This window comes from Pan paniscus, chromosome 2 (assembly GCF_029289425.2).
Source record: "Pan paniscus chromosome 2, NHGRI_mPanPan1-v2.0_pri, whole genome shotgun sequence".
NCBI classification, from domain to species: domain Eukaryota; kingdom Metazoa; phylum Chordata; class Mammalia; order Primates; family Hominidae; genus Pan; species Pan paniscus.
In genome coordinates, this window is record NC_085926.1 from 110,442,491 (window position 1) to 110,503,438 (window position 60,948).

The 60,948-nt window shown below is 38.0% G+C and overlaps 1 protein-coding gene across 2 annotated transcripts; it reads right to left on the minus strand.

Moving 5' to 3' along the window:
- Positions 1–24,870: 24,870 nt before the first annotated feature.
- BTLA (B and T lymphocyte associated) lies at positions 24,871–60,630 on the minus strand. 2 transcript variants are annotated; one of them, XM_003825092.5, is made up of 5 exons: positions 60,153–60,630; positions 40,335–40,649; positions 32,105–32,248; positions 30,657–30,703; positions 24,871–27,279 (listed from the first exon to the last, which is right to left on the minus strand). In XM_003825092.5, the coding sequence occupies exons 1-5, from the start codon at positions 60,238–60,240 to the stop codon at positions 27,004–27,006; spliced, it is 870 nt and encodes a 289-aa protein (XP_003825140.2). In that variant the 5' UTR covers positions 60,241–60,630; the 3' UTR covers positions 24,871–27,003. The 2 variants fall into 2 exon arrangements, with proteins under 2 accessions (XP_003825140.2, XP_057157843.1); XM_057301860.1 differs by lacking the exon at positions 32,105–32,248.
- Between the last annotated feature and the right edge of the window lie 318 nt (positions 60,631–60,948).

The window sequence follows — 60,948 nt, forward strand, 5'->3', positions numbered from 1 at the left end:
AAACCAATACCATGATCTCTCAAAGCTACACAACAACATGTAAATTAAACAACTTGTTCCTGGCTGGGTGCGGTGGCTCACACCTGTAATCCCAGCACTTTGGGAAGCCGAGGCAGTCAGATCACAAGGTCAGGAGATCGAGACCATCCTGGCTAACATGGTGAAACCTGTCTCTACTAAAAATACAAAAAATTAGCTAGGCGTGGTGGCACGTGCCTGTAGTCTCAGCTAATTGGGAGGCCAAGACGGGAGAATCGCTTGAACCTGGGAGGCAGAGGTTGCAGTGAGCTGAGATGGCGCCACTCTACTCCAGCCTGGGTGACAGAGCGAGACTCTGTCCCCCCAAAAAAGAAAAAAACAACTTGTTCCTAAATAACTCTTGGGTGAACAACAAAATTAGGGCAGAAATCAAAACAATTCTTTAGAATTAATGAAAACAGAGATACAACTTACTTAAATATTTGAGATACAGCTAAATACAGTGTTAGGAGGAAAGTTTATATCACTGAATGCCTTCATCAAGAAGTTAGAAAGACCTCAAATTAAAGAACATCATACCTAGAGGAACTAGAAAAAATAGAACAAACCAACCCCAAAGCTATTAGAAGAAAACAAAACAACTAAGAGTAGAGATGAACTGAATGAAATTGAGATGCAAAAGCCCATAGAAAAGTTTAATGAAACCAAGTGTTGGTTTTTTCAAAAAATAAATGGGATTAATAGACCACTAGCTAGACTAACAAAGAAAAAAAAAAGAGAAGAGCCAAGTAAGTGCAATAAGAAATGGCAAAGGTGACATTACAACTGACTGCATAGAAAAACAAATGATGCTTAGAGACTATTATGAACACCTCTATGCACACAAATTAGAAAATCTAGAGGAAATGGGTACACTCATGGGAACACACAACCTCAAAATATTGAACCAGAAAGAAAGTGAAACATGAACAAACCAGTAAGAACCTCTGAAATTGAATCAGTAATAAAAATCCTACTGAGCAAAGAAAGCCCTAGGCTAGACAGATTTACAGCTGAATTCTACCAGATGTACAAAGAAGTGGTACCAATTCTACTGAAACTAGTCCAAAAAATTGAGAAGGAGCTCCTGACCCTAATTCCTTTTCTGAAGCCAGCATCATTCCGATACCAAAATCTGGCAGAGATACAATAAAAAAAGAAAACTTTAGACCAATAAACCTAATGAACATAGATTTTAAAAAATGCTCAACAAAATACTAGCAAATTGAATCCAGCAGCATATCAAAAAGCTAATTCATCACTATCAAGTAGGCTTTATTCCTGGGATGCAAGGTTGGTTTAACATATGCAAATCAATGAATGTGATTGACCACATAAACAGAATTAAAAGGAAAAAAACATATGATTATCTCAATAGATGCAGAGAAAGCTTTCGGTAATTCAAACTTCCCTTCATGTAAAAACTCTCAACAGACTAGGCATCAAAGGAACGTACCTCAAATTAATAAGAACCATCTATGAAAAACCCACAGCCAACACCATGCTGAACAGGAAAAGCTGGAAGCATTCCACTTGAAAACTGGAGCAAGACAAGGATGCCCTCCTATTCAACAAGTACTGGAAGTCCTAGCCAGAGCAATCAAGAAAGAACAAGAAATAAAAGACATCCAAATAGGAAAATAACAAGTCAATCTATCTCTCTTCACTAATAACATTATTCTATACTTAGGAAACCCTAAAGACTCTGCCAAAAATTTCCTAGAACTGAAAATTTAGCAAGGTTTCAGGATACAAAATCAATGTACAAAAAATCAGTAGCATTGCTATACACCAATAATATTCAGGCTGAGAGCCAAATTGAGAACACAATCTCATTCACAAAAGCCACAAAGGAAATGAAATACCAAGGAATATAGTTAATCAAGGAGTTGAAAGATCTCTACAAGGAGAACTATAAAACACTACTGAAAGAAATTAGAGATGAAACAAACACATGGGGAAAGTTTCCATGCTCTTAGATTGGAAGAATCAATATTATTAAAATGGCCATTCTGCCCAAAGCCATTTACAGATTCAATGCTATTTCTATCAAATAACCAGTGTCATTCTTCACAGAATTAGAAAAACCTATTATAAAATTCATAGGAAACCAATAAAGAGCCTGAATAGCCAAAGAAATCTTAAGCAAAAAGGACAAAGCTGAAAGAATCACAACATCAAATTATACTACAAAAGTACAGCAACCAAAAACACCATGGTAGTGGTACAAAAACCTACACGTAGACCAATGGAACAGAATAGAAAACTCGGAAATAAAGCTGCACACCTACAACAGTCTGATCTTCAACAAGGTAGACAAAAACAAGCAATGGGGAAAGGATTTCCTATTCAATAAATGGTGTTAACTGGCTAGCTATATGCAGAAGAATAATACTGGACCCTTACCTTTCACCGTATACAAAATTAACTCAAGATGCATTAAGTGTTGAAATATAAAACCTTAATCTATAAAAATCCTAGAAAAAAATACTAGGAAATACTCTTCTCAATATCAGCCTGGGCAAATAATTTTTGACTAAGTCCTCGAAAGCATTTGCAACAAAACCAAAAATTGACAAGTGGAACCTAATTAAAGAGTTTCCGCAGAGCAAAAGAAGCTATCAACAGAGTAAACAGACAACCTACAAAGTGGGAGAAAATATTCATAAAGTATGCATCTGATAAAGGTCTAATATCCAGAATTTCTAAGGAGCTTAAACAAATCAACAAGCAAAAATAAGCCTCATTTAAAAATTGGCAAAGGACATGAAGAGACACTCCTCAAAGGAAGACATACAAGTGGCCAACAAACATGAAAAACTGTCATCAGCACCAATCATTAGAGAAGTGAAAAATTAAAACCATGAGATACCATCTCACACCAGTCAGAATGGCTTTATTAAAGTCAAAAAACAACAGATGTTGGTGGGGCTGCAGAGAAAAGGGAATGCTTATAGACTATTGGTGGGAATGTAAATTAGTTCAGACACTGTGGAAAGCAATTTGGAGATTTCTCAAAGAAGTTAAAACAGAGCTACCATTATACCCAGCAATCCCATTACTGGGTATATACCCAAAGGAAAATGTATCATTATACCAAAAAGACAGAGGTACTTATATGTTCGTCATCATGCTATTCACAATAGCAAATACCTGCAGTCAACCTAGGTCCCCATCAATGGTGGACTGGATAAAGAAAACGTGGTTCATATACACCACAGAACACAGCCATAAAAAAGAATGAAATCATGTACTTTGCAGCAACATAGATAGAGTTGGAGGTCACAATTCAAAGCAAATTAATGCAGGAGCAGAAAACCAAAGACTGCATGTTCATAAGTGGGAGCTAAACATTGAGTATACATGGGACATGAACATGGGAACAATAGACACGATGGACTACTAGAGGGCAGAGAGAGGGAGGGGGGCATGTGTTTAAAAACTACATGTTGGGTACTATCCTTCCTATATTTTAGATATAGTTGGTACATATGCAGGCTTGTTACATGGGTGCAGTATACCCACGTAATATACATTTTTAAATGCATCAATTTTCTTGTTTTGTTTAATTGGAGGATGTAGCTACTAATTAGACATTTTTAGAAAAAATATACATTTAATTACATAGGCCAAAAAATTAATTTTATAGGACAGAATGAGAATACAAAACATGTATATAAGTTGAGGGGAATAGAAAAAAGGCAAAAAAAGGGAAAAAACAAAACATGCTAAATATGAAGTATGAGATAAGAAATAAGTTCAGTGAAATAAATAAACATTAAAAATGAGTTATATAGCTTCAAGACAGAAATTCATTTTTTAAAGACCCAAGTATGTACTAGTTCATATTTATGGTGAAAAAAATAAAAAGTACAGTTGTCTCTGGGGATATGGAATATTGGCTGGAAGGGGACATAAGGAAATTTATGGAGTGAGAGTAGTGGTTCATATCTCAATATGAGATTCATTTACCCAGGTATATGCATTTTTCTACTCAACAAATGCACCTTTTATTGCATGCAATTTTATATTTAAAAGCTCTAAAAAGTGTTACATTTAGTTAATGTTGACAACGTGAAACTATTTAACTGGAAGAATATTTTTGATGGATAAATTGATATTTACAAATTACCTTGAAATATATCAGTAGAATAAATTGACTGTTGGATGGATATATATGTGATAATGCAAGTATAGTTTAAGGTTAATGACAATATATGTTGTAAGCAGCAATATTCAGATAGCCAAAAAGTAGAAACAATTCAAATGTCCATCTACTAATGAATGAACAAAATATGGTAGATCCATACAATAGAATATTATTCATTCATTAAGAGGAAAGAAGACTGATATGTGCTACAGCACAGATAAACCTTGAAAAGTTATGTTAAGTGAAAGAAGCTAGACTAAAAGGTCATATCTTGTATGATTTCATTTATATGAAATGTCCAGAATAGGCTAATCTGTAGAGACATAAAGCAGATTGTACTCAAAGCAAATTATTGGCTGAAGCTTTTAGAATCGCCAATAGAGATGTTTTTAATAGTATTGAGGTCTGGGATAGATAGATAACCCTCTTCTTTTCCCTTTTAAGTTGGGCAGTTAGAATTAGACTCATAGCTCGACTGATAAAAATCAAAAGGTCAGCCGGGCGCGGTGGCTCACGCCTGTAATCCCAGCACTTTGGGAGGCGGAGGCGGGCAGATCACGAGGCCAGGAGATAGAGACCATCCTGGCTAACACCGTGAAACCCTGTCTCTACTAAAAATACAAAAAATTAGCCGGGCGTGGTGGCGGGCACCTGTAGTCCCAGCTACTCGGGAGGCTGAGGCAGGAGAATGGCCTGAACCCGGGAGGCGGAGCTTGTAGTGAGCCGAGATCGCGCCACTGCACTCCAGCCTGGGCGACAGAGCGAGACTCTGTCTCAAAAAAAAAAAAAAAAATCAAAAGGTTAATTTATTACAATCAAAAGCTAGATTGAAGCATGTAGCTTAAATACAGAGCCACAATGAGTTTTCTAATACTTTATGTAGAATTAAACTGAGATCCTCCTATATTGTCTCACAGACTTGTGCACACAGAGAGAGAGGAGGGGGCAAGGTCTGCTCCACTACCACCAGGAATAGGAGAGCAGACCAGAATGATCCTGTCACAGATCCAAAGTGAGAGCAAACCCAGAAGTTTGATTCCATGTCACCACTTCACTGGGCAGTTGTATCACTTCTCTTCCCCTTTGGTGAGAAAGGAGTAGAGAATTATAATTATTTTTCATGTAATATTCAATGTTGAATGGAGTGGAGTGAAAATTCATTTTCATTTTCAGGCACATTAATAATCAGAGATTATGTGTTTCTCCCATTGGATATCTGTCCAAAATGATTTCTTATAATCATGTATATGTGCATAGAATTTTGCAGTTTACAAGAGATTTTCTCATAATTATCTTATTTGACCCTCACGGGGTCCTTCTGGGATGTAGCAAGCTGCGGGGCTTAAAACAGGAATCCTGGAAGTAACTAAGAACCTTGTAATTCTAAAATCTACATAAAGGTTCCCGTGACACTATTGTTATAGGATTTTTTGATTATAATACATGTCTCATTTGCCATAACATTTCAGACCCATTTTACTTTATTTTAGGACACAATGGTCCCTAAATAATGAGAGGTATCAAAAGGCAGAAAATGAAAAATAAGTGAAATTAGATAAGCATAAACAACCAAATGAATCGTTTCCATCCTCAACATTCTCCTTGTCCATTAGCATCACTTACCTTGTTCAAAACCTGAAGAGTCCTCCTTTATTTCTCCCTCTTCCTAGTCCCACAAATCTAGCGGCCAAGTTCTAACGAATGTACCTACATATCACTCATATATTACCTCCTTTTCAATACCCATCACTGCATCCCCTCTCCCCACACAAAAGTCTGTTAACTGGTTTCCCTAACTCCAGTTCTGCATGTTCCTCGTCCATCATCTATGCTACAGATAAAATGACCTTTCAAAAATATACATCTGATCACCACCCCTTCCCACCCCTGGTGGAAGATGCTGTCAATGGGGCAAAACCACAGCTATTTTCAACTCTTTTTTCCTGATGCTACTAACTAAAGAATGTAGTTGTGTTCTCACAACTCCCTTGCACCTAGTAATAACTATAGTGCTCATTTTGGGCCACAAGCTATAAGAAATTCTGTTGAGTGGCTTCTGAGAAAGTTTTACTTTTTAAATAAAAGAATCCATGTGCTAAACCTTCCTAACACGAGCCAGTGCTAGTTCTGAAAGAGATAGCTAAGAGTATTATTCTTTTGCTCTGAAACACTCTAATGGAAATAGCATGATTGCATTTCTCCCTGGGATTGCAATCCGTTTGCAAGTGCCCTTTCCTTCCACTATGATCTCTCATTGTTTCCAATTATTGCCTTTTAACACCCACATTTCCCCCTTCCATAGGTAATTTTTTTTTCTCAGTAGGTGTACCATTTACCCACATAGTTGGTAATAACAGAAGCTATGCTAATTTTAGGTATGCTAATATTAGGTATGCTAATATTAGCTATGCTAATATTTCTCTTTGGCCCCACAACCAGGAAGACTTCATAGTATTTGAAAGGTAAAGAAAAATAGGTTTAGTCCTGCCTCTTGGAAACAGAATCATATTTATAGTTACCCAAATTTGGCTACATGGGATAAAGTTATGATCCAGCCAAAAATACCTGTAAAATTATATATTGTCAAGATAAATGGCATATTGTGTCTTATTCATTTATATCACCTTTCTTGGGCACATGTAAATTTCAACCCAGGCCTGGTATCCGTAGATTAGGCAAAATGAAAAAATTTTGTGAAGTGAGAAATTTACAAAGTTGTGTAATTTCATTTCTCCCACCCCTCCTTCTCACATCCAGATCTTTTGGAATAGTTCCAGTGAAGTCTTCACTTTATTTCCTGTAATATTCAATCATTTGAATGAATAACTCTGAAAATATTTTTTCAATGCCTGTTGAGAAACAAAGGATTCAAATCCCATTTCAATTTTTCAGTGAAATCACTGCTCTGAGCATGAAAGAGAATGTGGTATAACGATGTAACATTATTTTTCTTTCCTGAGATGGAGTTTCACTCTTATTGCCCAGGCTGGAGATGTTCACTTCTATACATTGGTAGAAGAAAAGCATGTACCTTAATCAAAAGAAATATATTTAAGTGGGCAAAATTGATGGATACTTTGCTTTTCTGGAACCTTGCAAAGTATTCTCAGAGGTTGCTTCTCTTACCAGACAAGCAAACCCATTGTAGTACTCTCTCAATCCAATTAAAGCCTATCTGTGGTCTCCTGGGAATACCAGTAATGAAAGAATGGAATCCACTTGCCAGCTTTGTACTTGCCTCTGTCCTCAAGTAACCTTACTCAAACCATTCCAAGAGATTTCTGTTTTTGTAGATGAAGCTACAGTTTCTTATTGCATTAGTCAGGTAGGGGTGCACTGGAGCATAAATTGCACAACAGAGATGATTCCTCCTTGACGCAATGCATTGGTCTATCATACCTTAGCATCAGTTAGTCAGTCATTAGCTGTAGGCTGTGGTGGGAGAGTAGATCTTAAATATCTTTTTACTTTATTCCCAGTATAGGGCCAGAACACTTATGTTGCATGAACATCTGGTGGCCATCATTTGAGAGCTATTCTCCAGGAAAGTACGTGGGTAGACACCTGTGATCCATTAGCTGCCAGCACTTACAACAGCTTGGGGATGGGTGTAATTGCTGATAAGAGTGATTTGGGAGGGGCACCAACATCATCTCATATACCTGCTATATCCCACCTATAATCTCACACACACACATAATTGGTTTGAGAACTCTAGCTAAAAATGTATTAAAGAGGAGGCTGAAAAATAGTTTAGAAATATTATTGATAAAGCAGTAGACGTATAGTATGAAGGAAGTTGATGGTGTGCATTGTAAGAGGAAATAATTGCCTACTATCTGGGTCAATTCAGAAAGATAGACACAAACAGATTTAGTAAGGGTAAGCATACTGATAAGCATGAGTGCTCACCAGTTAGAAAAGAATTTTTAAAACTCTGGTGGCAGAAAAATTGTTGCAAGACATTTATATAATTTGAAATTTTACCAGCCGTTCCTTTTGAATAATTATTACCTGCACCTGATCGGAAATGGACTTGGATATAAAACTTGGGGCCAGCACTTCTTTGTTTCTGTATAAAGATGAAAAAACTAGGCTGCAACATACACATTTGTAATACGTTTTCCATCACTGCACCTGGAATGGTCTTATACTAATTTGTCTCCATATTTCTCCTCCTCTCTTGGTCTCTAACCTCACTGAAGGTAGAGGGTGGATCTTAAATATCTTTTTACTTTATTCCCAGTAAAGGGCCAGAACACTTATGTTGCATGAATGAAGAAGTGAAAGGAATACTAAGAAAATGGTCTAAGGAGCTACAATCTCATCTGGAAAAGTCACCACTTCAGTGGTAAAAGAATGATAAGATACTTTCGGGTATCTACCCGTTATAGTTCATGGAGGCAGTTTTAGGCTTCAGGTTTGTTTGGCTCACCCATTTTCACTCCCTCAGGGTTATTAGAGTGAAGTTAAGTTCTAATTACGGCTTGATTCTTAAATGCCAAGGGAAAAGAGTAAGATCAGGAAATAAAAAGTCAATAAGAATTTCCAGCTCAGGCAAAAATAGATTCTTTAGGAAAACAAACAATATGTAACTTATTCTTTGACTGAAAGATTGAGAAGTTGAGTATAAACCTATTCATGTAATGATGACAGAATAGGTTTCAGAGTTATTGACACTGTATTATACTTGAGTAGAACCTAAGAGTTCAGAAATTCTAATCTTCCAAATTCAGAAATTATGTAATAATATTGGGTGTTTTTTTTTTTAACAATAAACTTTGGTTTTCCTTAGGCAAAGCAGGAGCTTCCTTTAAATGCCAAGGTGATTTGGGCCAGTTATGCAGAATTTGCCTGTATTAGTTAGGGTTCTCCAGAGAAACAGAACCAATAGGAGGGGGAGAGAGAAAGACAGGTTTTTTTTGTTTTTGTTTTTTGGTTTTTTGGGTTTTTTTGAGATAGAATCTCGCTCTGTTGCCCAGGCTGGAATGCAGTGGCATAATCTCAGCTCACTGAAACCTCTGCCTCCCGGGTTCAAGCAATTCTCCTGTCTCAGCCTCCTGAGTAGGTGGGACTACAGGCACCCATCACCACACCTGGCTAATTTTTGTATTTTTAGTAGAGATGGCATTTCACCATATTGGCCAGGCTGGTCTTGAACCCCTAACCTTGTGATCTGCCCGCCTCAGCCTCCCAAAGTGCTGGGATTACAGGTGTGAACCACTGCACCTGGCCGAGAAAGAGAGATTTTTAAGTAATAGGCTCATATGATTACGGAGGCTAGCAAATCCAAAATCTGCAGGGTAAGCCAACAGGCTGGAAACCCAGGGAAGAGTTGCAGTATGAGCCCACAGCAGTCTGCTGGCAGAATTTCTTCTTCCCAAAGGAAGATCAGTTTTTTTTAAGGTCTTCAGCTGACTGGATGAGGCACATCCACATCATGTAGGATAATCTGCTTTACTTCAAGCCTACTGATTAAATGTGAATCTCACCTTAAGAATACCCACACAGAAACTTCTAGAATGATGTTTGACCAAATAACTGGGTACCATGGTTTAGCTAAGTTGACACATAAAATTAATCATCAATTGGCCCAATCCTTTGCAAACCTAACAAGTATTCTGCTCCATTTGTCCCTCATAATTCACAGTATAATTTCTCCTACTCTGAGTCTTGTGCATTCATTCACTAGTTCATCATTTAATTCTTATCCCTAATTTTTCCTGGTGGCTTCTGCATATTTTAAATATCAACCACATCCTCCTCTGAATTAGTTGAGAAGTAAAACTTTCTGTGCTTTTTTTTCCCCTCAATAGGGACTTTTATTCATACTTCCTTTCAAGACTTGAGAGTAAGATCACAGCAATGAAGGAGAATAATAATGAATGAGCAGTTACCCAGTAATCTGGCATTGCAAGCAAATAAGTTATTCATAAGATAAAAGCTCACACCACAGGTTACCACACATTACTAACCAAGAGAGATATTCAAGCAACGCTTCCAAAGATAACTTCAATGTTTTCTCCATTCTAAGAGTTTGGCTTAGGAGTTTGTAGGATTTTTTTAAAGGCATAATATAAAGAAAATAAATTTCTTAGGATAATATGTTTCTATTTCACTGAACAGTCCACGCAGACCAGACAAATCATCAACTGTGAATATGCTCAGCGCATTCTTGTTACATTACTTTGGTCATTCTCCCCACTGACTTGAACTTTCATTTGCCAATTCCAACCCCTCCATCAAGGCATTAAAATAAAAAGGAAGAAAGAAAAAAATGCAAAACTTTATATGAGACTATCTTTATCAACTGAGACTCTACATCAAATTCATTCCATATAGTTGATGTTGCCAAAGATAAACAAAGCCAGATACCAGTTAAGGTGGTAAACTTTTTAAACCACCTTAGAAAACTGGCAAGATCTGTTAAAGCTGAATATATGCATAACCAATAATCCAGCAATTATATTTGGAGGTATATACCTAACAGAAATGTAAACAAATATGCATCAAAAAATGTGCAAGTTTACTTATTGTAATATTATTTATAACAGTCCCAAACTGGAAACAAACCAAATTTTCATCAACAAAAGAAACCACACTTAAATTGTGAGATATTTATGCATTGGATTACTATACTACAGAAGAGCTAATTATTGCTATAAGCAAAAACATGGATGAATACCAACATATAAACATATAATGTGTGTATTAATCCATATTCAAGCTGCTGATAAAGACATACCCGAGACTGGGAAGAAAAAGAGGTTTAATTGGACTTACGGTTCCACATGGCTGGGGAGGCCTCAGAATCATGGCGGGATGTGAAAGGCACCTCTTACATGGTGGCAGCAAGAGAAAATGAGGAAAAGCAAAAGCAGAAACTCCTAATAAACCCATCAGATCTCATGAAATTTTTCAATGTCATGAGAATAGCACGGGAAAGACCAGTCCCCATGATTCAATTACCTCCCCCTGGGTCCCTCCCACAACATGTGGGAATTCTGGGAGATACAATTCAAGTTGAGATTTGGGTGGAGACACAGCCAAACCATATCAATGTGGAATCTCTCAGATACTGGGAGACAGTTCTCCATGAGGCTCTCACTTTCTGCATACCTTGTAAAGCAAAACATTAAATACTTTGTTTCAGATTCTTTTCCAGGATATTTGTATAGCAAACAACGTTGGAAGATAAAGATAGTGTCTCCCTCCAGAGCAAAGGGAAGGCATGCTTACTACCCTTTATAAAAGATTTAGGTTCCCTATGTTTGGAGTTTTCTCCTGTAATGTAACCCACCATTTGAAAAGGCATTTATCTGAACCCATCTGTATCACCCCACGGGACTTGAGGGGCAAGGCAAACTGGCACAACTGTGCTGATGGTTATGTTACTTGCTGGGCTGTGAGGAATGATGTCCTTTGTCTCAGTCCCAGGAGTCTCATGTCTTCTACCAGCATTCATGAAACTATGAGACCCCAGTTTGTCAGCTTACAAGCAGGGTAAAAATCTCAGACCTTTAGGGGTTCTTGATTTTAAACTCAAAAATTACATACTATATGATTCTATTTATGTCAAGTCCAAAAGCATTAAAACTAACATATGATGTTAGAAGTCAAGATAGTTTCCTTGGGGAGCAGGGATGTGGCTTTAAGGAGGCATTGGGGAGTTCTGGTCTTCTAGTTGTTAATCTGGAAGAGTACTGATTACATAGGTTATCCCATTCAAATTCAACAATCTGTGCACCTATTATTTGTGATTTTTCTCTATAAATATTTATTTCCATAAAATTTCTAATTAAAAATTTTTTAAAGCAGAAGAAGAGTTGGTGACCAGAATACCACAGATTGCCAAATTAACTAATTAAAAAACATGTGCAACTAATTATTTAGAATTCAAAATAGAAAGGATAAAGAACTGAACAACTAAAAGGTTAAAAAAAAATGGAGGAAAGATCCAAGAGGAAAAGTATGCTTTTAGTTGAGATTCCAGATGTAGACAAGAGTCAAGAAATTGACATGTTTAGATATATGCTGTTTGAAATTCAGAATTGCAAAGATAATAAGTGATTTCTACATAGGAAGAACAAAAACAGAAACAAAACAACAGGGTACCTAAGATGAAATATATATATCTCTTATTTAGAACAGACTTTATGATGCTCAATTGCAGAACTAAATAAAACTAGCTACAACATTTTGAAAGAGAGAGAAAAAAGTTACCTTATCATGTATATGTGAAGACAATGGAAGTATATTCTCAGATGTAAATGGACTCAAAAGATACATGACTCACTTAACTCACTGGAAACAAAGTAGGGGAACAAATACTCCAGCTGCCTGATAAAGGAATCTAAATCAATATCCAAGAGTAGGAAGACATGGTGCAGAAGAGAAACAGCAAACCATAAAAACAACCCTCAGTACTCTTAATATAGTTATATATTACTCAGAGATGCATACTTATAGTTAAGCCTTATATTTGACAAATATGTACAGTTTCTCTTAATTTATTTTATTCTTTCTTTTTAACAAAATTGCATGTTCCTACAAGGCAGAAACCATGGTTTATATGACTTTTCTGTCCTTCCTTGGGCCTGTTGTAGGATCAAAGACATGAAATATAGGAATTGGAGAGAACCAAATAGCCACCCAAGTGCTTGGAGAGAACCAAGTAACGATACCAAGCCCCAGTATGGCATGTAAATTTTGTCTTGAAGACAAACTCGTCAACAGAAGTGGCTTTTTGGAATGTCATATAGATTGATGTAACTGAGTGTCATGGGCATGATAGGAAGGTTATCTCTACAACCAGTTTTTGTAAACCTTCATTTTTCATCTGAAAAGTTGGTACCCCAGAGAGGATGAGGTAAATGCCTTATTCACAAACTATTCAATCTCTCCCCCGTGCTTATTAAATATGTTCCATATTTGTCAGCATGACAGTTAAGACCCAGTGTAGTCTTCCTAGGGCTAGGGATATGGGAAGATCCAATAATATCTTTTTTCAGGCATAATTATTTTCAGACATAAGGAATTCATTTCTTTTCTTAATTTTCTCCAGAGGCCATTCCAGGTACTTCATTTCTCTGGAAGTTACAGGCATAACCCACACTTGATAGCTTGAATCATTTCTCTCTAACACACATGCAGATGCATGGGTTAGGTTTGTGAGAACATAAGCCTGTAGATTAAAATGGGGACTAAGAAATTAAGAGGAAACAAAGCTTAAGCCAAAAGGCTCTCTAGACCAGATCAAGACAGAATCTAGTCTGGAATGTCTATTTGGTCAAACTTTAAGTAAATGATCAAAAGTAATTCTATAGGTAAGCTTTAAAAATTGAGATCATGGATATGTCAAGTAGAAATAGGAACTCAGTTATGGAAGACCATAGAATAAGTATAGAAATTCCATACCCTTGGTACTAGGAAATAAGGATAGATTGTATTGAAAAATTAGTTAAGGCCAGGCACAGTGGCTCATGCCTGTAATCCCCACACTTTGGGAGGACGAAGCGGGCAGATCATGAGGTCAAGAGATCGAGACCATCCTGACCAACATGGTGAAACCCCGTCTCTACTAAAAATACAAAAATTAGCTGGGCCTGGTGTATGCCCCTGTTGTCCCAGCTACTCGGGAGGCAGAGGGAGGAGAATCGCTTGAACCCTGGAGGCGGAGGTTGTAGTGAGCCAAGATTGCACCACTGCACTCCAGCCTGGGCCACAGATTGAGACTTTGCCTCAAACAAAAACAAAAAAAAAAAGAAAGAAAAAGAAAAATTAGTTAAACCAGATTATACCTAAATGTAAGAATAAATAATGTCAATTTAATGGAAATTGTTGATTCAGTGGATTTCTATATAAAATAACATTTATTTAAAAGTAAATATTTGTGGTGTTTCCAGTATGTATCAGGCATTATTTTGGAAATGAATACATATACATGAAGAATACAATCCCTGACTTCAAGGGATAAGTGAATGAAAGGGTCAGATTACTTTCAGAACACAAAGAAATAATCATAATCCATAATTGCGAGGAAACACAGAATGGGGTAGAAATAATTCTGCTGGAGAACCTATGGAAGAATTTATTTTAAAAAAGTGACACTTGAATTAAATCTTAAATGAGTGGGAATTGTCCAGGATGCAAAATGGTGGAAAACATGCAGTCAACAAATGGAAGAGAATGCATGTTCAAAGCTACAGAGGTATAAAATATTATGGGAACATAAAGAGCTTACAGGCTGTGAATTAGCAGGAAGGCTATGGAGAAGAGTATCTTCTTGTTTCCCCTATGCACATGCTGGAAAAGTAGAACTCAACACCAATTTTACAGTGCTATGATTATAAAGACTTAATTTTAAAGACATGCTGAATGCAGTGTGAAAGCAAGCATTACTGTATTCAGGATTCGACTGAAATATCAGTGACCAAACTATTGTATAGAAAGACAATCAAGCTGGGCGCGGTGGCTCACCCCTGTAATCCCAGCACTTTGGGAGGCCGAGGCAGGCGGATCACGAGGTCAGGAGGTCGAGACCATCCTGGCTAACACGGTGAAACCCTATCTCTACAAAAAAAAAAAACAAAAAAAACCAAAAAAATTAGCCAGGCATGGTGGCAGGTGCCCGTAGTCCTAGCTACTCGGGAGGCTGAGGCAGGAGAATGGCGTGAACCCGAGAGGCCGAGCTTGCAGTGAGCCAAGATCGCGCCACTGCACTCCAGCCTGGGTGACAGAGCAAGACTCCGTCTCAAAAAAAAAAAACAAAAACAGACAATCAAATGGTGATCCCCATTTATGTGCTTGCTATCTCTGCAAAGATGCAAAGATTCAGGGACTCTAAGGCTAAGATGATTTACGTTTTCTGTTCTTAGATACTGGCTATGCTTTTCTGTCTATTGGATATGAAAGAAAGTGGCAAAGATAAAGCTGGGGGTGTAAACTGGAACCAAATTGCAAAGACTTTAAAGTGTCCTGCTGAAGAATGCGCAAATTATTATCCTTATCCGTGTTGATGTTTAGGAAAAGAGACTACAGAGAGTTGGCTCTGTGACACACAGAGAGAAGGGAGCCAGAAAGCACAGGGGGCTAACAGAAATATGAGAACTTAATGAATCACATTGATAAAGTAAATCCCTATGTATAACAACACTTATTTTGTGATAACATTTATTTAAAACTTTGGAAGAGTCTAGTTACAAACCAGGGCAGAGAAAGCATCCCTGGCAAAGGCACTGAGAATCTGCACTTAAACCCAAACCAATATAAAGCCAATATCCTGCAGTCCCAGGCTGAAGTGTTTACCCAAGCAATGTCCTAAAAGGACAAGAAGAGTGGAGCTGTGGCTATAGATATGCAAATTAGAGAGACCGAAACCATCAGGCAGGGCCAAGTCCTGTGAAGAAACTTTCCCCAAAATAGGGCAGGGAGGTCTGGGAATAGAGACCAGCTCCAGGAAATTGGGCTGACCAGAATAAATAGGAAAATAGCCCACAGAGAGTTGACCAAAATAATAAGGCAGGGCCCTCTTCCCGCTATTCCCAGGGTCAGAATTGAGAGTGGGTGGAAGGAGAAATGTTTTGTAACCAAAGGATATGGGCAAATTGGCTTTTCAGAGTACAATATTTTGACAGACTACTGCCTCTATTGCTGAGTGTTCACAAATTCATTTCTCAGTCAGGAATTAGCTAATACTGCGTTTCAGCCTAGGCAAGAGAGTGAGACCCCATCTCTAAATTTCTTCTTTAAAGGAATTAGCTAAGACTGCGTCTAAGCCAAGTTGAAACACTTCAGGAAATTCTCTCAATAGCCAACCGCTCTTGATTTTCTGGGTGTCAAGGGGTAGTGGAGTCACTAGGAATGTTTTGAACTTCATTGTCAAGAGGTGGGATGATGCAGAGGTGAAATAACTATACAAGCAAGGTAGTTCTCTCCCTGACCAAGGATGTAGCCAACAGGGCTCTTTAAAACCCAACCATACACATAAAAAAAAGTCTCCTATTCTGGCTGATATTCACTGGCAATGTGTACATTTAACAGAGAGACCTCATCAGAAATGTTGATTGGAGCTGAAAGCCATTGTCCTCAGATATGATTTAAATGTAAAAAAGAGCCAAAGGTTGAGGAGCCTGAAGATCCGAAAGCTTCTGGGACTTCATTAAGAACCTTCTAGGGATGAACACCTTCACTATGTTTCTATAATACAAAGTTTTCCTCAAAGCTTCTTCACTTATCCTTTGCTTCAAGCATGCCACCCACTCTGACCCAGTTTCTTCCCATTTCCATTTCTCTCAATTTATTCCCTTCAGTCAGACAACCTGGTTGGACCATCTGCCTGGACATGGATTTAGATTTGCTCTGCATACTACTTCTCTGATGTACCATTTTAGTTGCATATCCTATGACCCATGGGCACCCCACTTGCAGTGCCATGGGCAGCTCGAGCTCTCATGACAACACAGCCTTGGTCTATCCTCCTTTGCTTCCACATCTTAGGTGGAAGATCTTACAGGCAAGGAAAAATTCATGAAATGTTCCAAACAGAAAGCATCATTAATTGGACCTGCTTTAGTAAATACATGAATCAACATTTTTTCTTGCCAATGACAGAATTCTAACTTTAACTGGCTTATGCAAAAGAGCAACCTCTTTAAGCACTGTTTCTCATCAACTGAGATTTTCATTGGCTCCTACCTCATAGGGATGTTGTGAGGATCAAATGAGATAAACTATGCAAAACCTGTAGCACATTGCCTGGCACATAGCTGGAATTATATAAAATTAGCTACTTATATATCCAACTGTATTCTGATGGATGGCCAATGATTTTGGAATGTTTGAGAAAAGTAGCTTTTCTCTCACATTAGTTTTCATGCTTCAAGGCCTCTTAATTAAAAGCATCTGTGAGAACCAAATTGTAGTTTCTGTCCTTGTTTATAGTGTCTTGATTTTGTATCTTATGAGAAAAACTGCTTCTGAACATGCTTGACCACACTAAGGCCAGATTGATGCCCTTCCATGAACTCAGAGCACTCAAATGAATGTTAATCTTCACAGTTATCATTAGGTGAGACAATTGCCTATTTATGGCTCTTTCACAGGCTACAAGCCTTCTAAAAATTTCTTTGAACCCTACAGAGCTTAGCACAGGGCCTGGCATGCAACAGACTTACACAAAAATATGTGTTGGGTGAATTAATGAATGACTAGAAGAGCAATTTTTTAGCATTCTGGATATGATACAGAGCCGTAGGGTTGTTTTTGTCTTTTACCTGCCGGAGGTATTGTTTTTGTTGTTCCTGGAGATGTGTTTCACTTAGTTCTAGTACATTATTCTTTAAATATTTTACTGATTTTCATTCGGAAATATTTCATTTAAGGCTTTAAAAATCATTAATGATTAGAGAAATGTACATGCCCTTTTTCCTTTCAACTTAATAAATAAAATTAGGAATTTATGTATATAGTTCATATACATAAATTCAAAACTTGGATTTCAGGGCTCTTAATTAAAATCTTTAATTCCATACTTCTGTTAATTTTTGGCATACAAGAAAGCCATATTTCTAAATATATTAACATACATACTTGTTGTATACTATATTATCCACATATTATTTTTAAACAATAGTATCACCAGGCATGGTGGCTCCTTCCTGTAATCCCAGCACTTTGGGAGGCTGAGGTGGAAGGATCACTTGAGCCCAGAAGTTCAAGGCTGCAGTGAGCTATCAGCACGCCACTATACTCCAGTATGTACAACAGAGTAAGACCCTGTCTCAAAAGAAACAAAGAAACAAACAAAATAAAAATAAAAATATCAATATTACCATGACAAGCACAAAATGAAGATTAAAATATCTTTATGGTTCTTTCTGTTCTTATAATATATCCCTGCAAGTTTGTATAGTCAAAACACTGAAGTCACTTGACATAATTATTCTATGTGGTATGCCATCAGTCTAATATACATTTAAGTTTGTTTCAGTTTGTTTTCAATTTGAGGAATTGCATTTTATTTATGAAGTATTATTATTTAATTGTGCAAATACTTTTCATTATTTCTAAGTCAAACCCTATACCAAAGTACATTCACTGGAGTCTCCTTTCCATCCTTAATCATTGCACACTATTCTCTCCTCCCTCTAACAGGCAGCCATTTAAAAATTTTTAGTTTTCATTATTTGAACTAAGTGTATATATACACCTATTAATTTTTATGTCTGTATGTATACATGTGTGTGACTGTGGGGATAAGTGTGTTATATCTACTAATAGTACCACTTTTTGAGATTTCTGAGATGCTTTAAGATATTCAAGATACAATGCAGAATAGGCAATGTTTTGTTTTGTTTTTTAAAAAAAACAGATTGTTTGAACTTGGAGGTTGTTCTGGGTTCTTGCAGAATCATATATACCACAAAGTCAGTATATTTTAAAGCATTATCAGCGAAAAGAGTTTAAAACTAGGACATTTTGTGTGATATGTGGGTTTAAACAAATGGGATACACTCTGGTTTTCCCAAGACCACTAAGGTGCATTTTTAGCTTACAGATGACGAAACTTACCCTTAACTGCAATTTTGGTTCAATGGTTTATTCCTAAGTCCTTGAGTCTCTTCTTTCTTTGACTTTGTCACTGTTTCTCCTTTGTTTTTCCAACATATCGATGCTTCTCCAGGGGCAGGGAGCTGTGGTGAAATATGTCAGGTCTGCCTAAGCTCCATAACTTCTCCCATCACTGTTGTTAGGAACCTCTAGATTCTCTAATTCTTCAATTCTCTTCTCCAGACAAATCTGAATATTTGTTTTTATCTGGAGATTTAAGCCCATCTCAGTCTAGGACACAGTCTGAATGGGAATTATGTTAGAGACTCCTGCATTAAAATGCAGTTGGCTCAGAATCCAGCCTTTTTCATGCTGTTGGGCTCTGTGCTAGTTTCTTATACTACTTGTCTAATCTCTGGACATTGTCATTTAGATTCCTGACCTCCTGATTGTAGACTGCTCATTTTTGTCTCCTCCTGTGCATAGTCAACCTGATGACCATCTTGTACTCTGTCCTTGCCATGAGCGTATTATTTCTCCAATGTAATGCCATATTTTTGCCTAGTTCAATTCCTTCCTTCTACTGATGGCCCAACGCTGATAACTGGGCAATTGCAAGCATCACCACTCTTAAGCAGGGCTTAATGAGACAATCCTGAGATGGTTTCAGCACAAATCCAAGGCTTTCTTATGCATACTACAGAGTCTAGAACAATCCCAAATTCTTCTCCATTGCTCCTCAAGTTGGTGCTGTGGTAAGAACATAGGTTCTGGAATCAGATTACTAGGTTGGGATTTAGTTTCCATCACTTATTAGTGATGAGAACTTGGACAAGTTACTTGATGACTGTGTGCCTCAGTTTCCTGATCAGTAGAATGAGAATGATAACCGCTTACTTCATAAGGTGACTGTGAGAATTAAACAAGTTGTACATTTAAAAGACTTAGAGCAGTGTTTGGCACATAGACAAGCAATAAATAAATGGTAGATATCAATTATTATAAACATTTTATTATTATTGTCAAAGGATCATCAAGAATTACAAGAGGTAAAATATTGTGGAGTGCTTATAAATATATGATTACAAGCCATAGAAAGCCCTAAAGCATAGGTCTCAATTTCATATAGCAGTTAGTCAATCTGTGGGCCAGCTCCACTATTACTTGGAATACTTCCTTGGAAGAGATTGACTATAATACTTCTTAATTTGAACTTTTTAACTTTTTTTTTGAAAGATGCATAATAAACACCAATATTATTCAAATAAACTTAGGAATCATATGTTGTCCAATCACATTATAGCATACTATTCAAAGAAAACACACATTTCCAAAAGTTTAAAGAACAACGCAGTCTGTCATTATCCAGTTTGGAGCTAACATTTTTAATTGTTTTAAGGTAGATTGTCAATGGCAAATAAGAAAGTTTGAGGTTTCTAACCTCTATTTGGTTGTGACCTCATAGGGTTTGCTAAAATTCTACTCAATACTGTTCTTCCTTGTATTTAACCCCAAATAAAATCATTTATCAACTGTTAAACATAAGACTTGGATAAGTTTTAATAACATTGTCTAAAATAAAAATAAATTTTATGCCTTTATCAGCATGTCAGTTGTGCACATCTGTGATAGCCAAGAAGCTTAAAGAGAAAATCGTTGCCAATAGATCTTTCACAATGTTTTGTATAATATACAGTAAAGAACTTTGGCTACCTACATTGTATTTAAGTGGCAATTACAACCAAAATTGGTGTTATATTTTGTAATTCCCTCCCCATAACCTACTCTACAGCCACTGGCTGCCTGGCCAACAATCTCAGAATGTGCCATCCTGTTTTGAATGGCTCTTTTCTGCACTTAAAATTCTCTCCTCCCTTTTTTCTGGCTCTAAGAGAAGGCACAAATGACATTTTTTGACTTCCCTGAAAGAAGTAGTTGTTTCTTGTTTTTAATTCATTCAGTTCAGTAATTTAACATTCAGCAATTACTTACCGTATTCCCAAACTAGGAAAAAGTCATTGTTTCTCTTTCCTCATGTTCTCACTTTAGCTTTGATATAAGGTCCTCCTATGATCTGCCCTCTTGCAGGCTTCTCCTTACAGAAAGAGGATTGATTTAACATACTGGTGTGATGGGCAGAGCTTCTCACCCTTTTAACCACATTAACCTCTGAAAGAACGTCTTGCATCAAAGGCAAGGAGGTTGTAGTTATATCTCTGACCCTCATCTGCAATCAAGGAAACTTGAAGCAGGCTGACATTCCCCACATGACTGGCTAGGTATCTTTCTGTAGACCTAACTCTCCTATAAAGGGGTCCCAAAGTCAAGCAAGATTAGATGGGGGAATGGGTAGGAAACACATTTTGGTTTGGGGCCCAAGCTGTGCTTGTCAATCCATCTTTATTATTAATATTATCCCCAATCTGACTCTTCCATTTTTCAGTTGGCTAACAATCTGTAGAGCCAGAAGAATGTGATTATTTAGGGTTCCCTCAAAACCCTCAGTCTCAGAAACATGAACTCTACTACAGTGAACAATATACATAGTTCTTGTACTCGAGAAACTTAATATTCGATGGTGTTTTCACAACATTTTGCACCTATCTCCACAACAGAATTCAACAATGGGATTATAATTTTTTGTTTAACTTCTACTTCTTCATCTATACCATAAGCAGTGTCAGGCAGGAATGAAATCTTTCTCAACCATACTAACCTCAGAACCTAGCAAACTGGTAGGTGCTAATAGGTGGTTATAAATTGGGTGCAGATAAAACAATTGTCATGGAATGTTTCACCTGACCAACTTCAAAATAAGGGCCTGATTTTGAAGATTAACCCCCAGAACTTATTTTTGAAACTGTAAGTTGATTGCTAGCACAGGACTTTCAGTTCTCATGTTCTCAGGTTTAGCAAAACTTCTATAAAATAGTACTGTGCTCTCTCGTCATTTTTACTTTGTGGCCTTTCCTGTTTCTGCCTAAAATAGAACTTTCTAAATTAGTCTATCCTATAAATGTGACTTGGAGCCCTACCACACCTGACTTTGGGTGGGGAAAGATGGGTTCATAAAGGTTAAGTGGAACACAAGATTCATAAACATCAAAGTGCATACTGATTACCTGAAGATCTTGCTAAAATGTAGATACTTATTTAGCATGTGAAGGCTGAGAGTCTACATACTAACAAGCTCCCAAAGGATTCCCATGTTACTGATTTGAGGGCCATCTTTTGAGTATCAAGAGAGTAGATGACTCACTTTGCAAACACAGTCATTCATTAATTAAACATTATTTAATCATAATATGCGCCAAACACTGAGCTAAAAAACTGAGGAAGAATGTGACATAGTCCTTGCTCATAAGAAGCCCACAGTCTAATATTATAGGAAACATAATAAGAAATAAGTGCTATGAATTATACTGAGAGGAAGAGAAGCCACATACTGAAATAAATTGTTTGCCAGTGGGAGCTAAACAAATGGCACACATGGATGTAAAGATGGAGAAAATAGACCCTGGAGACTGTGAAGATAGTGGGGAGGAGCTGAGGGTTGAAAAATTCCTACTGGATACAATGCCCAGTGTTTTGGTGATGGGTATACTACAAGCCCAACACTCACCATTATACATGTAATACCCATGTAACAAACATGCACATATACCCCTTGAATCTAAAATTTAAAAAAGAAAAAAAAAGACTACATGCAGTCTAGAAAAAGAGACATATTTGATAAAGGTTGTTATCAAAACTATACAGAGAACTCTTAAAATTCAACAAGAAAATGAACAACCCAGTTAAACAATGGGCAAAAGATCTGAACAGACACCTCACCAAAGAGGATACATGGATTACAAATAACTATATGAAAAGATGCACAATAGTGTATGTCATTAGGGAATTCCAAATTAAAATAATGAGATACCACTACACACCTATTCGAATGGCAAAATTCCAAAACACTGACAACACTAAATGCTGGCTAGGATGTGAAATAACAATAAGTCTCATTTATTGCCGGTGAAAATACAAAATGGTACAGTTACTTTGGAAGATATTTTGACAATTTCTTACAAAACTCAACATACTCTTAGCATACAATCCAGCCATCATCCTCCTTGGTATTTACCCAAAGGAGTTGAAAATTGAAATGTGAGTCATAACCATAACAATGCTGTCTCACACCTGTCAGAATGGCTACTATTAAAAAGTCAAAAAATAACAGACACTGGTGAGGTTGCGAAGAAAAGGGAACACTTATACACTGTTGGTGAGAGTGTAAATTAGTTTAACCATTGTGGAAAGCAGTGTGGCAATTCCTCAAAGAGCTGAAAACAGAACTACCATTTGACCCAGCAATCCCATTACTGGGTATATATCCAAAGGAATATAAATTGTTCTGTTTTAAAGACAAATACATGCATATGTTCACTGTAGCACTACTCACAATAGCAAAGCATGGAATCAACCAAATGTCCATTAATGGAAGACTGGATAAAGAAAATGTGGTACATATACACCATGAAACACTATGCAGCCATGAAAAAGAATGAGATCATGTCCTTTTCAGGAACATCGATGGAACTAGAAGCCATTACCCTTAGCAAACTAATACTGCATGTTCTCACTTATAAGTGGGAGCTAAATGGCCGGGCGTGGTGGCTCAAGCCTGTAATCCCAGCACTTTGGGAGGCCAAGGTGGGCGGATCACAAGGTCAGGAGATCGAGACCATCCTGGCTAACAGGGTGAAACCCCGTCTCTACTAAAAAATACAAAAAAAAATTAGAAAATTAGCCAAGCGTGGTGGCGGGTGCCTGTAGTCCCAGCTACTCAGGAGGCTGAGGCAGGAGAATGGCGTGAACCCGGGAGGCAGAGCTTGCAGTGAGCCGAGATCGCGCCACTGCACTCCAGCCTGGGGGACAGAGCGAGACTCCGTCTCAAAAAAAAAAATTAAAAATTAAAAAAAAAATAAGTGGGAGCTAAATGATGAGAACACATGGAAATATAGAGGGGAACAACAGACATTAAGGCCCACTGGAGGAGGGAGAAGATCAGATAAAATAACTAATGGGTACTAATAGGCTTAATACTTGGGTGATAAAATAATCTATACAACAAACTTTCCATGACACTGGTTTACCTGTATAACAAACCTGCCCATGTACCCCTGAATTTCAAATTGAAGTTTTTCTAAAACCCTGCACACAAATGTTTAGAGCAGTTTTATTCATAATTGTCAAAACTTGGAAGCAACAAAAATGTCCTTCAGTAGATGAACAGATAAACTGTGGTACATTCTGACAGTGAAATATTATTCACCATTAAAAAGAAATGAACTATCAAGCCATGATAAGACATGGGGGAAACTTAAATGCATATTACTAAGTGAAAGAAGCAAATCTGAAAAGGCTACATGGGGCATGATGCCAACTGTATGGCACTCTGGAAAAGGCAAAGCAATAGAGGCAGTGGTTGTCAGGGGCTTGGAGGGAGAGATAAATGAGTAGAGCACAGAGGATTTTTAGGACAGTGAAACTATTCTGTAAATCACTATAATGGTGGACACAAGTCATTATACATGTCAAAACCCAAAGAACTGCAAGTGTGAACCCTCATGTAACCCATGAACTTTGGTTGATAATGACATGTCAATTCTAGTTACTGATTGTAACAAATGCACCACTGAAGTACAGGATGTTGCTGATGGGAGAAACTGTGCATGTGTGGGGGAAGACGGTATAGAAACTCTCAATGCTCACCGCTTAGCTTTGCTGAACCTAAAAGTGCTCTGAAAAAAGTTTATATATTTAGCAAAATAGATATGATCGCGCCAGAGAATTCATTCTGGGGACTAGATAGTTTTGGTTGGTGCACAAAACTGATCAAATAAACCACATATACCAAACCTAGCCTCTACTAGGTTTCTCAAATTGTGGACACTGGGAAACATATTAAAATTGGTTGGCATGTCTTTTAAAGATGATGATTAAAGAGCCATTTTCTAGACCTCCTGAATCAGAATTTCTTAGTGCTGCAAGTTAATAGTCTGCAGTTTAGCAAGTTATTTGGGTCACTTCTATGTGTCAGGGGGTTTAAGAATCAGTATTCTATTCATGTCCACACATTTTGGGGTACAAAAGCAGATGCCAAATTGATTTCAAATAAGTTTTAATAACTTTACCTTCTCATTGAGCACAATCACAAGCTTAAAATTTGTGAAAAACCATTAAATTATCTACATATTCTTTTTCTCAAACCCTCTATAAATTAATGAAATAAGCCATGTAAATAATAGTGAAGTAGAGTCATTTGGGAAAATGCATGTATGTCTCTGACACCATTTTGAAAAGGAATAAAAACATAAATGATTTGTGATTTTGGCAAACAGTACAAATATATTAATACATCTTAGAGATGAAATCATTATCAGCATTATCTTTACTATAAGACATACTAAGAATATTTTAAATAAGACAGAAATATTTTGCTTTTAAGTTTGAGAGAATCATGAAGGAACTGTTCAACTTCATGTGTTCATCTGATAAGAGGACAGCTAAATGTATCCTCCCCATATTTCCTGTTTCTATTTTTAAGAATACCACAAGCAGCTATTCTAACATGTCTTTCTTACATAAGTTGTCCACAAACGCAGCCTGGCTAAAACAGCCTATCTCGAATTGGTTGCTTGAAATTCTAGGTGTAATTGGCAAAATAACAGTGACTCAAAAGAATATCTGCACCCCCAAATCTAAGGAGCTAAAACTTAATGTCAGTGTTACTTAAGAAAATCTCTCCACCACAAAACCTCAGTTTTGTCTTTTTGTATATATACCCCACTTGTATTCTAAACTCCATAATTTCACATATTATTTTCTTTAATGACCCATTTACTCTAGTATTTTGAGCTTCATAAGCAAACTGAAAATATAATGTCAATTTGATCAGTTTCTCGTGCACCATTTCTGTTGTCACCCACCCCACCTAACACACACACACACACACACACATCACATTCCTTTGTGCAGCAGCTCAGCTCACATATTTGTTCAAATGGATTTTAACCTTTGCTATCCACTTTGTATGAAGACTATTACATTATTCAGTAGCAGCACCTGAGAATTCGAATAGCCTCAAACTGTTGAATAAAATTATAGGCTATTTTTGAAATAGTTTAACTCAAGTACTCTGGAAAGTCCAAAAATCTGAATCCATCTTTTGCTATATTCTTAAGTGGCTGCAACCTCAGTATTTTAAAATAAATGATTAGCAAACTAAAATATGTCACTACAGATGATTTGCCCTGATTCCTTAGTAAGAAGAACAGCAAGATGCAGATGTGGTAAATGAAAGCAAATTGACCCCTACAGACCAATTAAATATTCTGGGTTTTCCTCCATTCCATTAATTGCACTTTAACTTGCTATCAAGTCAAGCATGAAGCAGTTTAAGCTATCTTCACTTTCCTAATGATACCTATTCTGACTAACTTTTAAACTATTCAGATGCCCATAAGTATATTAATTCAGCAGCATTATGTCACATTCCTATCCATTAGTCTATGTGACCCAGTGAGTCTCTACTTTCCTCATAAATGTGCTATACGTTGACTGCTCCATTAATACCTATATTTGCTTATCAATCTAACAGAGTAGATATAAGCATTTGTTTGCCAGGTATGTGGAACATCTACCCTATATCCAATTGGTATATTCTATATTTTTATTGCACCATTTATTATTTTCATTTTCTTACATCAAGCCTAAAATGATTTCTCCTTTGCAATAAGAAACACCATTCTTAGACTGACACAGGAAAAATTTCTTATTATGGAAGACTGACTTGAAATATACAATCATTACTGTATTTATGGTTGGTTAGTCAAATTGGGACATTTTGTTTTCAAGAGTGTGTAGTGAACTGATGCAGGTAACACAAACCTCTTTTCCCTACAAGTCTTTCCAATAGCTTCAAAGGCAAGATCGAGTTTGTATATTGGGTAAAATGTAGCTAAGTTTAAACGTTCTACTATTCTGCTACTCATGATGTCAACCAGTTTTGGAGAGATTTTGTTATTCAAGGTTATAATATAAAAAGCTCCCAAATAAGTTTCTGAGAGAAATTTTAATCATTTATCCTATGGACCCTTAAGACCCAAGCACTAACATGAACATTTCTAAAGTAAAAATTCTCAAATTGAGAAATATTATTTGACATCCTGTTGAGCCCAGACAATGATGTCAACATGCTAATCATTCAATGGTCCCTGTTGGAGTCAGAAACAGACTTAACTCCTCACACATATGGATGCATATTCTGTTGGTGCTTCTTTTACATTTCTTGCCAGTCTTGAGTTCGGTCCAATGACAGAATGGTTCAGGGAAGCATAAACAATGCCTGGTTTGTTTTCTTCCAGGCATGGATTAGAATAAACTTCAGACCCTTCCTGCATCCTGAAACAAAGGTTAGGGTCATTATCATAAATTCCAGTTTCTGATAGCAGTACTTGGGAATTTTGCCTGGTGCTTGCTTCTGTTTGCTCACTCTTAAGGTGAGCATCAACCTACAATAGAAAAAAAGATGGTTTTAAGTGACACTTACGGCCATGGTAGTGCATATTCATTAGCAAACTATGAATGAAAGGCTTAAATGGAGTCATGTCCATTGTGAGAAATAATCTACTGTTCCTCACATACTCTGCTGACATCTACATTTTCAGCTAAATTTCAATTATTAAAGGATGAAAGGCTTGAGAATCACTATGTCACCCCTAAATAGTTATTTTGTGCTTTATTACTGGTCACTTTTGAGGTCACAGAACATTTTTAAATCCCCCTTCAAGATAAAAAGCATAGCCCAAATTGATGGAAAAAGCAAAAAATACCCTATGAAAACTTCAGGCAGTTTATAACATGATGAATAGTATTTAATGCAGTTTAGAATAAAAAGATTAAGGATAAAGCAGAACAGATACCCCCTAAGAGGGCAGAAAGAATAAATATTATGAGTTAGCCAAGATATATTATTATAATTTGAGACCTTAAATTAAAAAATTGATGTCAGTTTTGGAAAGATAAAGCTTAGAAAAAGTTCCAAAACAGTATTCCAGTTGTTATTCCTATCAAAAGAAAATTCTTTTTTTTTTTTTTTTTTTTTTTTTTTTTGAGACGGAGTCTTGCCCTATAGCCCAGGCTGGAGTGCGGTGGTGCGATCTCGGCTCACCGCAAGCTCCGCCTCCCGGCTTCACGCCATTCTCCTTCCTCAGCCTCCCGAGTAGCTGGGACTACAGGCGGCCACCACCTCGCCCGGCTAATTTTTTTTTGTATTTTTAGTAGAGACGGGGTTTCACCATGTTAGCCAGGATGGTCTCGATCTCCTGACCTCGTGATCCGCCCGCCTCGGCCTCCCAAAGTGCTAGGATTATAGGCGTGAGCCACCACTCCCGGCAAGAAAATTCTTACCGTTTCAAATATAGCCAAATATCTTAGAGCTTCTGAGAAAGAGGTGAATTTGTAAGAACAAAAAGTAAAATTAGTCCTGATGTTTTCTCACTCTTCAGTTATTTATTAGCCGCTCCTAGCTATACAAAGGTTCACCTGACAAAGAAGATGTGTTCATTCTAGGGGCTATTTCAGTTTTTTAAATTCAAGTTTTGCCCATCGATTTATATTCTTGACATCTGGCCTAACTCCTTTAAGGTATCAGGTCCACTGTCTTTGAAAGTCAACATACTTTATCTGGTCCTTTGTCATCCTCATTGTGATGTGTGCAGTAGGATGTCTATGGCAGATTTCCTTGGCAGAGCTCTATCATGCAAGCATGTCTGGCTTTACCCTGAGAAGCTATGTAAGAATTCCTGATACAGTGCCACCCTCTGATGTGGTGGCTGCCCAAAAATAACAGTAAGGCTGAGCGACTGAAAGAGGCAGAGGCTGCTTGGCTAAGATAAAAAGTACTCCCAACTCCACTGAAAAGAGCCTGGTTGAGGTCAGTAGGTGGCACACTAAAGAAGACTGTCAAGTGAACTGAAAAATAGCCTTTAGTCCTCAATATATCAACGAGGATCCTGTGATACTTTTCAATCTGTTTAAGCCTGTCAATTGAGTTCCCTGTCTCTCATCCCAAGAAATGGCTCATTTCCATGAAAAATTTTGTTAAAATGAATGGAGCAAAAGAAAATATAGTGCTCTGCAGCACCCCTGCTGTGGCACCCCGTCAAAGTGGCTGGGTGCCACAAGGCCAATGCACCACAAAGTGGTGGATAGAGATGATAAAGCCAGAAACAGCAATCCCACCTTACATTCCTATGGCAGGTTACAGTATACAAAGCATTTTAAAATTTGTATTTATAGTATATGTTTAGATATAATTCCCATGCCATAAAATTCACCCTTTTAAGTGTACAATTCAGTGGTTTTTATTAGGCAAGCACTTTATACCCTCAAAGGACCGTTTTGGATTAAGATCAGAGCTTTGGCTTTTATATGTACCTGTTACGTTTGTACCAGTTCCTTTCCTGTCATGTTTATACCAGTTCCTTTCTGTACTTTGATTTCTCCACAGTTCCCAAACTAGTTTTATGTTAAGAAATATTTAGCCCCAAGGGTATAATATGGTATCCTTTTGATTATTTTCTGAAATGCTAGACAACTGAAATGGGGCAAAAATCTTCAAATTCCTGTTAATAGCAAAAACACTTTAAAACAAACTTCCCAAACAATTGCACATACAGAAAATACCCTTTTGAATTAAGCTTCAAATCATAATTTATCCAGCCTACACAGGAAGAAAAATGTCCACAGCTTAACCAACCTGGGTTTTACTTGCACAGTAAATTATTTAGATTTTTATCTTAAATAATTTCATAGCTCCCTGGCCTTATTGTAATCAAGTGAATTTTTTATTATTATTATTATTTACTATAGAAAGAAAATAATATTTAAGAAAATTTCCCTATTTGAGGGAACAAAGCCTTAGCACCCAACACAGTGCCTACTGATGCTCATGAAAACTTAATAGAAGTTTGTCAAGTTGAGTGTATTTGGTCTGGTTTAAAATTAAGCAGCTTGGTGGGGAATGTTGAATGCCATTTAATATTATATATAGAATTATTGGCTGTATCGATTTTGTCTTTTGTGGAATTTTTAAGAGGGTTACTACTTCTTTATCACTATTCTTCCTTATTGAAACACACACACACATCAAGTTCCTTTGCAGTATCTCATTTATGACTGTTTAGTTTTAATTAGAGAGCTTCAGAATGCTTTTCCACAAATATATTGCCTCATCTTGCATTCTTTTTTAGTTCTAATATCTCCACAACATTCAACTCAAAAGAAAAGCCTACATTTACATTCCAAACCTTATAGGGAAGATTGACTCCAAAATTCCCTTCCTTTAGTCTGAGTGGTCCTTTCCTTGATGAGCCCATACACATTGCCAGGGACCTCTGTGTAATAACTAAGCCAAAGATCATGACTCTATTTTGCTGGTGCTATTTATGAAGATATCTAATCATTTTATGAGGTTATTTGTGGGTTCATTCTTTCATCAGCTCCCTACTCTCTTCCAGAAAGACCTTAAGGTGTTTACATAAAAAATAAATGAATAGCCTGAAGCCACATAACAGGCAAGAGCAAAGTCAAGTTTGTATGGTTCAGTCTCTGACTTTTCTGTCTTGGATCTAGACTGCCTTCCATGAACTTCCAAAGAACCACTTATTACGAGACTTGTTAACCCTAAAGAGTCTTTGCTGCATAGAGAGCAGAATGCAAAATTCACATTTTTAAAAATGGGTCTATGTGTATATATATATATATATATGTATATATAGTACATAGAATAATGCCTGGCACATGGTGTTATATAAATTCATTGAATAAATAAATAAACACAGTATAACACAAATTGCATTTGTTTCAACAGATACATCAAGCTTACCAGGGTAATTTCCCTTCCTGCTGTGTCAGAGAGTTCATTTTGCTTTCCTAGACGGCAAAAAGAAAAAGAAGTAATCAAAAGGAGTAAAGAAAGCAGAAGTAAACCACCTTGCCACCCATGCTTATCCTGTGAATGCCAGGGATAGTGTTGTTAGTTTTGGCTTGTTAATTTGCTTTGCCTAGCACACACTTGTTTGTGAGAATTCACACTGACCAGCTCTCTCTCTGGTTCATCACTTTTCAGTCCACATAGCCCCATGGCATATCTAAGAGGAAGGGGAGGGATCTAGTATATCACTTGGAAGAGACAAGAAGTCCTTGCTCTGGGGACATTCCATACTCAATGCCAGAAATGCTGCTGTCCTGTCACCTATGTAGCCAAGATCTCCTACTACCTAGTTCACTTTGGATGTGGTAAATCAAAAGATTTATCCCTGACTCCTTTTCTGAAGTTCTGAGAGAGGTTCCAGCAGTCTCAAGAAAGATGATGAAAGATACAGACAGGCCATAGAAAGAGCCATGGAGTTGCAGATGAAGAATTGGGGTAAGAGAGAATTCTTCAGAATCCAGAGAAGGTTCTGAACTCCAGAAGTTCTCACTCCAAAATACCAGAAGCACTTTTGCCCAGTCAAAGGTTATTCCTGTGTCACACAGAATAAGTGTTGCTCTATCTAGCTCAGTTTCTATAGCTACACTGTAGCTGGTGTTGTGAAAACAGGAATGTGAGAGGATGGAGGAGAAGAAAAAGGAAAGAGAAAACTGAAGTAGTTCAGGCCAAAGCTAGATCAGAATTCTCTATGCTTTCCTCTCTTACTTAACATATTTGGTCATGACATTGAGAGAGTTCTTGCAAAAGTAGAAAGGAATTATTTTCAAAATATCACACCATTTCCATCATAGCCAAACCCACATTTTTCATATGCATTATTGTTGGGTAAGAATTCAGGTCAAGCATATGTTTATAATGGCAACAGAAAGCACAGACATATTAATTTTCTCTGGGGACATTGGTTCTTCAGTTACATAAGGGTTTGTGTGGGATTGGCATGATGTGGTGTGGCTGTGAAAAGAGGATAATAGAAAATAAATCAGATATCTTGATCTGAGAGATTGTTTCAACTTCCAATCCTGTTAAGAAGAGCTCTTTCTCACACAAACCTAAGATTGATGCAAAGAGAATGATGAAGTCTCAGCAATGTGCTATGCTCGCCACAACTCTAGCTGGAATACTGTGCTGTGGTGAGCATGCCTCTCCCATGACTCAAAGGAGCCCCAACTAACCTATTTAGCTTTTTAGCACAAGTATGAGTTGTCTTCTAGGAAATCATTATCCATGGTTTACAGGATTGGGAAAGGAAACAACAGGAAGAAACTAAAAATCCTTTAGCCCCAGAAATAAGAATGGCCCCAAATGTGTGGTACTGGGGGCAGAGGGAAAATAGAACCCACCTTGGTGCCTTCTCAGGCAGCAGAACAGGCAGAAACAGGTAGTGATGAGTAGAGGCAATCCCCCCAAAGGAAGTAAACTATACAGGAGCCAGGGTCTGCTTGCCATTTCGTCCTTGGAGGGTCGTTCTGAGGCACTTTTTACATCTGGAATGTTAGTAAATGCTAAAGAGAGTTAGGAAATCTGAGATATATTGGGATCAGCGGCACCCCTCTGCATTGTCAGAACTTGAATGAAGGAGATTTCAGGCCAATGCCTCCATTTCCCCTTCAGAGGCATTCCTCAAGAATCCCAGTGCCCTCAGCCACCTCTTGCTTTCTTGCTGAGCAGATGTGGCTCTGCAATAATTTATCTTTTGCAGAAATTCTTTATTCTGATAGAGTTAATCTTCCACAGAACAATATTCATGATAACTGTCAGAAGGTACTTCATTAAGCCTTTCTATTTACAGTATCTAACTCTCATATTCATCACTTAAGTAGGAAAACCATTGTCTTTATTTTGTCCCAAGAATTGCTCCAAGTCAGATAGCTAGTGAGTGGCAATGGGAACTCAAGCCAACATGTTTGTAATATGAAATTCAGGTTTCTTCAACACAATGTCCTTTCCTTGTCTCGTAACTTATCAGAATCTCCAAATATCAAATACTTTTGATATCCTTAAAAGTGCTCTGCATGGCACACAGCTAATGCGCATTACTATTGATCAATGTTAATACGCATTGAGGCCCTGTTTGTCTGCAGTTGTTCACAGCTCCTTAGCAGGTTGTGAAACAATTTAGTAGGTCACAAATAGCATTTTAAAAAATGAAACAGAAGAGGATAGAAATCATCAGAATGCATCACACACACTAGAGCAGTGGTTCTCAAGCAGGGAACACGTGTGGCAATGTCTGGAGACATTTTTGGCTGTAACAAGGTAGGGGGAGGGAGGCTGGCAACCAGTGGGTAGAAGCCGGGGATTCTGCTAAACACCCTACACTATACGGGATGCAACCCCCACTTAGTGCAACAAAACATTATCCAGACCAAAATGTCAATGGAGAAACTCTGTCTTACGGTTAAGTATGACCTTATGAAACTTTTTATATTTGTGTGCATTATGGGTTGTGATGTAAGATCTGGTTTTTTTTTTTTTTTTTTTTTAATTTTGGGTTACTGTTAACACAGTATGAAAAATACTGGAGTAAGATATTCTAAGGTCTGGCCTGGTGGCTCACACCTGTAATCTCAGCACTTTGGGAGGCCGAGGCAGGCGGATCACTTGAGATCAGGAGTTCGAGACCAGCATGGCCAAAATGGTGAAACCCCATCTCTACTAAAAATACAAAAATTAGCTGGGCGTGGTATGCACCTGTAATTCCAGGTACATGGGAGGCTGAGACAGGAGAATGCTTGAACTCGGTAGGTGGAGACTTCGGTGAACCGAGATGGTACCACTGCACTCAGCCTGGGTGAAGAGTAAGACTCCATCTCAAACAAAAAAACAATTCTATTAATCATATTATAATGTTATTTTGTTTGGCTAGATGCTTAGGTTTGGAGTAAAAATGATTAGAGGCAACTGAAGTTGCACAAAAAGTGGTTTGGTTATTCAGAGTGGTAACAAATGTTGTCTATTGATGTTGCAGCTGCTGTTTAGGTTAGCGAGCAGCCAAATCACTGCCAGGAGTGCCAGAAACAGCTGTCTGGGGGAGGGTCTTGGATAGCAATGGGGACTAAGGTTTCTACAACAGATACCCTAATACAAACAGATCTGCTGGATCAAGAAGATCCAACTTCTGTTATTTCTTTAACCACCAAAAAAACCTAATTTCCTTAATTTTACTTGATTAGTTTGATCAAATAAAACTAATTCAGAACAAACTGTTTCTCTATTTCAGAACAAACTCAAAACTCCCCCTAACTTATTTTGAGTTTGTTCTGAAATAGAGAAACAAGGTAAATAACTGAAATTGATTGAGAAAATGATGAGGGTGTACTCTCGCGTGTGTCCAAAACCAGAGCTAGCCTTGAGGAGGATTCCAGTGTTTGCACACTACCAGAGAATCCAACAATCTATCTCAAGATCAGTAAGCACAATTGGTGGAATTGTTGACACAAAGTAAATATCTGGGCTTATTTTGAAGCTCACTGAAAGACTGTAAATACAACGCAATCTTTGTCTCTCTGCTTTGATCACCTCTTCCCCATTCCTTAAGCATAAGGACACAGTACAGTCTGCACAATGATATCTCTGGCACCTGGAATAACAAGAGGCACATTCAGCAGGTGCTCCAAATCAGGGTGGAAGCCCACAAGGACTTCCTGCCCTCTCACTCCACACCCACTTTCCTGCCACAGATAATGATCACATTTTGGGGAAGTTCTTTTTTCTTTCTTTTTTTTTTTTTTTTTTTGAGATGGAGTCTCGCTCTATCACCCAGGCTGGAGTGCAGTGGTGCAATCTCGGTTCACTGCAGCCGCCACCTCCTGGGTTCAAGTGATTCTCCTGCTTCAGCCTCCTGAGTAGTTGGGATTACAGGCGCCTCCCACCGTGCCCAGCTTATTTTTTGTATTATTAGTAGAGATAGGTTTTCACCATGTTGACCAGGCTGATCTCAAACTCCTGACCTCAAGTGATTTGTTCGTCTTGGCCTCCCAAAGTGCTAGGATTACAGATGTGAGCCACCACGCCCAGCCTTGGGGAAGTTCTTAATCAGAAACTGACCAAGGGAAGTTTGGGAAGGGTGAAGTGGCAGGCCAATGGATGTTTCAAGGGCTGTTCCCCAGCTCTGTCAACTTTTCCCCTAGGACTTTGGCTTGTTGTGCAAGGTGCTTTTCTTCATTCTGGGAGAATAGTGCTTTCCCAAGAGCATCCAAGCCCCAACTCTGTCATGGTCCTGTTCTTACATGAACTTTTAACTTGAACATAAACAGCAAAAGAAGGTCACTTATAAAAACAAGAAAATGTCCAAAATCACTTCGGAAATATATTTCACAGGAAAAAATAAAATATTTTTTATCAGACCTCCAAAATTTCTTTATGAAAAGCATGGTCCTTAAACATATTTCCAAAATATGTTTTTCTCCTCAGCTTATACTTAGTTCACTGAGCACTTTCAGGTTCAGAAGGAAAAGGAATTTTTCTTTGACCCTCCCTGTTATTTTTGTTTTCACCACTTCACTAAAGAAAAATGCACACCTAGATTAAATTAGTTTTAAATCCACACAGAGTTTAAATTAAAGTTAATTCCTAAACAATTTACCTTTTGTGAAGGAAGTAAAAAAAAAAAAAAAAAAAAAAAAAAAAGAAATATTACACAAATTCCAGCCTTCCAGGACATTATAATCTTTCATGGGACCTAAAAGACATTTCCACACATTTCTACAGTGAAAGGAAATGATAAATGAGAGGCACAGACCTTAAATGGCATAAAAATTGGTAAAAAGGAGTGATCCCTTCCCCTCAGGTGATCATGAAAAGCTTCCTTAAGAACTTGGAAAATTAGCTGAGATTGAAAGGAGGGGTAGAATTTCCATAGGTGAAGACAGATGAATGGGTGCTCTACAAGTGGCAAGAGCAGCATACACAGGGCAATGATGGAGATGTGGTTATGGCAAGTAAGGCCATCAGGCTGCAACTGAGAGGCTGTATGTGGAATCCAGAAACAATCTAGAAAGGTGGTGGGATCAAACTGTGGAAGACTTTGAATGCTGGTTAACAAAGATGAGCCCAATATTGTGACCACTGGGGATGCTATGCAAGAGAGTGTTGTTATGAAGGAAGTGTATGAGGTAAATTAAGTGTATTTGGCTGAAATTGACCAAAATGGGGAAATACTAAAGACAAAGAGTCCAATCATAGAATTAATTGGAATTATTTAGAAGGAAGATAATGATGGTGCAAGATGCTCATAGAAGCAATTGGAGGAAACACATCACAGAGTGGAATGTTGTGGAGAGACAAGAGTAGGAAGCCAAAGAAAATTCTCTGGGATTTCCCATGAGGATCAAGAGCATTAATTAACAAACTGATAAGGAAGGGAGTGATAGGAAGGATAGGTGAGTAGGAAACTAGGAGAGTAGAAATGTTCAAAAAGAAACTGACAAGGCCCTTCATGTCTCCTAATTAGCTCTTAGACTTTCTCTTTCACCACTTCATACTTCACATACTTTGTTCCATAAAACCCCCCAAGGCACAGGATTTAGGAGGGAATGTTATTCCCTTTCCCCTGAAGTTGGGTTCTTTCCTCCACAAAATAGATAGATTGTTGATCCTAATCTCAGCCCCAACTTGATCCCTAGAACAGGCACCTTTATGCACTTTACAAACTACAGATTATCTTTAGTCATCATGAATGACCCAAATATGGGATAGAGCAGAAATTGCAATGCTACTTTTGTGTAACAGACTTTTGTATCACAATTAATTATTAACTTCTGACCTTGCATCTGACCTTGGCTAAATTCATGTCTCGTATAGAAGTAGATTAGTTCCCATAAAGAAAGACTGAATTACACAAGGCTTCTCTTCCAAGGAAGGTAGACTCAATGCCTCAAAATTTAATTTTATTATACATTATGTTAATATATTATATAAATTAGTTAATAGCACTTATTTATTCAATAGTATACATCATTCTAGAATTAATATTTTGCAGATTTTCCTTTTTATAATTTATTTTACCTGTTTAAAAAATAGTATTTGTTAAAAATTCAATATTTTATCTCATTAATGTGAATTAATAATGCAATTCTTTCCCGAAAGTGGTCATTCCATACATCCTTAATATAGGCTTCTCCAGGTTGATGAAGACAATTTTTGTGCTTTGCATATACTATGTTCTTTAATTCATTTACAAAGAAATACTTAGTGAGCCCCTACCATGTGCCAGGTACCCTGCCATCCATCATACAGAGCAAAGATGTTTAAGACACAGCTTCCATCCTGAAGAGGTTTATAAGCCAGTGCATGGATGGTCACAAGTAACTAGCACCGAGCTTCACGCTATATTTGCAAAAGCAGAGTCCCTAACTCTGCCGTCGATTTCTCCTACATTTCATAATTGAGGGTTGTAGCTACTACTAAAGTGCTATGCATTTTTCCATGGTGCTGCTGTAAGAAATTTTAAACTAACCTAAAGCATTTTAAAAGAATTTCAATGGATTCCTTCATTGGGCTACTTTAAGGGAGCTGAAAGACACTCAAAAGTAAGCATATAAAGTAACAAATTAATTTTAAAAAGATCAGTTGTAAAATGTATGCATTCAAGTGAATGATGTCCATAAAGGAACTAAACTGTGTGAGGCTGCCTCCAGAGTTCAGCCATGCTGCTATTGCAATAACCCTCTTTTGAAATTTCTCCTTCCCAGTAACTTTAAGGGTCAATTTATGAGCAACAAAAGAAACTCCACCTTATTTCTTATAATTAAAGGGCACTCTTCTTTGATCCAAATATATTTTTATTGTGGTAAAATACATATAACATAAAAATTACCAATTTAATCATTTAAAATGTACAATTAAATGGCATTTAAGATACTCACAATGTTTTGCAAGCATGACTACAATCTAGATTCAGAACATATTTATCACCCCAAAAGGAAACCCTCTACCTATTTAGTAGTCATGTCACATTCTTTATTTCCTCAGCCCCTGGCAACCACCAAGCTACTTTCTGTCTCTATGGATTTGCCTATTTTGAATATGTCATATAAACAGAATCACATTGTATGTAACCTTTTGCGTACATCTTCTTTTACTTAGCGTAATGCTTCTGAGGTTCATCATGTTGTAGCATACATTAGTACTTCATTCCTTTTCATGACTGAATAATATTCCATGTGTGGATAAACTACATTTCCTTTATCCATTCATCAGCTGGACATTTAGGTTGTTTCTACCTTTTGGCTATTGTGAATAGTGCTGTGATAAACATTCATGAACAAGGTTTTGTGTGAACATATATTTTAATTTCATTTGAGTATTTACCTAGGAATAGAATTACTGGGTACTGTGACAACTAGGTTTTATCTTTCGATTTTGAGGAACTGTTAGACCACTTTCTAAAGTGACTGCACCATTTTACATTCTCATCAGCAATGGATAGGGTTTCTATTTCTTCACATCCTTGCTAACACTTATTATTTTCTGTGGTTTTTTTTATTCTAGTCATTCGATGGGTGTGAAGTGGGTTTTCACTGTGACTTTGATTTGCATTTCTCCAGTAACTAATGACATTGAGCATTTTTTTCATATGTTTATTGGCCATTTGTGTATTTTCTTTGATGAAATGTCTATTCAAGTCCTTTGCTCATTTTAAAATTAGGTTGCCAGTCTATTTGTTGTAGAATTTTAGTATCTTTTGATGCACAGAAGTGTTTAATTTTTATGAAGTCCAATTTATCTATTTTTGGTGTTATTGTTGATTATGCTTTTGTAATCATATCTAAGAAAACACTGCTAAATCCAAGATCAGAAACATTTATCCCTATGTTTTCTCCTAAGAAATCAGAGTTTTATTGTTTTATATAATGCAGTTTTTATAGTTTTAGCTCTTCTACTTAAATGTCTGACTTATTTTGATTGCTTAAAATATGGAGTGAGATGAGGGTTCAAATTAATTCTTTTACATATGAATATCCAATTATCCTGGCACCATTTATTGAGACTATTCTTTCCCCACTGAATAATCTTGGTACCCTTATCAAAAATCAATTGACTACGGATGTATGGAGTTTATTCTGGACTCTCAATTCTATTTACATTGATCTCTTTGTCTATCCATGACAGTACTACTCTTTTTTTTTTTTTTAACTGTCATTTTGTAGTAAGTTTTGAAATACGGAAGTCTTAGCTTCAGTTTTGTTCTTTTTCAAGATTGTTTTGGCAATTCTGGGTCTGTTGCAACTCAATGTGAATTTTAGGATCAGCTTTTTTATTTCTGCAATAGCAACAAAAAGCTGTTAGGATTTTAGTGGAACTGCATTGAATCTGTAGATCACCTTGGGGAATATTGCTATCTTTACAATATTACATCTTTCAGTCCATGAATACAGAATGTCTTTGCATTTATTTACATATTCTTGAATTTCTTTCAGCCATGCTTTCTTTGTTCAGTGTACAACTCTTATACCTCTTTGGTTAAATTTGTACTTAAATATTTTATTCATTTTGATGCTATTGTAAATGGAACTGTTTCCTTAATTTTCTTTGTGCATTGTTTATTGCTAGTGTATAGAAATATCACTGATTTTTGTGTGTTGATCCTGTATCATGTGGAATTGCTAAATTCATGTATTAGCTTTAATAGTTTTAAACAAATTTTTAAGAATTTTTCTACACATAAGTTCATGCCATCTGTGAATAAAGTTTTACTTCTTTTTTTCTAAGTTAGATATCTTTTATTTCTTGTTCTTGCCTGTTTGCTCTGGCTAGAATTTTCAGTTTAATGTTAAATGGAAATGGCAAAAGCAAGGATCCGTGTCTTGTTCCTGTTCTTAGGGGGAAAGCTCTAAGCCTTTCACCACTGAATATGATGTTGGCTATAAAATTTTTATAAACCAAGTATTTTTTACTCTTACCTACTCCCCCCTCTATGTATTTTTTCATGTTTTATTCAGCTTGGTTTCCCCGAGCTTAACTTCTATCTGTCCTTCCTCAGTTGTCAAAGCATATTAAAGGCCTCTTTTGGGGAACAGGGAAGAGAGATGAAGCTCTGAATATTCCCAGAAAATCACTAGGAAGTCAGTTAGTTGTTTGCTGTTTTTCCTCTAAACAAACTGTGAACTATTAAGAAGTGTTTAATTGCCTACGCACCACAAACATAACTTCAAGAAATTGTAATGAACAAAAGTAAAGAAGAGAAAAATGGGAAAAAGAGAAAAAAAAAAACAACAAAGAAGGACAAGCAATCACAGAGCTATTCGCAACTATAGGTATTCACTTTATAATTTTTTCAATATTTCAGTGGTCTACTTTTGGACTTATCAAATAAATTTTATAATCCCTAAAGTCAAAAACAATAACTTTTACTATCTATTTCTCTGCTCTCCTCTATCTCACTCACCTCAAACGCACACATACACACACATATGTACACACTGGCACATAACAATCTGTGAGGTGTAGCAGATTTCAGATGTGCTATAGGAGTTGGCTTTCTAACATAATCACTTGAGAAACTGAACCCCCCTCTTCCTGGAAACATTATAAGAAAAATATCAGATGGTCTAGGTGTTGAGAACTCACCTGTCACATAAAGAGTTGTTGAGTGGCTTTCAATGAGATTAGACTGAAAATTTGCAGAACAGCGGTATGACCCATTGTCATTAGGAAGCACTGGTTCAAAATGTAGAATGAAAAATGAAATGTTCTTCTCTTCTTTCCAACTTGTTTGTCTATCTTCAAGTTTTACACATGTTGTTCCATTGAGCTTGCACCAAGTCACATGAGGCCTGTTAGCACAGTATTTCACAGGGCATTCTAGTTCAAAGGGATCTCCTGCTAAGATGGAGTGTTCAGATTGTCTCTTTATATAAAGCTGTACATCACATGATTCTTTCCCTAAAAGATAAAAACAAAACTAAAATCAAATATGTTCTTCTGGAAGTACCATATATATGTGACTTCAATAGTTCTCAAGCATTATTTGGTAATTTTCAAAAACAACCCCCCAATTTCTAGTAATTAAGCCTCACTAGCAGAATGTCTCATACATATTAGGCACATAATAAATATGTTTAAAAAATGAAATAAATCATTTAATCCTCTGTCTGTCAGGCCTCTGAGCCCAAGCTAAGCCATCATATACCCTGTGACCTGTACGTATACATCCAGATGGCCTGAAGCAACTGAAGATCCACAGAAGAAGTGAAAATAGCCTTAACTGATGACATTCCACCATTGTGATTTGTTTCTTCCCCACCCTAACTGATCAATGTACTTTGTAATCTCCCCCACCCTTAAGAAGTTTCTTTGTAATTCCCCCCACCCTTGAGAATGTATTTTGTGAGATCCACACCCTGCCACCAAAACATTGCTCTTAACTCCACTGCCTATCCCAAAACCTGTAAGTACTAATGATAATCTCGCCATCATTTGCTGACTCTCTTTTTGGACTCAGCCCGCCTGCAAGGTGAAATAAACAGCCTTGTTGCTCACACAAAGCCTGTTTGGTGGTCTCTACACACGGACACATGAGACACTGTCTAAGTCTGTGTTCTGCTACTATAACAGAATACCTGAGATTGGATAATTTATGAATCACAGAAGTTTTATTTGGCTCATGGCTCTGTAGGCTGGGAAGTCCAAGAGCATAGTGCCAGCATCTAGCAAAGGCCTTTGTGCTGCATTATCTCATGGCAGAAAGCAGAAAGTGGAAGGCAGCACACAAGACAGAGAAAAATGGGGGCCAAAATTTATCCTTTTATCAGGTGCCCACTCCCATGATAACTAATCCATTCCTACAATAAGGGCATTAATACATTCATAACCTCTGATGTCTTAAAGGTTCCACCTCACAAAACTGTTACAATAGCAATAAAATTTCAACATGAATTTTGGAGGGGGCATTCAAACCATGGCATTCTGCCCCTGGTCCCCCAAAACTCATGTTCTTTTCACATACAAAATACATTCATTCCATCTCAATAGCCCCACAAGTTTTAATTTATTGCAGAATCAATTCAAAACACTAAATTCAGAGTCTTATCTAAATCAGATATGGGTAAGATTCAAGGCATGATTCATTATGAAGCAAATTCCCTCCAACTATGATCCTGTAAATCATAACAAGTTATCTACTTCCAAAATATAGTGGTAGGACAGATATAAGACAGATATTCCCATTCCAAAAGGGAGAAATAGGCAAAAATAAGACAGTAACAGTTCCTAAGTAAGTCCAAAACCCAACAGAGAAATAAAATGGCATTGCTGGGCTTGGTTGATGCTTCAGCACTCACAAGTTGGAGCATCCTACCTGCAGCTCTCCCAGGCTAATGCTTCAGGCTAATAGCTCCACAGCTCTGGGGTCTCAGTGGCTGTCCACTCCCATGGCTCCACTAGGCACTGACATGGGAGTGGACTCTTCCTGGGCCCTCAGGCTGTCCACAACATCCTTTGAAATCTACGTGGAGGAAGTTGTGTTCCACGCCTCTTGCATTCTGCTAGCCTGCACACTTAGCAAGTGGGTGCCACCAAGGCTTACCAATTGCACCTTATGGAGTGGTGGGTTGAACTACACCTGGGCTCACTTGAGCCATGGCTGGAGCAGCCAAGAAGCACTGTGCTGGAATTCAGAAAACAGAAACCTGAGGCAGATCTGGGCAGCAAGCCTGTAAAGGGCATTCTAGTTTCCCCTGAAATCAATTTGCCCTCTGAGCTCCGAGCCTATGATGGGAGGGGCAGCCTCAAAGGCTTTGAAATGCCTTCAGGGCCTTTTTCTCAACTTCTTGAATAGTACTTCACTCCCTTCTATCCATATTAATCTCTTTAACAATGGTCACTAGGCCACACCCTTAGTATTTTCTCCCAAACATGCCTTTTCACTTTTTATATGGCTAGGCAGTGAATTTTCCAAATCTTTCTATTCTGCTTCTCTTTTAATTATAAATTCCATTTTTAAGTCATTTTTTTCCCTCCTGCCTCTTACTGTATGCAGTTAAAAGTAGCCACACAGCAGCCTAAATGCTTTGCAGCTTAGATATTTCTTCCACCAGATATCCTAAATTATTGCTCTTAATTTCTGCTTTCCGTAAAGTCCTAAGACATAGATACATTTCCACCAAGTTCTTAGCAACTGTATGACAAGGATGGCCTTTACTCCAGTTTCCAATGGCTTGTTTCTCATTTCCTTTTAGTTATGCACTTGGTGTTGATTTGTATTTTTTTATTTTCCAGTAAAGTAAAGGCTAAGCACATGATCCTAAAAGTATTTTCTTTTAAATTATTTTTTTCTCCACTCTTACAGTTCTTTCTTAGCCTTTCTTTCTATGTTTTGAACTAACATCTCTCTTAGCAATGTCTAATTCATCTCCTTCATTTATTTATTTCACTCATTTTCATGCATTCTTCTGAATAGATGTACAGTATCATACATTATAATGACATAAGCGTAACAGAGATTATAGCCAAAACTCTCTTTTAAATACAAAGACAGCTAAAGGCCTTGCCTGTGATCACACAGCTTGTCAGATGTTGAACCAAGGAGCAAATTTTGACCCTGAGTTTCTCATACATGTCTATCCAGAACAAGGTTTCACCTTATTTCTACACCCTTGCCAGCATAAATACTCTCATTTTATCTATTTCCTCACACCTAATATACCTTTCACTCACATCCTACTTAAAAACCCTTCCTGCTCACATCTCATTAATCTCTGCTCAGAATAATAGAAACTTCATTGAGTTTCCAGGAATCAGAGTGAGAAAAAGGACCTGCAGACAACTTTTAGAACCTCTTAATATTTATTTATTTATAACTGCTTTGAGACCTCAAGCAAGTTCACTTTAAGACTTCTTAATTCAGTTGCTTCCAAAAGTTTAGAACTAAAATGAAACCAAACTGAAAGGTAAGTTATAAGGATGAGGTTTTCAAAAAAATGAAGAGAAAGGGTAAAATATTTTACCAAAAGGAAGTGTACCTGAATGTGGTTAGACTTAGGACAAAAAAAGTAAGAAGGCCAGAGGCAGAAAGGTCAAGTGAAACTCTTGTTTCCAGAAGTCCGTTCCTCTCCCTGAAGTTAATAGACTCCCTCAGCCTCCTAACTTCCCTTTTCATTTTCTTGGATAAGTCAATAATGGTTTATGGAGCCTCTAAGTCTGTGCTAGAATTATAAAAAACAATGAGATGGTTATAGACAAAGATCTTTTACCCTCAAAGAGTTTACCATTTAATTGGTAAGCCCCAGGAGTATCTAACAATGAGAGCATCTTTCTTTTTTTTCTTTTTTTTTTTTTGAGACAAGAGTTTCACTCTTGTTGCACAGGCTGGAATGCAATGGCACGATCTCGGCTCACCGCAACCTCTGCCTCCCGGGTTTAAGCGATTCTCCTGCCTCAGCCTCCTGGGTAACTGGGATTACAGGCGCCTGCCACCACGCCCAGCTGATTTTGTATTTTTAGTAAAGACGGGATTTCTTTATGTTGGTCAGGCTTGTCTTGAACTCCCAACCTCAGGTGATCAGCTCCTCTCGGCCTCCCAAAGTGCTGGGATTACAGGCTTGAGCCACCACACCCGGCCAGAATCAATTTACCTTCTAGACACTTTTCTAGAATCAATTTACTATATACCACTCTTTATTTATTTCAGTTTACTGAGCTGAAAGCAAGGCTTGAGGGACCTTGCATGCTGGTTGTTAGGAAGCCTAGGAATAAATCAGATAGGATGTCTGCATTTGTGGGGCTTGCTTTCTAATGGGAAATAAAAATGAATGGCAATTGGGAGAGTGTTATATAACACTGTAAAGAGGTACAAACAAGGCCGGGCATGGTGGCTCATGCCTGTAATCCCAGCACTTTGGGAGGCCGAGGGAGGTGGATCACCTGAGGTCAGGAGTTTAAGACCAGCCTGACCAACATGGTGAAACACCGTCTTTACTAAAAATACAAAAATTAGCCAGGTGTGGTGGTGCGCGCCTGTAATCCCAGCTACTCAAGAGGCTGAGGCAGGAGAATTGCTTGAACCCAGGAACTGGAGGTTCCAGTGAGCTGAGATCATGCCACTGCACTCCAGCCTGGGCAACACAGTAAGACTCTGTCTCAAAAAAAAAAAAAAGATACAAACAACTTTGCATGGGTCTGCAGAAGGTTAACTTCAGCCGGGGCAAAGCTTCATGGAAAGGCTATACTTGAGCTGAACCTTGGTGAATGAGTAGCCCTTTGGCAATCAGAGCAGTGCATGGGACAGGGGAGGTATTTTAAGAGTGAGGAAATGGAAGAGAAAAGTCTTAGAGACCAGGAATCTCATGATAGATTTAGATCATTGATACACAACTGCATCATGGTTTTCTGACTTAGTGACATGGAGACCACTGGTTGTTTCAGAACAAATGGAATAAGCATTAGGCAGGAGTTTAAACTTTGCTTATCCACCATGAGAAAATACAATGCCTAATTTTGGGGGGATATTTATAAAGGGCACGGAAATAGCTACAAATGAGACTATTCATTTGAACATGTCTGTTTCAAATGCTAACACACTGAGCGAATTTGATAGTCCCCCAGTTTTGCTGGTCCTCAGTTTCTTCAAAATAAGATGAAAGGATTGAACTGTAAAAGTAGGAAAGTTCTAACTCACCATCCCCTGACCACACAAACACACACAACTTCACCTTCCTTAATGTGTGACTGAAACTACGAAACCACTTCTAGCCTGCAATTTCTATTCCTATCACAATATATTACCTTTCTATTTAGCCATAGGGCTATCACTTGATGTTAGTGGCACAATTAGACATCACTTCAAGTTCTGTCTTTTGTGACTGTATGCTCCGGAGCAGTGCGCAAAGTGGGTTAGGGGTGGAGAAAAGAGCTAGCTTTTTGTGTTGGTGGCATCACTGATTCACAATAGGATCATGGAAACATTGCAGTTCCTAAATATTCTTATCAGCAGGATAATGATCATTGACAATCACACTGACTGGCACAGGAATTTTTCTTGAATGGAGGAATGAACCGATGATGAATGTAGGCTTGCAAGCAGGCATTAGAAATCAAGAGTACTCCCTCTGTGCACAAACAAGGTATTATAATACCTCCTATCTCTCAGAGGCTAACACTGATGTTTGTAGTGTAAAAATGACACACGAGACAAATAGCACCATTCTATTTTTTTAAATTAATTTATTTTTTTTGAGATGAAGTCTCGCTCTTGTTGCCCAGGCTGGAGTACAGTGATGCAATTTCGGCTCACTGCAGCCTCTGCCTCCCAGGTTCAAGCGATTCTCCTGCCTCAGCCTCCCCGGTGGCTGGGATTACAGGCACCCACAACCATGCCCGGCTAATTTTTGTATTTTTAGTAGAGACGGGGTTTCGCCATGTTAGCCAGGCTGGTCTCGAACTCCTGACCTCAGGTGATCCACCCGCCTCTGCCTCACAAAGTGCTGGGATTACAGGAGTGAGCCACTGGCCTGGCCGACAAATAGCACAATTCTAATTGTCCATCTGACAAGCTCGTTAACACCCCTTTTCTGCCTGTTCTGAATTATGCATATCCATCTTATGATACTTAGGACACACAAAGCTATCCCCCACAAGTTTGTCTTATCAAATAAATATTTCCCGAAGAGGAATAACTATCACAGTTGCTTTTGGCTGTTACTCAACTTCCAATTATCAGTTATTTGATTTCATTTTTTATTTATGTATTTTTTGAGACGGAGTTTTGCTCTTGTTGCCCAGGCTGGAGTGCAATGGAGCAATCTCGGTTCACTGCAACCTCCATCCCCGGGTTCAAGCGATTCTCCTGCCTCAGCCTCCCAAGTAGCCGGAACCATCAGTTATTTTTATTCCTGCTCTTATTATCTCTGCTGTTTTTCTCAAGCATTCATATCTGATGACAGGAAATTTTCAATGCTAAAAATGATTAAAATAAATACATGCAGTAAAAGAATAAAAACTTCTGGCCGGGCACGGTGGCTCACGCCTGTGGTCCCAGACTCTGGGAGGCCGAGGCGGGTGGATCACGAGGTCAGGAGATAGAGACCATCCTGGCTAACACGGTGAAACCCCGTCTCTACTAAAAATACAAAACAAAAAATTAGCCAGGCGTGGTGGCGGGAGCCTGTAGTCCCAGCTGCTCGGGAGACGGAGACAGGAGACTGGCGTGAACCCGGGAGGCGGAGCTTGCAATGAGCCTAGATGGCGCCGCTGCACTCCAGCCTGGGTGACAGAGCGAGACTCCATCTCAAAAAACAAACCAACAAACAAAGAATAAAAACTTCTACTCCCCCCCAGGCTCTTATATAATGAAATATCCCTTGTTAAGTCACTATAGGTTTAGAAATTCTTTCATTTTTAAAATTTTTATCAAAACCACTAGTGGTATATATATTCCACGATCAGGTGGTACCGATGATATTTTATTTTAGGTCTAGAGTACATCATTTGAGCAACCCCTTTCTCTATACATAAAAATATTTTCAGAAATAATCATGAGATAAAACAAGTAATAAAATGGCCAGAAAAGAAATACAGACAATGAATATTTTCTTGTGCTGAACTTCATGTATAAAACCATACAAATGAAAAACTGTTTTAAAAAAATTAAAATACAAAAAAAGAAAAATGCACAGGTATTTATTCAATCATTTTTATATCCACCTAAACAGTATGAACTTTGATTCTTTAGTTATAGTCTGATATAATAGTTTATGTAAATAATTGTCCAATAACTAATAAATGGATTGTATTAAAACTGAAATTCTGCAAAGATACAATTTAGGTAACTACTAAATTGTAACACTAAAGTTTTATTTTCTAAAGTTAGTTTTAAAACAACATTAAAAAAATTCAATTGTAAAAATATTAATCAATCTAACATTTTATGCATGAAATAAAGTTGCCAAGCCAAAGATTTTATACATCACAGTTTGTATCCTTTTCACTGTTTTAAATTTTAAACACAAATAAAAATTCAAGAAGTTTGCACCAAATGACAAAAATGAAACAGCTCCTGTTCTGCTTCTTTGTCTCAGCATTCTCTGTGGTATTATTGTTTATTTAAAATTGAATGTTGAAAGGCCGGAGTATGTAGTACCACAGAGACTGAGGACACAAAGTGTCCCTGGAGGAAACTGGAGTGATCCTGGACCTTATAAATTTGCTATCAAAATGGACACAAGTAGCTGAATTGTATATGTCCAAGGCCAGCTCTATAACTGGGAAGTTCTCTGAGTTAACTTGCAAGTAGAATGCAATGTTTGTCAAATGATATATACTACAAATGTGCTAATTTGAAGTTTACATATATATCATAAAACTCAACAGTAACCATAGTATTTAGAACTTAGACCAAAAATATTTTGAAGGGTAAATATTTCACCTCTGACATTATTCATGTTTGCTAGTATGTGGTGATAATTAAAAGGAAACCGGCCGGGCGTGGTGACTCATGCCTGTAATTCCAGCACTTTGGGAGGCCAGGGCGGGCGGATCACCAGAGGTCGGGAGTTTGAGACCAGCCTAACCAACATGGAGAAACCCTGTCTCTATTAAAAAATACAAAATTAGCTGGGTATGGTGACGCATGCCTGTAATCCCAGCTACTCAGGAGGCTGAGGCAGGAGAATCGCTTGAACCCAGGAGGCGGAGGTTGCTGTGAGCTGAGATCGTGCCATTGCACTCCAGCCTGGGCAACAAGAGCGAAGTTCTGTGTCAAAAAAAAAAGGAAATCAACTTTTAGTTGTTTTTAAATTCAATACAGACAATGGACCCACTTGTTCACACCCAGGAGTCTGGATATCCCACTGTCCTTGACACATTAGTAACGAGACAGTTTCTAGCACAAAGAAGAGGCTGAAAGTCTTACACCACTTTTCAATTTTGCCATTAGATTTTTGTTGTATTATCTTGGATATGATATAATCTCTCAGAGCTTTCAGATCCCTCAAGAGGAAGACAGTTTTTCTGGCTGGGTCAATCAGGAAAGGCTTCATGGGGGAAGATAAATCTCTTTCTTCCTCCAAGCCAACCCCCAGGCAAATTTGGTCCTCCTCTCATTATCACAGTATAATACCATCATCTACCTAATCACATTAGCCAGAACCTGGGGAGCCCTCTTAGTCTCCTTCCTTGTCACCATCCCATTCCATCAGCCACGAAGTTCAATTGATTCAGGATGGAAAATGTCTTCCATATTTGTTTCCATGACACTGCCTTAATTTGGATCTCATTCTGTTTCATGTGGATTATTGTCACAGCGTACCAAATGGTCTTCTACATTCCAAACTTGGCCTTGTTTCCCTCCCTCCACCTCAATTCTCCACATCACTGTCACAGTTTCCATTTTCTTTTCTCTTTTTTTTTTTTTTGAGACAGAGTCTCGCTCTGTCGCCCAGGCTGGAGTGCAGTGGCGCAATCTCCGCTCACTGCAAGCCCCGCCTCCCGGGTTCACGCCATTCTCCTGCCTCAGCCTCCCGAGTAGCTGGGACTACAGGTGCCCACCACCACGCCTGGCTAATTTTTTGTATTTTTAGTAGAGACGGGGTTTTACCTGGTTAACCAGGATGGTCTCAATCTCCTGACCTCGTGATCCACCCGCCTCGGGCTCCCAAAGTCCTGGGATTACAGGCGTGAGCCACCGCGCTGGGCCTAGCCCAGTAAGTTTATGCAAACTTACCATACCCTCATATCCCCACTCCCTAGCAAATGTCTGATGCTATTTTGTGTGAGATGCATCACTCCTTTTTTGTTGTTGTTGTTGAGACGGTGTCTCGCTCTGTCACCCAGGCTGGAGTGCAGTGGCGCGATCTTAGCTCACTGCAACCTCCACCCACCGGGTTCAAGCAATTCTCCTGCCTCAGCCTCCGGAGTAGCTGGGAATACAGGCACCTGCCACTGCGCCCAGGGAATTTTTGTATTTTTAGTAGAGATGGGGATTCACCATGTTGGCCAGGCTGGTCTTGAACTCCTGACTTTGTGTTCCACCCGCCTCGGCCTCCCAAAGTGCTAGTATTACAGGCATGAGCCACCGCACCCAGCCGACATGCATCACTCTTTATAACTACATATGTGTTCATGTTTCTGTCTTCTATCTAGTCTGCTACTTCCTTGATGGTGTGTTACCTTGCTATGTAGTACTGGTTGCACAGCAGAGACAGCTAAGCCCTTAGAGAGGTGGGCTAAAAGGCACTGAGGTGAAGAACATATGCAGCTCAACATACCTTACAGTGGTTAAGTTATAACTACTAAAGAAAAGCTAGACTTTACAAGTATTCAGTTTGAAAAGGCCTGATTTATGTCCACTCAGGGGTGGATATTAAAAATATTTAACAAGTGACACTCCATGGCCATCCAGCTACACAGACCAGCTGATCAGAAAGGAGTGCCAGCCACAAACAACTGTATAGTCTCGTAACTCCCAGCTGAGCAAGTGTAGTTGCTGAGCTGAAGAGAGTAGGTAATTTTTGAAACCAATCAGCCATTAAAAAAAAAGAGGGTTATGATTATGAATATTTTGTAAAATATCATTATTTCTTATTTTTAAATACCATATGTTTTGATTATAACCATTATCATGAGGAAAATCTCACCTGAGTTTCACTATGTCTCCATTGAAAAATTCTTACAAATTTATGGAAACTTCAAAGTGGTTGCAACCATTGAAAGAAATGAATGACTGTAATGAATGCAGATTGCCTTAACTTGACCTAAGAAAGTGTCAGAGTTTAACATAGAAATTAAACAAATGATTTTTTGAGAAACTAAAATGATTACTAACGGTATAATAAACCAATAATTTTCTGTGACATCAACCAGGATTTTAGCTTCTATCAGAAAATACTATCACAGACAAACAACAAGCAAACCAAAACTTCAGACGCATGCTGGGGAGGCTACAGAAGGAATGAAGTCTTTACACTCAGGAGCAAAAAGGCCTCCAGATGTTATGTTCTGCCTTACTTTAGAAGGCTGGAATGGTAGAGAGGAGGGGAGAGATGATGGCCACCAGGGAAGGGAAATAATCTGTCTCGCAAATCTTCCCTTGAAATTAGAGTTTAGGGATCCCACAAGGCAGTGGTTTGTACATAGTCAGGGCAAATCCACACACAGCAATAGCAGCCATGGAACTATACTTCAAGGATCTTGGGAGGACATTGACTTGCATACCTTGGGAAATCACACGGACGACATCAGAAAACCCAGGTAGCATACTTTCCCATCATAAACTAGCTGACATACACTCACAAAATCAGAAATGTGGTGACATGAAGTTAGGGTGGGGGAGTTCCACCTCATATAGAAAGTATTCATTTAATGTATTATGTAATGTCTATTAAAGGTATTACTTTAACTCTGTGGTAAATAAACCACTCCATAAGTCAGATATTCTCAGAAGTACTAGGAATACCTGGAGAAAATTAAGTAAGTATGATACACCCAAACATATGTTAAAATCAAAGCTTCTTTTGTAAAAGTGACTATTGTTACTTTAAGGAAAACCCTGTGATTGTTCTCACGAGTACAATGAAAACTGACTGGCCCTCAGTCCCTTCTGTAAAATGAAAGTATATTTACATACGTCTTTCCTGAAAAACAACACTAAAGATACAGATCATAGACAATACAGATCACAGACAAGGATGTAGTATGCAATAGTAGATTTAACTTATTCTCTGTGGATATTACCTGATATTGGTCTTTAGACAAGAAGAGCCATTTTCTCCCTGGGTAAACACACACACACACACACACACACACAATGTAAAATTTCCTTCACAAAAATGGAACTGGAAAGTATTAATGCCAAGAATACACAGGGCATAAATCTACATTCATGCCCATTATTAAAAAAACAACAACAACCATGAAACAAGAAAATTGAGAGCATTTTCACAATCATCTTTTATTATTATTTCCTCTTAAAAATCCGCTTCTTATAAAAACATATCTTCTTATATTCATTTATGAAATTTTTCTTTAAGTTTACTTTCATATGGTATTAGCACACTTTAAAGCAATTTCTTCTACAGTTAGAATTTCTCATTATTAGTGTAGTATGACTATTTGGCAAGTAAATTTGAAGACTGATCTCTTCAATGCAGTTGTATTGAGCCACTGAAGACTTTAAGCTCTGTATCTCTTGATTTTATGATGTTTGAAATAATTCTGAACTTGTTTTGTCTAAAATCAGTCATTCTAGTATTTGTCATTGCTTTTTCCGACATTTAGCAAAGCTTACAAAGTCCCCATGTCATTTCCTCTCCTTGAGATATTTAAGAGTAGAACAAGAAGAGAACCTTAGAGGTCATGAGGTCAGATGCCCAATGGAAAGTTTAAGTTACATTTAGGAGATCACCTCTAGAATCAGTGCTACACATTCTTTGCCACTTGCCCACAAGTACACTCCACCTCACATTATCTATACACTGTAGACCCAACCTAGATCCATCTTAACAGGAGGAAAAAAAGAATATGACTAATATTTTCAAAGTTCTTATTATGAGGTAGGCACTTTTAGATACCAAACATGTATTGTTTCATTTGACCCTCACAATGATTTTATGAGGGAATTACTATTATGGCCTTTATTTTTAAGTTGAGGAAACTGGGTATTAGAGAATATAAGCCACTTGCCCAAGATCACCAGCTGGTAGGAGGAAGAGTCAAGGCTAGGACTTTAACCCAGGCGTGGCTAACTCCAAAGCACAAGCTCTTATCCAGTAGGGTTGTTGTGAAAGCAAATGAGAACATATAGGAAATATTCTTAGCACTATGCTTGGCACATAACAACAACATGAAGTACCAGATATTATTATGTTTTCTGATAGGATGAATTTAGGGAAATCACACAGAAGTTGAGTCATTGTCCAGAGGTGTAAAGCCTATGAATGGTAAAGACAAGATGGAAACACAGAAGGCTCTGCTGTGAAAAATTACCCCCAACAACCATTCTAGGGATCAGCAGTGGTGCATAATAACTAGTATATACACCAGGCAAAAATATATCTATATAATAGAGAGAAGAAAGGCAGCACATCCAATATAAGCATGCTCTTCTTTTATGTGGGAGAGGAAACTCTACAGAAATATATTAACCAGCAAGGCTTGCCTTGGTCAAAACTAGAATATTGAAAAAAACTTTGTCCTTTGATAATTTTCTAAGCTTCCTTTCAGGACTTCTTCATTACATCTCTGCCAAGTCACAAATGTCCCCTTGCAGATCTACCCTATTGGTCACTGACTTTGCTTCTCTAGGCCAGAGGATTCATATGCATTGCACTCCTTAGAGCCCTGTCTACTCTGTGTAACAAGGATGAGTTTCTGGTGGTTTTAGTTGGTCAACATGTAATTATCGCCCTTGAATAGTAAAAGCTTCTAGTCAACTTAATGAGTCCTAAAGAACAATGATTTATGATGACAATGTAGAGAATAGCTCTGGTCCAGAGAGACTTTGATTGCCTGTTACACATAGGCCCTGTCCTTCAGAGAGGCTAAATTTTCCACCTTTGTCACAGGGACTTCAGGAAGAAACATAGGGCAGCAAATGTAGACAGCATACCTGAGAAGCTGTTGACAGTAGCATCAGTGAGTGCCTCTGGCATTTGATCAGAAACCAACATAAGTATTTCTAAATATTGACTTCAGTGGAAGGATGGTTACTTGTGATGTTCAGATTAAGTGTGACTTATGTATTATGATTGGAAAGGGAAAGTCCATCTCTACTTTCTTCCCAGATACTTCCTCACATCTCTAATACATTCTACCACAGACATCACACTGAGATTCAGTGGCATTTTCAAAGCCCTTGAAGATACTAAACAATACTTATGTGGACAGAATCTGCTAAATGTCTGCCAATATTAATTCTCATCTTCTAATATTATAGACGAAAATGGAGTGGGGCCATAACCCCCCAGATAAAAATCTCAATGCCCCAGCCTCCCTTGTAGCCAAATACTGGATAATAGGCCATTTGTGATGTGTGTGAGTTCCAGGTTGTGCTTATAAGACGAACATGGTTATCAAGAAGGCAGAAAAGAGAAATTAAAGAGCTCTGCCAGCTAAACTTGGTGTTTTCCTGGGACTGATCTAACACTCTTCTGGACTCTGTTCTAAGTGAATCTCAAATTGTATGACACCTCTGCATGCATACACACAGACACATGCTGCACACAAGCCACTTCTTCCATTGAGATAAACATGTAAATCAGGTCCATAACCGTGAGAGTATACCAGAAAGGTACAAAATATTGAGCTTATTTTGAGGTAACAGAATGGAGAATATTAGAACAGTGAAGCAAATCGCATATGATACAATTCACTGACACAATACAACTCAAGCGCATGATTCTCAAACACTATTAGCTTTTCTTGGTGACCAAGGATAAGAGTAGATAATGCTTTTGGCATTTTTCTCACAAAGTCTTCATGACAAAAATGCCAAAAGCAATTGCAACAAACTGAAGAACTTCTGCACAGCAAAAGAAACTCTCATCAGAGCAAAAAGGCAACCTACAGAATGGGAGAAAATTTTTGCAATCTACCCATCTGAAAAAGGCCTAATATCCAGAATTTACAAGAAACTTAAATAAGTTTACAAGAAAAAAACAAACAACCGCATCAAAAAGTGGGCAAAGGATATGAACAGACAGTTCTCTCTCTTTTTTTTTTGGAGACAGAGTCTCACTCTGTTACCCAGCTGGAGTGCAGTGGTGCAACCTGGTTCACTGCAACTTCAGTCTCCTGGGTTCAAGCAATTCTGCCTCAGCCTCCCAAGTAGCTGGTCTTACAGGCGTGTCCCACCACGCCCAGCTAATTTTTGTATTTTTAGTACAGACAGGGTTTCACTATGTTGGCCAGACTGCTCTTGAACTCCTGACCTCAAATGACCTGCCCTCCTCAGCTTCCTGAAGTGCTGGGATTACAGGCGAGAGCCACTACACCCAGCCTAAACAGACACTTCTCAAAAGAAGACACTGGCTGGGCGCGGTGGCTCACACCTGTAATCCCAGCACTTTGGGAGGCCAAGACAGGCGGATCATGAGGTCAGGAGATCAAGACCATCCTGACTAACACGGTGAAACCCTCTGTACTAAAAATACAAAAAATTAGCCAGGCGTGGTGGCAGCCGCCTGTAGTCCCAGCTACTCGGGAGGCTGAGGCAGGAGAATGGCATGAGCCCGGGAGGCGGAGCTTGCAGTGAGCGGAGATTGCACCACTGCACTCCAGCCTGGGCGACAGAGCGAGACTCTATCTCAAAAAGAAAAAGAAGACATTTATGCAGCCAACAAACATAAGAATAAAAGCTCAACACTGATCGTCAGAGAAATGCAAATCAAAACCACAAGGAGATAACATCTCACACCAGTCAGAATGGCGATTATTAAAAAGTCAGGAAACAATAGGTGCTGGCAAGGCTGTGGAGAATTAGGAACGCTTTTACACTGTTGGTGGGAGTGTAAATTAGTTCAACCATTGTGGAAGACAGTATGGCGATTCCTCGATCTAGAACCAGAAATACCATTTGACCCAGCAATCCCATTACTGGGTATATACTCAAAGGAATATAAATCATTCTACTATAAAGACACATGCACACGTATGTTTATTGCAGCACTATTTACAATAGCAAAGACACGGAACCAACCCAAATGCCCATCAATGATAGACTGGAAAAAGAAAATGTGGTACATATACACCATGGAATACTATGCAGACATAAAAAAGAATGAGATCATGCCCTTTGCAGGGAAATGGATGAAGCTGGAATCCATCATCCTCAGCAAACTAACACAGGAACAGAAAACCAAACACTGTATGTTCTCACTCATAAGTGGAAGTTGAAAATGAGAATATATGGACACAGAGAGGGGAATAACACAAACCAGAGCCTGTTGGGGAGTAGGGGGAGAGGAGAGGGAACTTAGAGGATGGGTCAATAGGTTAAGCAAACCATCATGGCACACGTATACCGATGTAACAAACCTGTACGTTTCTGCACATGTATCCTGTTTTCCTTTTTTAGAAGAAATAAAGAAAAAAAAAGAGTAGATAATAATATCAAGAGTAATTTATAGAAGACTTTTGTGAACTCCAAATTTTTATTTGTGGTTGATTCCCAATTGTCACCCAATGTTACTTTAACGGGACTATTAAACTAATGAAATGTTGGACTAAAAGAAAAAAAATTAGCTAAATATACACAGCACTGAATGGCATGCCATGCACTATTCTAAGTGTTTTACGGAATTAATTCACTTAATAGTCACAACAACCTTATAAGATTATTCTCCCATTTTTTTAGATGAGAAAACTGAGAACCAGAGATTTTATAGTCACAAAACCATTAAATGGCAGACATAGGATACTAATCCATGGAGTCTGGCTTTAGAGTCCCTGATCTTAGCCACCATACCACACAGCTTCTCCAAGGAAAAAAGAAAATGATTATTTTTTGGACCTGATTACAAATGCCTGTAAATATTTTTCTTTTGACAATTCTGAATTCTACATAAAGATGAAACTCACAAATAATGGAAATTAAGTAGGAAAGTCCCAATGAGGCAAGATAAATAGTTTTGACGTCAACTTTACAATAGAGGAAACTTTGGTAGTAGGACAGAGGAAGCAAGAAATTTAAAAACTTCTCTGTGATAGGAAAAGTATATTCAAGGCTGCAATGAGCACAAGGTTAATCTTTTCATGCTTTAATTCAAGAAGTCCTGTAACCACAGAATGCATTCCTAAACATTTATTTAATATATGGCAGGCATTGTTGTGACAATACATAGGCACTTGGCAGAAGACAGAGCTCTATCTCTAGCATTCCTCCATATGCACATTTCAATAGGAACAAGTAGCTGAAGCCATAGAAATATGCCTTATAAAGATACTGTGCTACAAAACCTGAACTTCAAGGAATGATATTTTTTGACCCAAAGATATGGCCAGTTTGTGGTAGAGCAAAACAATCTGTGTGGGATGTGGAACACGGTGTTTAAAAGCTGGTCCATGGACCATACTGGCCCATCATAATAAAGGGAAAAAAATGACACAAGCCAGACCAAAATGGAGACATAGCCCTAACCACTGTATTCTCAAAAGAGCCAGAATACAGGTGTCCTTCCCTTACTGAACCAGACTAGGATTGCTTTTTTTAAAAATCACAATAACCAGTAATCAATCAAACAGTTCCAACTGCCTTTATTCTGCATCATATATGGTGTTGGTGATACCCAGACATTAACTGCAGTGTTCCTGCCTGCCTAAAGGTGGAATCCTTGGTTGAACCTCAACTGAACTAGGGTCTAGGGCAGCCTCAGACAAATGGTCCAGGATGACAGGGCAGACAATGGACAGAGACACTTCCACTTGCAGTCTAGATCTTGCCAGCATGATCTGCCCATGAAGGGAAGGTATTGACATTTTTATTACTTCTATTAGGACAGAAACTGTATGCCACACACTGAGGGGCAAGTTTCTCTAATTTTTTAGAGAAACACAAAAAGTAAGCAAGCATACTTTTGTAATAAAGAAGGACCTTAAACAGGAAGTTTGTAGAGAACATTACATTTTTTCCAGCCTTATTATATATGCAGCCTCACTCCTAGGAACAAGGACACGGATCTCACATTGCTTTGAAGTAGGGGGAAAAATCTTCAAAGGCTATCTTTAAACACTTTGAAAATGTATTACTGTAAAGAACTCAGCAATTAAGTAAATCACAGGAAATCCCCAAGATATAAGGTAGTTAATGTGGTTTTAAGAAATGGAGCCATCAGCTCTGCCTGGGAGAACAAATTTCACCAAATGTTCCTTCTCTTAACCTATAGCTTTAATTTAATGCAACTGCTGCTGCAATCCATTATATCAACTGGTAAATATCTGACCAGTACTTCACTCAAGGCTTTCCCTTTTTTTTTGGAGTGCAGTGGTGTGATCTCAGCTCACTGCAACCTCTGCCTCCTGGGTTCAAGCTATTCTCCTGTCTCGGCCTCCCGAGTAGCTGGGACTACAGGCACCTCCCAACACACCCAGCAAATTTTTATATTTTTAGTAGAGATGGGGTTTCACCATGTTGACCAGTCTGGTCTTAAACTCCTGACCTCAGGTGATATGCCCGTCTTGGCTTCCCAAAGTGCTGGGACTAAAGGCTAGAGCCATGGCTCCCAGCCATATTTCATTTTCTGAAGAATTTGATTCACTATATTTTGGGTTAAATATATTGCAAAATATATTGTACTTATTTATTTTATTTTTAACTTTAAAAACTCAACTATTTTAAATAATAATGTTAAAACATAATTCTCATTTAATTACATGGAGGTTGCATGGTGAAAATAATTTAGGAAAAATACCACTAACATTTACTGAGCTTTAAATACGTGCACTTACTATGCGAGGCACTTTACCCATATTATTGCATTTACAGTCTTCACAGCAGCCCCATAATTTAGGTACAATTATTACCTGTATTGTACAAATGAGGAAACTAAAGAGAAGAGACTTAATCAACGCCATACAGTAAGTGGCAGAGCCAGTAAATTAACCCAGTTCTAACACCCAAGTTCACTTTTGCAAATGCTAGGTTGCACATTGGGAGAAATAAATGTCTTACCCCACCATCAATGTGGTTTAGCACTGAAACTCATTGTTCTTAATTTCATAGAGAGTAGTTTATGTATCCTTCGAATGGGGAAGAAATCTATTTAATAATATTTGACTCCAGTTGTAGCTATGTGACTGTAGGCATCTGATGGAAGGTGGAAAATTCAGTCAACCATCTAAGCACCTAGTTGACTTAATACTAGATACTTACAAACATAAAGACGTTTGAGTAACTAAGGACTTTTTTACTTTGCACTTGGTTGTATGGCATCCTGGCATCATAGAGACATATTCCAAACTACACAGTTTAAAATTATAGATAGACTTTCCATAGAACCTCAGTGGTCAGATTTTCTAATTTAAAATTGCAGTAGCCAAACTGATAAATGTGTGCTTGTAGGGAATAATAAGACAGAATATTTAAAACCTGAAAAATCGCTGGGCATGGTGGCTCATACCTGTAATCCCAGCACTTTGGGAGGCTGAGGCAGGTGGATCACTTGAGGTCAGGAGCTCCAGACCAGCCTGCCCAACATGCATTGCATCCATAGCTTGGCTGACTTTCTTAAAAAACAGGTTGATGGCAAGAAAAGAGAACTGAGTAGATGTTATAAATAGTTAAGTACAAATCTATCACTACTTCTTGCGAAAATGCTCAGGCTGCCACACTGATGATGAATAGATAGCTCGTTCTTCCCAAACTGAGTGCAGTAGAGTGTTGCAGTGCTCAGCTGGGTAGGACAGATGTTGGATAATTGGGGTTATCCAACATCTCTACTAAAAATACAAAAATTAGCTATGCGTGGTGGAAGGTGCCTGTAATCCCAGCTACTAGGGACGCTGAGGCAGGAGAATAAATTGAACCCGGGAGGAAGAAGAAACGATTGAACCCGGGAGGCAGAGGCTGCAGTGAGGCGGGATCACGCCATTGCACTCCAGCCTGGGTGACGAGAGCAAAACTCTGTCTCAAAAAAATAAAAAAAAAAACCTGAAAAATCACAAGCTTCTGATGAGCCACTCATAGGCTTTTCCTCTTGATAATATGTGGGTTCCTATGCAATATAAGGTAGGAAGCGACTTTACAATAAAAAAGAAATTGCCTTTTTTTGTTTGTTTGTTTTGCCTGTATAAAGTCTTTGCAGGGGTGGCTAAATATCATCTTTGCAGAATCCAACTTATTTTCTGTGTTCAATTGACAACCAAGTAGGAACCATTCCCTTTCAACAAAATAGAAGCAATGACGAAAAGTTCTGCTCCTATATTTTGTAGCATTTTCTCAATCGGTATTCTCAAGGCATACATCCCAATGAAGCAAGTATAGAGATTTTATTTAGAGGCAATATTATTTGAGGGTAACCGTGGAGATATGTATAACTCCGATTATCCAACAACTGTCCTACCCAACTGAGCACTGCAACACTCTACTGCACTCAGTTTGGAAAGAACGAGCTATCTATTCATTATCAGTATGGCAGCCAGAGCATTTTTGCAAGAAGTAGTGATAGATTTGTACTTAACTATTTATAACATCTACTCAGTTCTCTTTTCTTACCATCAACATGTTTTTAAGAAAGTCAGCCAAGCTATTGATGCGATGCCTATGATTAGGCAGGTGAATACTATGTTCTAATTTGGTTTATGCTCTACGATGTCTTCGGTAAGCAAATGTAACAGCTTGGTTTCATCTACGATTACCCACTTCGTATAAACGTTACACCGTACTAAGTTCAACAAGGGAAAATATTGCCTCCAAGACCCCCTGAGAAATAAAACCAGAAATAACCTAAGCAGGTGCCTTACCATGGATGTTCCAGATGTCCAGATATGGGATTAAGAAGAAGACCCAAAATAATTTCCCAGTTCCAAGCATGGCAGGCAATGTCTTCATTTCCTGCACATATCAGTGATGGAAAAACTGCTCAAGTAGAAGGCTTTGCTTCGTCTTCTGAGTGCTGCAGAGTTGGGTCAGTTTACCTACCCCAGTGGCATCTGTGAAATAACTAAAAAAAAAAAAAAGAAGAGAGAGGTGGTAAGAGAGGAGAGTAGGAAGAGCCTGGATGATTTTGTGAAACAAAGTGAACAGAAAGACGATGTGGTACTCTGTTCTGTGGTTTTTGCTTCTTGTTAGGTTGGCTGTTCACTTTCAAACACTCTGATCTGCAAAGCAGCTCAGTCCTTAACTTCTCCTTCCGCTCTACCACGTTTTTGCCCCAGCTTGAGGTTTTTCCTGCACTCAATGTTCAGTGAAATGAGCAATTAAACTTTAAAGAAATCTATATTGTTGCAGTCTTTAAGTTGAGATTTTAATCAAATTAAGGTCAGGAAATTTATGGTAAAACTATCAATGGTAAGTATACATTTTCCCCTTTGTGATTATGAAACTTCTTTTATGTAAAAGATTTTAGGTTTCTTTTTTTTCCTGTACATGTCACGGTAAGATGAGGATGCTTATTGTCATTAAACCAGTGAAGATTTATCTCAGGTTATGGAGAAAATGAGTGACAGGAAGCACTTCCTCAACAGAAGAAGGAAGAGCAGCCGTCTTTAATCTGTGGATACATATCAGTGGAACAAGATCATCATTAATATTGGCTAC

Coding starts and splice junctions, on each gene's coding strand:
- BTLA (XM_003825092.5), bottom strand. CDS start 60,240: ATGAAGACATTGCCTGCCATGCTTGGAACTGGGAAATTATTTTGGGTC. Junction 32,249..40,334: donor AACAACTCTTTATGTGACAG/GTGAGTTCTCAA, acceptor CTAACATTCCAG/ATGTAAAAAGTGCCTCAGAA. Junction 30,704..32,104: donor CTGCCTGAGAAGGCACCAAG/GTGGGTTCTATT, acceptor TTTGCCGTCTAG/GAAAGCAAAATGAACTCTCT.